The sequence below is a fragment of the Callithrix jacchus genome, chromosome 15 (assembly GCF_049354715.1).
Source record: "Callithrix jacchus isolate 240 chromosome 15, calJac240_pri, whole genome shotgun sequence".
Classification (NCBI taxonomy): domain Eukaryota; kingdom Metazoa; phylum Chordata; class Mammalia; order Primates; family Cebidae; genus Callithrix; species Callithrix jacchus.
This window is the reverse complement of record NC_133516.1, coordinates 101147162-101219250: the sequence shown is the minus strand read 5'-3', so window position 1 is coordinate 101219250 and position 72089 is coordinate 101147162. Positions and strand designations below refer to the sequence as shown.

General features: G+C 38.0%; 1 protein-coding gene and 2 pseudogenes across 2 annotated transcripts; 1 reads left to right on the top strand and 2 right to left on the bottom strand.

Moving 5' to 3' along the window:
- Positions 1–1704: 1704 nt before the first annotated feature.
- Positions 1705–2683, top strand: LOC100395995 (nuclear transcription factor Y subunit beta-like; annotated as a pseudogene).
- Positions 2684–48498: 45815 nt separating this feature from the next.
- LOC100395561 (calponin-2) lies at positions 48499–50185 on the bottom strand. The gene has a single exon (XM_002746753.6). It carries the CDS (start codon positions 49674–49676, stop codon positions 49221–49223), a length of 456 nt encoding a protein of 151 aa, XP_002746799.4. The 5' UTR covers positions 49677–50185; the 3' UTR covers positions 48499–49220.
- Positions 48499–50185, bottom strand: LOC144579450 (calponin-2 pseudogene; annotated as a pseudogene). The gene has a single exon (XR_013526996.1). The product of XR_013526996.1 is annotated as a calponin-2 pseudogene (transcript).
- Positions 50186–72089: the final 21904 nt, after the last annotated feature.

Genomic DNA, 72089 nt, shown 5'->3' with positions numbered 1-72089 from the left:
GTCAGAAGAAAAGGGAGGTGGCTTATATTGTTATAGTTTGAGACATTGGCAATAAAACACAGAAATGACACTGAATAAAATGAAAATTGTTATTAACCTACAATGACAAATAGAGTCCTTGTAGTGCAGAAGGAGTCATGGTAACAGACTCTCTCGGACAAAGTAAAGAAATCTAGGTGCTGAAGGTAAACTGAAACCATTGCGTCATTTGCTCCCAAAGCCATTGCAAGCCTCAGCTATTAGGAGCACCAGACGCCAAGGAAGGTGGCATGGGCTGAGGTCAGAAAAGACTAAGATTAGTTATAAGACTGTAAACATAGAAGTTGGAACACCCAGATCCTCTTCTACATGCCTGTAGCCAAGAGATTATTTCTCACATCCTTCTGAACTGGTAGGAGAAAAGTCAGCTATTCTCAGAAAGGCTCTGGACTTTGTAGCAGAACACAGTGGAGAGCAAGAGAGAGTATGAGAATGAAACATATAATAACGTATGCATACTTTTCTCCATTTTCTTTTCTCCTTTGTCTGTCCTTCTTGCCTCACTCAGGATTCTAGCAACTGAGTATAAGGATCCTCCTCTCTCTGCACCCTACTACATAAAGCTGAAAAAAAGATTTTTGGGTGTAAATCTATAACCACCCTGCAAAAAAGATCCTATTGTGACATTTTGTAGGTCTTTCAATTAAACGGCTGGCTCTCTTCCCAATCACTATGGTGCTCACAAATCTACAAACCAACACGCCCACTTTCCCAACAGAGATTTGGCTTTTAATAAGCTTTTTGGTGCCTCTTGAATATAAATAGACTACGAATGGAAAGATTAAGATGAATTTATTATTATTATTATTATTACACTTTAAGTTCTGGGGTACATGTGCAGATCTTGTAGGATTATTACATAAGTATACACATACCATGGTGGTTTGTTGCATCCATTCCCCCCGTCATCTACATTAGGTATTTCTCCTAATGTAATGAGAACATGTGGTGTTTGGTTTTCTGTTCTTGTATCAGTGTACTGAGAATGATGGTTTTCAGGTTCATCTATGTCCCCGCAAAGGACATGAACTCATCCTTTTTTATGGCTGCATAGTATTCCATGGTGTATATGTGCCACATTTTCTTTATTCAGTCTATTATTGACTGGCATTTGGGTTGGTTCCAAGTCTTTGCTATTGTAAACAGTGCTGCAATGAACATACATGTTCATGTGTCTTTAAAAGAGAATGATTTATAATCCTTTGGGTATATACCCAGTAACGTGATTGCTGGATCAAATGGTATTTCTATTTCTAGAAGATGAACAATTATTTAAAAATTGTTTAAATGTAAAAAGGAAAAACCAAAAGACCCAACTCAAAACTGGAACAAAGAAATTTTTAAGGAAACAAGCTAAGAAAATAGAGAAGAGGAAAGCTGATGAAAATCAAGTATATGTATGTATGTGTATAAGTAGAGAATTAGGATGGTAAATAGGATACAGGACTAACTTGCAGCTCCTGCTCAGAAGGATAGAGTAGTGTGTGGAGACCCACATCACGAACTTTTGGTCTAAGAACTACCTCAGGAACAGGTCCAAGGAAACAGCAGATTGGAGACGGGAGCCAACCAGGGCTCCACTGGAGGTGGAAATAGCAAAGAGTGGACACCATTTTAGACAAGTGTTCTTCAGCACCACTGACAACACAGTTCTGATGGTATTTCATGACAATGGATGATGACAGTTCTACAACCGATGCTTCTCAGCTAGGAATCTCTGCAGACTATATTGGAGGAAGTCATTATGTTATACAGCCTCACGATGACACTGAGGACAGCATGAGTGATCATGAAGACACAAAGGGTCCAAAGTAAGTTTCACAGAACAAGATATGTATCTTCCAATAGCAAACGTGGCCAGGATAGTAAAAAAATCCTATACCTCAAACAAGAAAGATTATCCCAAAAAATGCCAAAGAATGTATTCAAGAATGTGTAACTGAGTTCATCAGCTTTATAACATCTGAAGCAAGTGAAAGGCGCCGTCAAGAGAAACAGAAAACAATCAGTAGAGAACATATTCTCTTTGCCATGTATATTAGTCTGTTTTCACACTGTTGATAAAAACATACCTGAGACTGGGAAGAAAAAGAGGTTTAATTGGACTTATAGTTCCACAGGCCTGGGGAGGCCTCAAAATCATGGTGGGAGGTAAAAGGCACTTGTTATATGGTGGCAGCAAGAGAAAATGAGGAAGAAGCAAAAGCAGAAACTCCTGATAAACCCATTGGATATCATGAAACTTATTCACTATCATGAGAATAACACAGGAAAGACCAGCCCTCATGATTCAATTACCTCCCCCTAGGTCCCTCCCACAACATGTGAGAATTCTAAGAGATACAATTCAAGTTGAAATTTGGCGGGGACACACCCAAATCATATTATTATGTCGAACCTAAGCCTTGACAGTTATGTGGAACCTCTGAAATTATACCTTCAAAAATTCAGAGAGGCTATGAAAGGATAAAAGGGAGTTGGTGGAGCTGTCACAGTTACAGATGAACTAAATGAAGAGCTTACAGAGGAGGCATTTATGAACCAGTTACCAGCTGGCTAAACAACCATAGAGAGTCAACAACAAAATGTTACAGTTTACAAAACAGATTTCTGGTGTTCAACAAATTCAGCTTTCATGATCTGAAGAAACGATGGAGTAAGGGCGTAGAGAAAAAACATCTGTGTGATTCTGGAACAGACATCAGAAGGAAATGACTGGTGAAAAGACGTATTCTTGTGTATTAAATAGTTGTGATGTTTCACTAATTGAGGTGTTACTTCTGACTTGAGAATCTTTTTCATGAATGATTTTAAAGAGAAATTTGGATTTTAAAGGTATTAAAACATTTTTGTTTTGTCTGAGAGTTTGCTGCTCCGTATGACTCCCGTATGCATTGTATACTGCAATTTATTACTGTCAGAGATTTGTAGACAGTTTCTTATTTTCATATTGAATCATGTTACTTCTGTAATTCAAGTAAACAACTGGTTAATTCATGATGTTCGCCCTTTTAATAAAACATAAGGGTAGAGAAAATGAAAGAAAGAGAAAGAAAGAAAGAAAAAGAAGAAGGAAGGAAAGAAAGGAATAAAGAAGAAAGAAAGAAAAGAAAGAAAGAAAAAGAAAGAAAGAAAGAAAAAGAAAGAAAGAAAGAAAGAAAGAAAGAAAGAAAGAAAGAAAGAAAGAAAGAAAGAAAGAAAGAAAGAGCAAGCAAAGGACCACCACAGGAACATACCAGGAAAGCTGAGAGAATCCACAGACACTTCAAAGGAACTGGATCACCACTGCAGGCTCCCTGAGATGATGAAAAACTATGAGTCTGCTTGCTTTCTTAATGGGGAGGTTCATGGTCTGGGGCAAGTTCTCAGTCCTGGTCACCAGCTGCCTGGAAATAGACTCGGTGCTGTTGTTGGGGTAGAGTGAAAGTGAGACCAGCCGTTAGGACAGTGGGCTGCGTAGGAGCAGAGTGAGGCCTGTGACTGCTGGTTTTCTTCCACTTCCCTGGTGACCTGTATGAGTTAGCATGGGTAGCCACAATCCTCCTGGGAGCATAACTCCAATGAACTGAGAACTGCACCTCCATCCCCCACATTAGCCACAGCAAGATCTGCCCAAGGAGAGGCTGAGCTCACACACACCTATCTCTGCCCCACCTGGTGGTCTTCATTTATTTGTCTCAGTAGCCAAAGACAAAGGTCAGAATCTCTTGTGAGCTCTATGGCCCTGCCCACCATCTAAGAAATGTGAATACTTAACTGGCTCTGGGGCAAGTTTGCATCCTCCTTACAGGGCCAGAGTTGATGTATTCTTTAGATGGAGTATCACTGAGGCTGAAGTGCAGTGGTGTGATCTCAGCTTACTGCAACCTATGCCTCCCGGGTTCAAGCGATTTTCCTACCTCAGTCTCCCAAGTAGCTGGAACTACAGTGCCACCATGCCTGACTAATTTTTGTATTTTTAGTAGAGATGGATTTTGCTATGTTGGTCAGGCTGGTCTTGAACTCTTGGCCTCAAGTGGTCCATCCACCTTGGCCTCCCAAGGTGCTGGGATTACAGAGGAAAGCCACCCTGCCCAGCCTGATGCACTCTTGAAAGCACCACCTCCTGGTTGGAGGTCAAAACACACAAAAACAATGCACTAAACAAAAAAACGACCAAAGACCCTAACAGAGTTCACATCATCTCAATAGACACAGAAAAAGTATTTGTCAAAACCCAGCATCCTTAATGATTAAAACCCTAAGCAAAATCAGCATAGAAAAGACATACCTTGCCAGCTCCAGACAGAACAGTGGGTGGTTGCTCACAATGTAAACTTTAGCTCCAGACCAACTGCAAGAACAAACTAGCAATCCCCAGAGGACCCAGAGACCCTCTGAAGGAAGCAGACTGCTCCTGCAGAAACCAGGAGACCCCGCCAAAACTGTGAGTGCCCCAACTGCAGAAGTAGAAAAGGGACACCCTCCTTTCTCTAACACACACTCCCTCTGGAGAAGCTGAAGGTCTGTTTGTTGGAGAAGTTTCTGACATTACCTGAAATTGAGTCAATATGAAGAGCTGAGTGAAATACAGGGTAAGAGGAAGTGGCAGAAAGGCCCTGGGAGCTCACCGGCTCTCATAGCTGGCCATTCCTACCTAACACCACAGGGATCCAATGGGAGAGGAGCAGGGAGTAAAAGTACAGTGGGAGAAGCAAATCTCTAGCTGAACCTTGTAACAATTTCAACAGGGAGAGAAGTGTCCTGGCCAGAATTTGGAGAAGGGTGTGAATCTGGTGTGCAGACTCCACTGGCAGGGGAAGAACCAAGCCATTTTCTTCCACAGCTTGGATCCAAGTAGTTTGGGGGAGGGTTTCAAGCCCATATCGCTATCTGGAAACAGTCTGGGGTTTACTGGGGGGACACAGTGGAAAGGGCATGGCGCCTCATATTGAACCACAGCTTTCAGGCCTAGACCTTCACTTTGACAGAACCTATCCCAATAGTGAAGGAACCGCAAAACCAACTCTGGTAATATGACAAAACAAGGACTTTAACACCCCCCCAAAATCGCACTAGCTCACCAGCAATGGATCTAAACCAAGAAGAAATCCCTGATGTACCTGAAAAAGAATTCAGGAGGCTAGTTATTAAGCTAATCAGGGAGGCAACAGCAAAAGGCAAAGCCCAATGTAAGGACATCCAAAAAGCTATACAACATGTGAAGGGAGAAATATTCAAGGAAATAGATAGCATAAATAAAAAACAATCAAAACTTCAGGAAACATTGAACATACATATAGAAATGCAAAATGCTCTGGAAAGTCTCAGCAATAGAATTGAACATGTTAAGAAAGAAATTCGGAGCTCAAAGACAAGGACTTCTAATTTACCCAATCCAACAGAGACAAAGACAAAAGAATAAGAAAATATGAACAAAGCATCCAAGAAGTCTGGGATTATGTTAATCAACCAAATCTAAGAATAATTGGTGTTCCTGAGAAAGAAGAGAAATCGAAAAGTTTGGCAAACATACTTGGGGGAATGTTAGAGAAACATTTCCCTGGCCTTGCTAAAGACCTAGACATCCAAATATGAGAAGCACAAAGAACAACTGGGAAATTCATTGCAAAAAGATTGTCGCATAGTCATATTGTCATCAGGTTATCCAAAGTTAAGACAAAGGAAAGAATCTAAAGAGCTGTCAGACAAAAGCACTAGGTAATCTATAAAGAAAAACCTATCAGATCAACAGCATATTTCTCAGCAGAAACCCTACAAGTTAGGAAAGATTGAGGCCCTATCTTCAGCCTCCTCAAACAAAACATTTACTAGCCAAGAATTTTGTATCCAGTGGAACTAAGCATCATATATGAAGAAAAAAATACAGCCTTTTTCAGACAAACAAATGCTGAGAGAATTTGTCACTACCAAGCCATGCAGGTAAAAGGAGCTATAAATCTTGAAACAAATCCTGGAAACACATCAAAACAGAATCTCTTTAAAGCACAAATCTCCAGGATCTATAAAACAAAATACAACTTAAAAAGCATAAACGAAAAATGAAAACCAAGGCACACAGCAGTAAGAAAAATCAATGGAATGGTACCTCACATGTTAATACTCACATTGAATGTAAACAGCCTAAATGCTCCACTTAAAAGAAAAAGTACTGCAGAATTGGTAAGAAATCATCAACCAACTACCTGCTGCCTTCAAGAAACTCACCTAACACATAAGAACTCATGTAAAATTAAAGTAAAGGAGTGGAAGAAGTCATCTCCTGCAAATAGACACCAGAAGCGAGCAGGGATCGCTATTCTTATAGCAGAAAAAAAACAAACTTTAAAGGAACGGCAGTTTAAAAAGACAAAGAGGGGCATTATATAATGGTAAAAGGCCTTGTCCAACAGAAAAATATCACAATCTTAAACATATATGCACCTCACACTGGAGATCCCAAATTTATAAAACAATTACTAACAACCCTAAGACAAGAGATAGACAGCAGCGCATTAATCATGGGGGACTGCAATACCAAACTTACAGCCCTAGACAAGCCATCAAGACAGAAAATCAGTTCTGCTCTGACCTGAGTTATTTCTTGTCTTCTGCTAGCTTTTGAGTCTTTTTGATCTTGCTCCTCTAGCTCTTTCAATTTTGATGATAGGATGGTAATTTTAGATTGTTCCTCACTTTTCATGTGGGCATTTATTGCTATAAATTTTCCTCTAGACACAGCCTTAAATGTGTCCCAGAGATTCTGGTATGTTGTGTCTTCATTCTTGTTGGTTTTGAAGAACATCTTTATCTCTGCCTTCATTTCATTGTTTATCCAGTCAGCATTCAAGGGCCCGTTGTTCAGTTTCCATGAAGTTGCGTTGTTCTGAGTTGGTTTCTTGATCCTGAGCTCTAATTTGACTGCACTGTGGTCTGAGAGACTGTTTATTATGATTTCTGTTCTTTTGCATTTGCTGAGTGATTTACTTCCAATTGTGTGGTCAATTTTAGAGTAAGTGTGATGTGGTGCTGAGAAGAATGTATATTCTGCGGATTTGGGGTGGAGAGTTCTGTAGATGTCTATTAGGTTTGCTTGGTCCAGATCTGAGTTCAGGTTCTGGATATCCTTCTTAATTTTCTGTCTCATTGATCTAATATTGACAGTGGAGTGTTAAAGTCTCCCACTATTATTGTGTGGGAGTCTAAGTCTCTTTGTAGATCATTAAGAACTTGCTTTATGTATCTGGCTGCTCCTGCATTGGGTATGTATGTATGTATATATATATATATACAGCATTGTTAGCTCTTCTTGTTGCATTGGTCCTTTTACCATTATGTAATGCCCTTCCTTGTCTCTTTTGATCTTTGTTAGTTTAAAGTCTATTTTATGAGAGACTAGGATTGCAACTCCTCTTTTTTGCTCTCCATTTGCTTAGTAAATCTTCCTCCATCCCTTTATTTTGAGCCTATGAGTGTCCTTGCATATGAGATGGGTTTCCTGAATACAGCACACTGATGGGTTTTGACTTTTTATCCAAATTGCCAGTCTGTGTCTTTTGACTGGGGCATTTAGCCCATTTACATTTAAGGTTAATATTGTTATGTGTGAATTAGATCCTGCCATTTTGATGCTAGCTGCTTGTTTTCCTGTTAGTTGATGCCGTTTCTTGATTGTGTTGATGCTCTTTATCATTTGGTACATTTTTGGAGTGGCTGGTACTTGTTGTTCCTTTCTATGTTTAGTGCTTCTTTCAGAAGCTATTGTAAGGCAGATCTGGTGGTGATGAAATCTCTGAACAATTGCTTGTTGGTAAAGAATTTTATTTCTCCTTTGCTTATGAAGCTTAGTTTGACTGGATATGAAATTCTTGGTTGAAAGTTCTTTTCTTTAAAGATGTTGAATATTGGCCCCCACTCTCTTCTGGCTTATAGTGTTTCTGCAGAGAGATCCACTGTGAGTCTGATGGGCTTCCCTTTGTGGGTAATCCAACCTTTCACTCTGTCTTCCCTTAGCATTTTTTCCTTCATTTAAACCTGAATCTGATCATTATGTATCTTGGGGTTGCTCTTCTTGAGGAATATCTTTGTGGTGTTCTCTATATTTCCTGAACTTGAATGGTGGCCTGCCTTGCTAGGTTGGGGAAGTTCTCCGGGATAATATCCTGAAGAGTGTTTTCCAGCTTGGATTCATTCTCTCCGTCACATTCAGGTAAACCTATCAAATATAGATTAGGTCTTTTCATATAATCCCCCATTTCTTGGAGGCTTTGTTCATTTACTCTTTTTTCTCTATTCTTGCTTTCTCATTTTATTTCATTGAGTTGATCTTTAATCTCTGATACCCTTTTCTTCTGCTTGGTCAATTCGGCTATTGAAACTTGTGTATGCTTCGTGAAGTTCTTTTGTTGTGTTTTTCAGCTCCATCAGGTCATTTATATTCCTCTCGAAGCTGTTTCTTCCCATTAGCATTTTGTCAAACCTTTTCTCAAGGTTCTAAGTTTTGTTGCATTGGGTTAGAACATGTTCTTTTAGCTAACAGAAGTTTGTTATTACCCACTGTCTGTAGCCTGTTTCTGTCAATTCATCAGACTCATTCTCTATCCAGCTTTGTTCCCTTCCTGGTCTGGAGTTGTTATCCCTTGGAGGAGGAGAGGCATTCTCGTTTTTGGTGTTTTCATCTTTTTTGTGCTGGTTTCTTCCCATCTTTGTTGATTTATCTACCTGTGGTTTTTGTAGTTGGTAACTTTTGGATAGGGTCTCTGAGTGGACTTCCTTTTTGTTGATGCTGAAGTTATTTATTTCTATTTTTTAGTTTTCCTTCTAACCATCAGGCCCCTCTACTGTAGGCCTGCTGGAGATCCACTCCAGTCCCTGCTTGCCTGGGGATCACCCTCAGGGGCTGCAGAACATTAAGGGCTGCTGTTATCTTCATCCCAGAAGGGTACCTGCCAGATGTCAGTCTGAGCTCTCCTTTATGAGTGTGTCTTTGGATATACAGGGGTCAGGGAGCTGCTTGAGGAGACAGTCTGTCCCTTATAGGAGCTCAAGTGCTGAGCTGGGATCTCCATTGTTCCATTTATAGCTTCTGGGCACATATATTTAAGCCTGCTGCAGTGGAACTCATAACTGCTTTTTTCCCCAGGTGCTCTGTCCTGTGAAGATGGGGCTTTATTTATATGTTCCTGAGGTGCTTCTGCCTTTTTTCAGAGTTGCCCTGCCCAGCAAGGTGGTTGTCTAGCCACAATCTGCCAGTAGAGGCTTTACTGAGCTGCCGTGGGCTCTGCCCAGTTCCTGTTAGGACTGCCTCAGTGATGGTGGACTGCCTCAGTGATGGTGGTCTGCCTCAGTAATGGCTGACACCCTTCCCCCACCAAGCTGGACTGTCCCAGGTCCAGCTTCGCTTGTTCCAAAACTCTCAATCCAGAGCATTTCAGATTGTTGCTCTTTGTGGGGGGTGGGACCCGCAGAGTCAGATCACCTGGCTCCTTGTCACCCCTTTTTTCAGTTGAATAGGCAGCTCTATCTCCCAGGCATTCCAGGCACCTGTTGAAACGGCCACCCAGATTTGTGCAAGTTTTTGTGCAGAGACCCACAGCACTGGCTAAAACAGCCATGCTGGAAAGTTGGGGTGCTTTTCAGCCTGGGAATCTCCTGGTCTGCGGGCAGTAAAAACTTGTTTGGAAATGTGGTAATCACTCACCCCCTACATTCTTCTCACTGAAAGCTGCATTGCAGAGCTGTTCCTTTTGGCCATCTTGGATTTCTTCCCCATGAATTGATGTTATTAATGAAATAAATGAAATGTATATTATAAAGAAAAATTCCAGACATGGAAACAAGAATGTACTTTTAAAAACAGACGTTCATTCACTATGAAAATATAATTTATTTAATTAAGTCTTCATTTAAATATATATAGATAATTGCTATGAGCCAGACACTGGCAAGAGTGTATAAATATATGTTCTCCAGCTTTTCTGAAATTTCAGTCCAGCAGAAACAACAGGAATTTAATACATAATTTTAAAAATTATTAAAGTTTGAAATTCAATTAATACTTGTTTATTTCTATCTGTTCAATAATGATAAAGAACTATTTGTTAAGGAGGCAATATTGGTTCTGTTTTTATTTACTTACTTCATAACTGGTATAAGGACTGTAAATAAATGAACAACATATCTACTCCAGAAGTGACTGAGAGATGGATTTGAAATGTTGGAAAAACATGATGTTTCCAGTACGCTTTGATAAATAAAATGTTATTTTACCAACCTGGCTATTCTTTTTACTTAACATAGGTACTTGGAGAAACTACATTACCACTTTGAACTTTAGATTATTCTGTGAAACAGAGATTGCATTTTTCTCATAGTGCTGATATGAGGATTAAATGTTCAAAAATCATATCGTGTTAAATGCTATGCTAGAAATGTTACATAGAGTATGTAATCTAGTCTTTCAATTATTTATAAAGTTATTATCCCAATTTTGCAAATGAGGAAGGTGAGGTTCAGAGTGATTAAGAAAAGTATTCTGAGTCGCACACAGGGTCAGAGATGAAGTTGGGACAGGAAAGAAAGTCCATCTGATTCTAGATCTTATTCTCTTTCCATTAAACCTTACTTCATCTCAAGGCTATTCACATTTTAAAAGGTTATCGTTTTTTTTTTTAGTTGTAGTTCTTTCTCTTTTATTTTTATTTTTCTATTTTTTTTAAATTTTTTATTCGATTTTAGGTTTTGGGGTACATGAGCAGAGCATGCAAGACAGTTGTGTAGGTACACACATGGCAGTGTGCTTTGCTTCCCTTCTCCCCTTCACCCACATTTGGCACTTCTCCCCAGGCTATCCCTCCCCACCTCCCCCTCCCACGGGCCCTCCCCTCTTCCCCCCAAGAGACCCCAGTGTTTAGTACTCCCCTTTCTGTGTCCATGTGTTCTCATTTTTCATCACCCACCTATGAGTGAGAATATGCGGTGTTTCATTTTCTGTTCTTGTGTCAGTTTGCTGAGGATGATGTTCTCCAGATTCATCCATGTCCCTACAAACGACACGAACTCATCATTTCTGATTGCTGCATAATATTCCATGGTGTATATGTGCCCCATTTTTCCAATCCAGTCTATTATCAATGGGCATTTTGGTTGATTCCAGGTCTTTGCTATTGAAAACAGTGCTGCAATGAACATTCGTGTACATGTGTCCTTAGAGTAGAACGATTTATAGTCTTTTGGATATATACCCAGTAATGGGATTGCTGGGTCAAATAGAATTGCTATTTCTAAGGCCTTGAGGAATCGCCACACTGTCTTCCACAATGGTTGAACTAATTTACACTCCCACTAACAGTGTAAAAGAGTTCCTTTTTCTCCACATCCTCTCCAGCATCTGTTGTCTCCAGATTTTATAATGATCGGCATTCTAACTGGCGTGAGATGGTATCTCAATGTGGTTTTGATTTGCATCTCTCTGATGACCAGCGACGATGAGCATTTTTTCATATGATTGTTGGCCTTATATATGTCTTCTTTTGTAAAGTGTCTGTTGATATCCTTTGTCCACTTTTGAATGGGCTTGTTTTTCTTTTTTTCTGTAAATCTGTTTGAGTTCTTTGTAAATTCTGGATATCAGCCCTGTGTCAGATGGGTAAACTGCAAAAATTTTTTCCCATTCTGTTGGTTGCCGATTCACTCTAGTGGCTGTTTCTTTTGCCGTGTAGAAGCTGTGGAGTTTCCTTAGGTCCCATTTGTCTATTTTGGCTTTTGTTGCCAATGCTTTTGGTGTTTTGTTCATGAAGTCCTTGCCTACTCCTATGTCCTGGATAGTTTTGCCTAGATTTCCTTCTAGGGTTTTTATGGTGCCAGGTCTTATGTTTAAGTCTTTAATCCATCTGGAGTTAATTTTAGTGTGAGGTGTCAGGAAGGGGTCCAGTTTCTGCTTTCTGCACATGGCTAGCCAGTTTTCCCAACACCATTTGTTAAACATGGAATCCTTGCCCCATTGCTTGTTTTTGTCAGGTTTATCAAAGATTATATACTTATAGATATGTTGTGCTGCCTCAGGTGCCTCTGTTTTGTTCCATTGGTCTATATCTCTGTTTTGGTACCAGTACCATGCTGTTTTGATTACTGTAGCCTTGTAGTATAGTTTGAAATCCGGTAGTGTGATGCCCCCCGCTGTGTTCTTTTTGCTTAGAATTGACTTGGCTATGCGGGCTCTCTTTTGGTTCCATATGAAGTTCATGGTGGTTTTTTCCAGTTCTGTGAAGAAAGTCAATGGTAGCTTGATGGGGATAGCATTGATTCTGTAAATTACTTTGGGCAGTATAGCCATTTTCACGATATTAATTCTTCCTAACCATGAACATGGAATGTTTCTCCATCTGTTTATGTCCTCTCTGATTTCGTTGAGCAGTGGTTTGTAGTTCTCCTTGAAGAGGTCCCTTATGTTCCTTGTGAGTTGTATTCCAAGGTATTTTATTCTTTTTGTAGCAATTGTGAATGGCAGTTCGCACTTGATTTGGCTTTGTTTAAGTCTGTTATTGGTGTAGACAAATGCTTGTGATTTTTGCACATTGATTTTATATCCTGAGACTCTGCTGAAGTTGCTTATCAGTTTCAGGAGTTTTTGGGCTGAGGCGATGGGGTCTTCTAGGTATACTATCATGTCGTCTGCAAATAGAGACAGTTTGGCTTCCACCTTTCCTATTTGAATACCCTTTATTTCTTTTTCTTGCCTGATTGCTCTGGCTAGAACTTCCAGTACTATATTGAATAGGAGTGGTGAGAGAGGGCATCCTTGTCTAGTGCCAGATTTCAAAGGGAATGCTTCCAGTTTTTGCCCATTCAGTATGATATTGGCTGTTGGTTTGTCATAAATAGCTTTTATTACTTTGAAATACGTTCCATCGATACCGAGTTTATTGAGGGCTTTTAGCATAAAGGGCAGTTGAATTTTGTCAAATGCCTTCTCTGCATCAATTGAGATAATCATGTGGTTTTTGTTTTTGGTTCTGTTTATGTGGTGAATTATGTTTATAGACTTGCGTATGTTGAACCAGCCTTGCATCGCCGGGATGAATCCTACTTGATCATGCTGAATAAGTTTTTTGATTTGCTGTTGCAATCGGCTTGCCAATATTTTATTGAAGATTTTTGCATCAATGTTCATCATGGATATTGGCCTGAAGTTTTCTTTTCTTGTTGGGTCTCTGCCGGGTTTTGTTATCAGAATGATGTTGGTCTCGTAAAATGATTTGGGAAGGATTCCCTCTTTTTGGATTTTTTGGAATAGTTTTAGAAGGAATGGTACCAGCTCCTCTTTGTGTGTCTGGTAGACTTCGGCTGTGAACCCATCTGGACCTGGGCTTTTTTTGTGTGGTAGGCTCTTAATTGCCGCCTCGACTTCTGCCCTTGTTATTGGTCTATTCATAGTTTCAGCTTCCTCCTGGTTTAGGCTTGGGAGGACACAGGAGTCCAGGAATTTATTCATTTCTTCCAGGTTTACTAGTTTATGTGCATAGAGTTGTTTGTAATATTCTCTGATGATGGTTTGAATTTCTGTGGAATCTGTGGTGATTTCCCCTTTATCATATTTATTGCATCTATTTGGTTGTTCTCTCTTTTCTTTTTAATCAATCTGGCTAGTGGTCTGTCTATTTTGTTGCTCTTTCTAAAAACCAGCGCTTGGATTTATTGATTTTTTTGAAGGGTTTTTCGTGTCTCAGTCTCCTTCAGTTCAGCTCTGATCTTAGTTATTTTTCGTCTTCTGCTGAATTTTGAGTTTTTTTGATCTTGCTTCTCTAGCTCTTTCCATTTTGACGATAGGGTGTCAATTTTGGATCTCTCCATTCTCCTCATATGGGCACTTATTCCTATATACTTTCCTCTAGAGACTGCTTTAAATGTGTCCCAGAGGTTCTGGCACGTTGTGTCTTCGTTCTCATTGGTTTTGAAGAACTTCTTTATTTCTGTCTTCATTTCATTGTTTACCCAGTCAACACTCAAGAGCCAGTTGTTCAGTTTCCATGAAGCTGTGCGGTTCTGGGTCGGTTTCTGTATTCTGAGTTCTAACTTGATTGCACTATGGTCTGAGAGGCTGTTTGTTATGATTTCAGTTGTTTTGCATTTGTTGAGCAGTGCTTTACTTCCAATTATGTGGTCAATTTTAGAGTAGGTGTGATGTGGTGCTGAGAAGAATGTGTATTCTGTGGATTTGGGGTGGAGAGTTCTGTAAATGTCTATCAGGTTTGCTTGCTCCAGGTCTGAGTTCAAGCCCTGGATATCCTTGTTGATTTTCTGTCTGGTTGATCTGTCTAATATTGACAGTGGAGTGTTAAAGTCTCCCACTATTATTGTGTGGGAGTCTAAGTCTCTTTGTAAATCATTAAGAACTTGGCCTTATATATCTGGGTGTATTTGGTCCATATACGTTTAGGGTCATTAGCTCTTCTTGTTGTATCGATCCTTTTACCATTATGTAATGGCCTTCTTTGTCTCTTTTGATCTTTGTTGCTTTAGAGTCTATTTTATCAGAGATGAGAATTGCAACTCCTGCTTTTTTTTGCTCTCCATTTGCTTGGTAAATCTTCCTCCATCTTTTTATTTTGAGCCTTTTTGTATCCTTGCATGTGAGATGGGTTTCCTGGATACAGCACACTGATGGGTTTTGGATTTTTATCCAATTTGCCAGTCTGTGTCTGTTGATTGGTGCATTTAGTCCATTTACATTTAGGGTTAATATTGTTATGTGTAAATTTGATACTGCCATTTTGATGCTAAGTGGCTGTTTTGCCTGTTAGTTGTTGTAGATTCTTCATTGTGTTGATGCTCTTTAGCATTTAGTGTGATTTTGGAATGGCTGGTACTGGTTGTTCCTTTCTATGTGTAGTGCCTCTTTTAGGAGCTCTTGTAAAGCAGGCCTGGTGGTGACAAAATCTCTGAGTACTTGCTTGTTTGCAAAGGATTTTATTTTTCATTCACTTCTGAAGCTCAGTTTGGCTGGATATGAAATTCTGGGTTAAAAGTGCTTTTCTTTAAGAATGTTGAATATTGGCCCCCACTCTCTTCTGGCTTGTAGTGTTTCTGCCGAGAGATCTGCTGTGAGTCTGATGGGCTTCCCTTTGTGGGTGACCGGACCTTTCTCTCTGGCTGCCCTTAGTATTTTCTCCTTCATTTCAACCTTGTTGAATCTGACGATTATGTGCCTTGGGGCTGCTCTTCTTGCGGAATATCTTTGTGGTGTTCTCTGTATTTCCTGCATTTGAGTGTTGGCCCGTCTTGCTAGGTGGGGGAAATTTTCCTGGATGATGTCCTGAAGAGTATTTTTCAGCTTGGATTCATTCTCTTCGTCCCCTTCTGGTACACCTATCAAACGTAGGTTAGCTCTTTTCACATAGTCCCACATTTCTTGGCGACTCTGTTTATTCCTTTTTGTGCTTTTTTCTCTAATCTTGGTTTCTCTTTTAATTTCATTGAGTTGGTATTCGACTTCAGATATTCTTTCTTCTGCTTGGTCAATTCGGCTATTGAAATTGTGCATGCTTCGCGAAGTTCTCGTATTGTGTTTTTCAGCTCCTTGAATTCATTCATATTCCTCTCTAAGGTATCCATTCTTGTTATCATTTCCTCGAATCTTTTTTCAAGTTCCTTAGTTTCTTTGCATTGATTTAATACATGTTCTTTTAGCTCACAAAAGTTTCTCATTATCCACCTTCTGAAGTCTAATTCCATCATTTCATCACAGTCATTCTCCGTCCAGCTTTGTTCCCTTGCTGGTGAGGAGTTTTGGTCCTTTCTAGGAGGTGAGGTGTTCTGGTTTTGGGTGTTTTCCTCCTTTTTGCGCTGGTTTCTTCCCATCTTTGTGGATTTATCCGCTTGTCGTCAGCCTAGTTGCTGACTTTTCGATTGGGTCTCTGAGTGGACACCCAGATTGTTGATGATGAAGTATTTCTGTTACTTGGTTTTCCTTCTATCAGTCTAGCCTCTTCGCTGTATGACTGCTGAGGTCCACTCCAGGCCCTGCTTGTCTGGGGTGCACTTATAGCAGCTGTGGCACAGTGAGGGATGCTACCAGTTTCTTTTTCTGCTATCTTTGTCCCAGGATGATGCCTGCCAAATGTCAGTCTTTTGGATATAGAGGGGTCAGGGAGCTGCTTGAGGGGACAGCCTGTACTTTATAGGAGCTCAATTGCTGAGCTGTGAGCTCTGTTGTTCCTTCAGGGCTGTTAGGCTGCTATGTTTGATTCTGCTGCAACAGAGCTCATTTAAAAAACCCTTTTTTTCTCAAATGCTCTGTGTTGGGGGGTTCGAGCTTTATTTTTGGGTGTTCGTTGAGGTGTCCTGCCCAGCTAGGAGGCAGACTAGCCACTGTTTGCCTGCTGAGGCTCCGCCCTGCTGTTGTGTGGTTCGCCCTGTTGCTGCAGTCTCTGCTGTTCTGCTGCAGTCTCCGCCACCGGCTACGCCCTGTGGCGGAGTCTCTCTGTTGTAGTGGGTTGCCTTGGCAATGGCTGGCTGCGTCAGCAGTGGGCATGTATCTCTGTAGGGACGGGTTGCCTTGGCAATGGCTGGCTGCGTCAGCAGTGGGCGTGTATCTCAGTTGGGGCGGGTTGCCTCGGTAATGGTGGACGCCCCTCCCCCACGGAGCATCTCAGGGACCGTCTCCATGGCGAGCGTTTGAAATCGTGGTTTTGTTCGTCCCACTGGGCTACCCCAAACGCTCTGTCCCTGTAATCTCCTGGGCTGGCCCACTGTCCAAGTCTTGTTCAATCTCAAGTCCAGCCCTCTCAAGTCTCAGGTTGCCGGTTCAACAGGGCACCCGGACAAGCACGCCCTGTGGGGAGCGCTGGGTAGGGCCGGCCACCACCACCCCGGCTGCCAGCTTTGCCATGCAGAAGTACTGCCTGGCGTCCCATGTCTCCTTTATACTTGGGAATTTCCTCGTTCTGTGGGCAACAAAGATCAGTCTGGAAATGCAGCTCCGACTCACCTCTCTGCGGATTCAACGAGAGCTCCAATCCTGGGTTGTTCTCACAGTGCCATCTTGAGTCCTCCTCCAAAAGGTTATCTTTAGACATAATACATAACCCAAGAGATGAGACTGTAGTGGGGAAATGCCTGATTCCATGACATGCAAATAAATATCTGCCTGAAGTGAGTGTAATTCTGCTTGGAAACAGGGAGGAGAGACTGGACATTCATTTGAAGCCATTCTCAAGCCTAAGAATCTCTAAGAGTGGTTTTTGAAATGTAACCCCCTCCTTTCTTCATTTAATGGTGATACCGGCAAGATTCTTTTTAGTGAAGCCAAAAGCAGTAGATGTTGCCAAGAAAATATCCCACATTTTTTCTAATGCAGGTGTTTGAAGCTTGAGTTAGCAGTAGCAGTTTATGTGTTGGGAAGCTCCCGTGTCTGTCAAAATGCATTAGACACGGCATCAACAGCAAGCTGCTTAAATGATCACAGTGAATTTCTTTTTCTTTCTTTCTTTCTTTCTTTCTTTCTTCTTTCTTTTTTTTTTTTTTGAGATGGAGTTTCGCTCTTGTTACCCAGGCTGGAGTGCAATGGCGCGATATTGGCTCACTGCAACCTCCGCCTCCTGGGTTCAGGCAATTCTTCTGCCTCAGCCTCCTGAGTAGCTGGGATTACAGGCACACGCCACCATGCCCAGCTAATTTTTTGTATTTTTAGTAGAGACGGGGTTTCACCATGTTGACCAGGATGGTCTCGATGTCTTGAACTCGTGATCCACCCGCCTTGGCCTCCCAAAGTGCTAGGATTACAGGCATGAGCCACCGCACCCGGCCCACAGTGAATTTCTTAGCTATTTCCAAACTGTTTGGAAGTACGAAGGAAAAAAAAACTAAAAAATTCATAACATTTATAAAAAGTGTTTCAGCTTATGGGATTATAGCTGTTTTTAAAATTGTGTCTTATTAAAGTCCGTGAATATTCTAAACTGAAGCTGTCTAAATCATCAGATGACTACAGCTGGACTAGGCAGCCATAGATGACCATTTTATGTGATCTTCCCATAGTAATACATTCGGGAAGAAATCTAAGATAGTGGTATAAACCAAAAATAAGATTCTCAAGCACCCTAGCCAGCTGATTGGGTTTTCTCCCTGGCCAAGGTCGTCTTAAAATTTAACTTGAGATTGTTTTCAGCCCTGATGGAAAGTGATGGTCAGACATGCCTCATACCTCCCTAGCATTAACATCAATGCATCCCTGTAAGTCGGAGAAGAAACATTTTACAACCTAATCTCTCTGAAGCCTGTTACTGGAAAGCTTCCTCTGCAAGGAAGAACATTGGTATTCACAAGCTCTTAATCATAACCTAAACACTCCTTTCTATTGATCTCAGGTCTTTAGAAAAACTCAATCATCGTCAACCAGAAAATGTTTCGATCTACCTGTAAGCTGGAAACCCTCACCAACCCACTTCAAGTTGTGCCATTTCTGAATGAAACCAATGTATTTATTAAATGTATTTGATTGAAGCCTTATTTCACTAAAATCTTTAAAACTGAGAAACACCCTGACCACCTTGGACACATGTTCTCAGGATCTCCCGAGGGCTGTGCCGTGGCCATGGTCACCCACATTTGGCTCAGAATAAATCTTTTCAAATATTTTAGTTTGACTCTTAATTGACAGTGGCCATCATTCTGCCTCTGAAAAGTTTTTTCCTCAGAACAATTTATCTTTGGTTCAACCTATTTAAAAAGTGATAGGTACTAGTCTATATTTTAAAAGATTTCCTCTTACTCCCCAATTATTTTTTAAAATTTATTTATTTTACTTCAGGTGCATACTACATCTGGCCTTTCTCCCCATGTTATCCCTCCCCACCCCCTGCTGTCTCTCCCCTACCCTCCACCCAACACTCCCCAATTATTTTCTTATCCAACCAGCTCTGCCCAAACAAATGGGGAAGGGAAGGTGGGGAGTTCACTGTCTCCCCATTGCCCAGTACAGTCACTCTGATTTTGTGATTTCTTATATGTGTTAAAATCTGAGTAGAAAGCTAATTAAGACCAAAGACATTAACAAAAGTGTCTTTTCTGAACAATTTATTTTTGCCTATGTAGAGGCTTCCCTCTAACCTTCCACATTCTTTGGCTACACTACAAATTAAATTAACCTAAGGCAGCTTAACAGGAGAAAAAGCATTTTAATTACAGGCATATGCAAGGAAGTGCACAAAACATGAAACTCAAGGAAGGGTCAGATGGTTGAAGCTGATACACTATCCAGAGATACAGAAAAGAACAGGAGTTTGGGTCTTCTAGGGGGTGGAGCTAGTGATACAAGGTGTGAGGGAATGAGAGGAAGAAACATATGGTGATTGAAGTTGTCTTGTTATAAGTACTTGCTTATTATACTTACTTGTTAATAAGTATCTTGGGTAGCAAAAGTTGTCCGGAATGGCTCTCTTCTTCATACAGATACTTTTACTAATGTAGATTCTCTCTGTAGATGTAAATTTTCTGTACAATAAAAAAAGCTTTCAGATCTACTCCTGTGCCTGCAGTTTCCCATAATAACCAGCTCAAAATATGTCAAAGAAGTGTATTTTAGGGGCCATATCTGGTGTCCTACAGTCATATTTTGGTGTGGTGTGTCCTGAATCTCATCTTGTCCAAGGCAGATTCTAGATCTGAAATTAGAATTTCTAATCTTGGTTTCCTGGATTTTTGAAGTATTACAAAGTTCAACGCCTCAGTTTCTCTATCACTAAAGATGAAAATATTTGTGTTCTCTAATTTACATAGGAGCAGAAAAGAAAGTATCTGTATAGTGCATTCCTTAAATCTCTTTCGGAGAAAAGGATAATTTTTGCAAACTTTTGTCATAATTTTACTAGGTAAAAGAATAATATAGGCTCCAGTTGTTTCAATTTTGATATTTGCAGTTTATCTAAGTTTAAATTGAAAAGACAAGATGCTCCAAAACGATTAATTATTAAAATGTCAAATGCTGATCAAGTCATTGGATATCTTTTGTGCGTGTATGTCTGGTTTCAGAGACAAGCAGTTTGCACGTGTATGTGTGTGTATGCATGGATGTGTATGTGTTTTAACTGAGTGGCACTCAGAACTAAAGCCACATGGGAGGAATCACACGACAGGAATTCAGGCGTTGGTCAGGTTGCTATCTGCCTTATGCTGTAACATGACTCTATAGCCTCTAACTTGCTATACTTATTGTTTTTACTTAGTTATGCCTGCAGGTGTATTCTGTGTGGCTACTTTCTAATCTAGATCACTAAACAAACAAATTATTCTATGAGATACAATTGCAGTTCTAAGGTGTTGGAAACAAGGTAGAGGCCAGGTTTTATATTCATCTTGTATTCCCTTCCAACATCTAGTTCAATGCCTGGTACTCGATAAATGTTTGTTGAAAGGAAATTAAATACGAAACAGAGACAGAGATTGCGAGTTTAGAAGGGAGGGTGGGAGTTGTCCGCGTTGTGGATAGGGGCCCAGAATCCCAACTAAGAAAACTGCTTTTGTGTTCACTCGGTTTCTGTTTGTGAGACTACAGATTGACTGAGTGACAATTTAGTAGCCGAATGCAACCAAAGAGAGATCTTTTTTGCTTGTTTTCCATTAAACAGAAACCAAAAACCACTGAGACTTCCCTGAAAGAATCTGATCACGAGATTTCAGAACAAAGAAATCGTGACACAGTGTCTTCCTGTGAGTCCCAAACACCCGATACTTATCAAAGCTATACCTTCCAAATCTCCTCCACCCCTGCCGCCATTACTGTTTCAAAGTGCTAATCACGCTATCATCTGTCCTCCCTCCACAAAAAAAAAAAAAAAAAAAAAAAAGGAACACCAGAAAAAGAGTCCAGGGTTGCTAATCTATATAAAAGTCCTAAACAAAGCAAATACAGCTAATACCATGTCTTATTAAATTGAACCCTCACTTACTGGAGTGATAAAAGGTGATAAGATCTATGGGACTGAATCCATTTTACACACCTCTATTCAAACTAATCCTCCCTGTGGTTCAGGGAACAAAGAATTCTGCCATAGGGAAAACAGGGGTCCTGCTTTTTATTCTCTAACTCCTGTTCTTGCTGGTCAAAGGAAGAGCCATTAATCTAATACTCTGTCTGCACTTGTATTCAGAGCCACATAAAGCAATTGGTGGTCTGGCCAACTAGCTATTAAAAAACAAATAATCTTTCTAGCTTTAGAATCTTCTCGCATAGGCAGAGTAACCACAGAGAAATCATCAGCAAAAGGTAATAACTGGGCTGAGAGAACTTCTATTTTCAACCTATGGTTTAGCCTTGAATTTATCTAAAGTTCTTCAAAAAGATTAAATACTTTCAAATGTGAATTATTTTCTCTTCTGAGGAGAAAAGTTTTAGAATTCCAATTCCTATTGTATTAACTTGGTAGACATTTAATTGTTACCAAAAGAGTTATAGTAAATTAGTCTACCAAAGTCAAAACTTTTTTTCCTAACATTGAATATAATCAATATGCAGAAAATGATACAATTAGAACTCTTTACAGGAAAAATCAAAAGTTCTTCTGAGCTACAACTTTTCAAGAAACTATTATGGTATAACTTTAAGATTTTTGAGTTTTTTGATGACAGTTCTCTTGTAATTTCCTCCTCAGCTACCTGATTCCTCAGATTAAGTATAATGAAACACAGATTGATCTCTTTTCAGCGAACAGGCATTGTGATGTACTAAAGATGACACTACAGAGGTAGTGGCAACAGGACATGAAGCGGTATGAAATAGATCAGAGTTCCAAGGGGTGCTACCCAGAAGAGAACCAAGAACTCAGTATCTTTGTTTCCATTGCTTTATTAATAAATAATTATTTACTCTCAACTTTTAAAGTTGTGTGTAGAATTCAAGCATGAGTTCTTGACAGCTGAAGGAAGAATAAAAGCTAGAGTGAAATAGAGATAGAAATAGAGAGAGAGAGAGAGAGAAGAAGAAGAAGAAGAAGAAGAAGAAGAAGAAGAAGAAGAAGAAGAAGAAGAAATTTACATAGTACCCATTATTTAGTAAAAGATAGTTTCTGAAAAACAATTTTGGATCATTTAGTGAAAGACCACCTCGTCTAGGAGAAAACGTTTATTTAGTAGAGAAGTAAAAAAACAGTACCAGGAAGAAGAAAAGTAGATTAGAGCCAGATCAGACTAAGATATTTTTTAAAGAATAGAAGGAAGGAAGGAATTGTAGCAGGAGACTAGATTTTAAGAGCAAGGCTACTATAAGGATATAAGGTGGAATTTAAACTTAAAGAACTTTAAAGACAGGAATAATTTCAGATAAAAAATACTACAAAAAGAATGTATCAGATTTTGGGCAGGAGAATAGTTTGAAGCTGGGAAGAAGTTGCAGTGAGTCAAGATCATGACACCGTACTCCAGCGTGGGCTGCAGAGCAAGACTGTCTCAAAAAAAAATTATCAGACTCTATAGTTGATTATATTTCTGGAAGGGCAGAAGATAAACACTACACTGTCATAGTAAAGCATCAAGGTGTAAAATGGTGATGGCATGGCAGGGAAGATAAAAATCCATCGTCGGAGTGTTGGATATTCAACACCCAAGTATATGCTGGAGAAAGATCAAGGCCCTATCTACAAAACTGGGTATCACCACCCTAGAAGCGAGAAGCCACATTCACTAAGGCAGTGAATGTAAACGACAGAGCAGAGACTTAAGGGTTTGGATTCCATAACTGACTAATTTTGTTTCTTCCATTTTCAGTCACTTCCATTTATGCTCCTTGGCTCTCACTGCTCAAACATTTTCTGAGCAATCATTTGCCAGATTTTGTGCAGCTTTGAAAAAACATTGGTGAGATAGGAATGGTCCCAGTTCCCAAGGAGTTAGTATAAAATGTTGAGTGTTTGTGTAATTGTAGGTGAGTGTATAGAGCAGGGAGAATTACAGTAGTTTAATGTTACAGGAGTTTGAGTCAGAAAGCGGAAGCATACTTAAGACATTAGACTAAATCATGGAGGGTTAAACTGTATTTTCTGAAACAGATATATCACTACGGCTATCATACAGGATGAATTAGAAGAGGGCAAGATAGGAGTAAGGAAATCAGGTAAGAGATAAGAGCTTAAATTAAAATAGCAGCAATGACAAGAAGGATAGCAAGCATTAATATATTCAGGAAATATTTTAAAAGTAAAATTAATTAAAATTGAAGGGTAAGCTGAAGACCACTACAGCTGTCTAGGTTATATGACTATTTATATGTCCATATGATTAGCTGAGTTACAGAATTAAGGAAATGAAGCAGGTTAGATTGGTATTTTGTTAGGATGGTGAGGCCAAAACTTGCCAAGTGCAATCTTGATCATTCTGACATTTATGTAACCTTTTGGAAACCAAGTTAAGCAATTTAATAAATGGCTAAAACACAGATAAGAAGCAAGAGCTGGATTTGTAAACCATCAGTAAACAAATGATGGATAAACATCAAATTCAAAGAATATAATTTCAGGGAGAGTTTAGTTTTCTATTTTACAGGTGAGATATGCTTAATTTCTTTTTATTCATGAGCCTAGGTTGCTTTTGGTCTCAAGAGGAAAAAAAACAGCAAATTTATTTTTATTTTGAAAATTAAATACTAAATTTAGAATAAATGAAATTCCACAGAGTGACTGTCAAATGAGAAGAGAAGTATGAAGAAAGGAACATGGAAACATTTAGAGTATATCCACACAAGAACAGACTGCAGTGAGGAAAAGAGGAAACGTCAGACAACAAGAAGTGGGTTTAAACTTAATTTTTAAATTTCCAAGATGATTAATGATGCTTTCTTTGCCCTACTTCTTTGTCTTCCAGACTGACTTTTTAAAAAATACAAGTCATTATACCATGTGCTATAATGCTTAGGTATAAGAAACCTTAGAAAGCAAAGGTTGAATGATGTTGTAGATTTATTTGTGCTAAGCTGATTCTCATTGCATCCTCCCATGATGAATCCAGTTAACAATTTTTAATGACATAAATTTGTGATTTTGCTACTTTCCCTCCAAGTGAACTCAAGGCACTACAGTCATTATGTAAAGTATGTAGGTGACTCTTACACTGCTGTGTAGGGATAAGTTATTAAATATTTATTAAAGATGAATACTGGTGCTGAGACAACTTACCCACGACACAGTCCCCTACCCCAGGGAAGGTCTGTATGGCATCTCCTAAATGGGGAATAGAGATAAACTGTACAGTCATAGAGCTTTTTTCCTACATGTGATCTGCAAACAAAACTTCCATATTTTTATACATATTTTCATTAATATATATTTGGGTATGTTGCATATAAATGTTGAAAGGCAAGGATGTGGATCATTTGTCAGAATTTTATTATAATTCCTAGCTTGTGAATTCCTAGATTTACTAGGGTAGAAGATTTTTGACTTGATTCCAAGTTCATGCTTTATTCATCTTTGTCACTCATGCCTAGTGTCTGGTACAGTGTTTTATAAATGGTGGCCACTCCACCACATATTATATAGAATTTACTGAATTATTTTCAGACAGAATATTACCTCTATCTTTCTATTGTTGGTATGGAAAATCTAGACTATACATTTTATAACTCTATCACTATATTTTTGATTGGGGGGTCTCTTACTGACTCCACTGGCTTTTCAGCTATGCAGTTGACCTACAGTCTTTAGCTGTGTGCCTTTCTTAGTCTCAGAAACAAAAAACCTGTGAATAATCTGCATTATTTTATTACCGAAAAAAAATTGTTTCTATTTTCACCTAATCTTTGTGATAACACTTTTCTCTTTCTGTATCATTTTTTCTTCTCTATATCAACACCCACATACACCTAAGGATCTTTTAACATAATAATTATCTGATTTTGACTTTTTGACATTGTATTTTTACAAAAAGACTTCATAAATCATTTTTAAGTGATGGTAATTATAAGATAAATGTAATTCAATTGACAACAACCCCCATATTTTAGTGGAGGTAGGGCAGTATACTACTGGCATTTTTTGCTCCAGTGTTGCATGACAGAATGAAAAAGATTGGAGAATGTACTACAGAGAGACTGACAACCTCAGGAGCTGATGGGATACTCAGAAGGAAAGAGATAATAGGTGAGATTTTCGAAGATGATAAGGAAAAAAGCTCAGATGCTATTGAAAATTAGCCCACATGCCATTTTTTCATACACATGCTGTAAGTCCTGTTTTTAAAGTTTTTTAATGCACATTTTCTTCTTCTGGCTCCTAACAGTCCAATGTTATACAAAATAGAATAATGCAGCTGGATTTTAAATACCTGTTAATATGTAATTACATATTTTTTGTAATTAAATTTTTTATACATAGAAGTTGTTTTGCTTGGTTTGAAGAATTAAGAATTTGCTCTTGCTTAATTAAGTTCTATCTACAGCACAGAAGAATACATCTAGGTCAGGCCTGGCAAATATTTGGCTGTCATTGACTGTTTCAAGATTAGTTGCAAATTACTTTTTGCTGAAGATATAAAACTAGCATAAGTTTTAGGACATTTTCATGATGGTGTTTAGGGAAGTGATAACATTACCTTTGTTTTGGACCTACAGATTTTTTTTTTTTTTTTGCATTAGGAACCTAATGATGGAAAGAGAGAGCACAAAGCAAATAACTTTATTTGGAGTTCTTCTGCAATGCCATCGAAGTCTTATTTTTCAAATCAGCATAGGCTTGTTTTAAGCAAAGAAAATCTTTATTGAATATTTATTGAAACAGAACAGCTAAAATAAACATATTTTTTATGAGATAGTGTAAAAAATGCTTGGAGTATGTGGAGAGTATTTTGTTAATTTGAGAAGGAATGTTAGCTGTTTTGAACTAAAATAAACTGAAAACTGAAATACTTATTCCTGTTTCTAAATTGTCCACTGTTTGTCAAGTTACAATCTTGGTCCAGTGTTTCTTATTTTAAAAAATGGCTGCAAATGGATCTATTTATAAAAATCAACTGAAACATATGGTCATTTATATATTTTATCCTTTCAAATAATGTTTAGGAATAATACTTGGATTCTTTATGGCAGAGTATTAAAACACAAAGTAGTGAATATTTTTTTACATTTTTGTGTTTTATAAGTAGTAAAACCAAAACTGACAAGTTAAATTATGGTGGCAGCCACATAGCAAGTCATTCCTTACTCCAAAAAATCTTGTGCACCAAACTTTTATTTCTTTTCCTCTTTGGTAATTTATGGAAACAAGTTTCTTCAGAAGCAGAAAATATGGTTAAAAAATTGACTTGGAATTATTATCATGTCTTCACTATATAGAGGTATCTCTGAAAGGCATATTTGGTATAGAGGAGTAACAGAGTAACAGTAGCTGATTCTTTATATTACTTGGAGTCTAAGGAACATAGCAAAAAATTTATTTTAGACAGCAGCTGCTCTTGGTTAGAGGTGTGCATCATAGCAATAGTACCAGTAATGCCCATGTGAACAATTTTACCTATTGTACTTCCTTCTGATATGGTAGATAATTATAGGCAACACATTGTGAAAATTCAAATCTGTTGATTATCTATCTCCTGGCTATTTCTTACAGGTTGTTCCATATTTTACTGTCTGATTCAATGGCTATCAACAGGAAGAAAAGAAAGAAAGGAAAGGAGAAAAGAGGGAAGATTTTTAAAAAACTAGTAAATAATGTTTTTCTTTCTGTGTAGTGAGGGTGAAGCAAACGTGTTTCAGACACCTAGACAGTTGGGCTGTAAACAGAATGGAAATTGTCATCAGTCGATAGAACCTCAGAAATGAAAAAAACAAAAGTAAAAAGGAATGGGGTAAAGTACTATATTCACTGGTAAAAGAAAATGAACCCTAATAAGGATTGGCAAGAGCAAAAATTGTAATGGCAGAAAGTCAAGCAGTCATTCTTTTTTTCATTTAACAAAAATGTGTTAAGCACATCCTATATTCCAGACACTGTACTTACATTATGAATACAGAGATATGGCTAGATGCCATGAGTCACACCTGTAATTCCAGCACTTTGGGAGGCCGAAGTGAACAGATCACTTGAGGCCAGGAGTTCAAGACCAGCCTGGCAAACATGATGAAACCCCATCTCTACTAAAAATCCAAAAATTAGCTTGGCATGGTGGTGCACACCTGTAGTCTCAGCTACTCAGGAGGAGGCAGAGGTTGCAGTGAGCCCAGATGGCCACTACACTCCAGCCTAGGTGACAGTGTAAGACTCCATCTCAGGCAAAATAAAAAAAGACAGAAGTGAACTATATGATATTCATTGTCCTCAAAATGAGACAAAGTTGTCCACTCTTCACCACTTCTGTTCAATATAGTACTGGCCCTTGTCAGAGAAATTAAGGAGGAAAAAAGAAATAAAAGGGGATCCAAATCAGAAAGGAAGAAATAGAATTATCTCTTCTTGCAAACATAAGTTCATATAATAGAAAGCCCTATTGACTCTACTAGAAAATTGTTAGAACTGATTTTTAAAAATTCAGTGAAGTTGAAAGATTGAAAACATCACCATACAAAAATTAGTAGCATTTCTATACACTAACAAACCATCTGAAAACAAAAAATTAAATACAATTAAAAATAGAATGTAAATGAATAAAATAATTAGGAATATGTTTACCAAAGAGATGAATGATGTGTACATTGAAAAATGTAAAAAATTCATGAAAGAAATTGAAGAAGATGCTAATAAGTGGAAAGATACTTTATCATCATAGATTAGAAAAATTAATATTGCTAAAATGTCCAGACTACTTCAAGCAATCTATAATCAAAGTGCAATCCCTATCAAATTTCTATCTATGTGACATTTTTTACATAGACAGACAAAAACAATCAGAAAGTTTATGTGGACCTACAAAAGACCCTGAATAGCCAAAGTAATTTTGTGCAAAAAGAGCAAAGATGTAGGCATCACACTAACTAGCTTCAAAATACACTACAAAGCTGTAGTACTCAAAACAGCATGGTACTGGCATAAAAACAAACACATAGACTAATGGAACAGAATAAAGAGCCCAAAATAATTCACTGATTTACAGTCAACTGATTTTTGACAAAGATGCCAAGAACACCCTAAGGGGAAAAAATAGTCTCTACAATAAATGGTGTTAGGAAGACTGAATCTCTATACATAGAAGGAAGAAATTGAACCCCTATCTCATGCCATGCACAAAAATCAATTCAAAATGGATTAAAGACTTAAAGTAAAACCTGAAACTGTAAAGGTACTAAAAGAAAAAAAAAAACAGAGAATATGGTTATTCACATTGATCCGGTCAAAGATTTTTTGGATATGACCTCAGTGGCACAGTCAGCAAAACAAAAAATAGACAAATAAGATTGCATCAAATTAAAAAGGTTTTGCACAGTAAAGGAAACAGTCAACAGAATGAAGTTCCAATCTACAAAATGAGATAAAATATTTATAATCCATACCTCTGACAAAGATTTAATATCCAAAAATATATTAAAAACCCAAACAACTTGATAACAAGAAAACAATCTGATTTTTAAAAGGTTTAAGACATAGATATTTCTCAGAAGAAGATATACAAGTGGCAACGGTGTATGAAAAAAATATTTAACATTACTATCATCAGAAAAATGCAAATTAAAACCACACTGAGATATCACTTCACTTCTGTTAGAATGGCTATTATCAAAAAGACAAACGATAACAAGTATTGCCAAGGATGTGGAGAAAAGGTAACCCTGGTGCACTGTTGGTGGAAACGTAAATCGGCTCAGCCACTATGGAAATGGTATGGAGTTCTTGAAAAATATTTAGGAATATAGCTAGCATATATGTAATGCAGTAATTGTACTTCAAAGGACATGAAACCACTATCTCAAAAATATATGTATACTCCTATATTCATTGCAGCATTATTCATAAATGTTAAGATATGGAATCAATGTAAGAGTCCACTGACTAATAAAAGATAAAGAAAATATGTGTTTATGTGTGTGTGTATGTATGTACATAAGATAATAGTCTTATGAAAGAAGGAAATCCTGTAATTTGCATGATTAAATCTAGAAGACATAAGTGAGACACAGGTAGACGAATACTGCATGATCTCACTTATATGTGGAGGCTGAAAGAGTCTAACTCATAGAAGCAGAGAATAGAACGGTGGTTGCCAGGGGATAGTGGGTGGAGGGTAGGAGGGGAATGGGGAGATGGTCAAAAGGTACAAAGTTTCACTTAGGATGAAGAAGTTCTGGAGATCTATATTACAGCATAGCAACCATAGTCAATCGTAATAAACTTTATGCTTGAAAATTGTTAAGGGCGTGGATCTTAAATGTTCTCACCACATATACACACAAGTGATAGCTAGGTAAAGTGATAAATATGCCAATTAGCTTGATTATGGTAATCATTTCACAATTTATACATTTATCAAAACATCACATTGTACACTGTAAATACATATATTTACTTGTCAATTATATCCCAATAAAGAAAAGAACTGAAGACACAATAATAAAGTTGTCCTCTGCTGTCAATACAAATAAAAACTAGGGCCAGGTACAGTGGCTCACACCTGTAATCCCAGCACTTCAGGAGGACAAGGTGGGTGGATCACCAGAGGTCAGGAGTTTGAGACCGGCCTAATCAACATGGAGAAACCCCATCTCTACTAAAAATACAAAATTATCCGGGCCTGGTGGTATACACCTGTAATCCCAGCAACTCAGGAGGCTGAGGCAGGAGAATCTCTTGAACCCAGCAGGCGGAGGTTGCAGTGAGCTGAGATCATGCCATTGCACTCCAGCTTGGGCAACAAGGGCAAAATTCCATTTCAAAAAAAAATAAAAATAAAATAATTTTTTAATTTAAAAAATTATCCTCATAAAGTTGCAATCTAATGAGTAAACTGGTAAATATATATACACACATACAATATATTATCAGGCACTATAAGTGCTATGAATAAAAATAGATTAAGGGGTTAAAGAATGACTGAGGCATATTTTAAGTGGGATGATGAAAAAGACCTTTTTGAGGAAATAAATGAAATGAATAAAATGAGGAAGAGAGCTATGCAAAGATGTACAGCAAGTGCACTTCAAGAATAGAAAAGAGAAATTTCACAGTGCTAAGGAGGAAGGTGCATGGACAGTCCAATGAGTATCAAGACTACTGATTGACTAGCACAGAGAACCACAGGGTGTAGTCTGTTTTATCAGAGACTAGGGTTGAAACCCCTTCATTTTTCATTTGCTTGTTTGTTTTTGCTTTTCTTTTGCTTGGTAAATATTCTTCCCTCCCTTTATTTTGATCCTATGTGTATCTTGGCACATGAAACAGGTCTCCTGAATACAGGACACTGAATGGTCTTGAAACTTTATCCAATTTGCCAGTCTGTGTCTTTTAATTGGGGCATTTAGCCCATTTACATTTAAGGTTAATATTGTTATGTGTGAATCTGATTCTGCAATTATGATGCTAGCTGGTTATTTTGCCCATTAGTCAATGCAGTTTCTTTATGGTGTCTACAGTCTTTACAATTTGGTAAGTTTTTGCAGTGGCTGGTACCGGTTCTCCCTTTCTGTGTTTAGTGCTTCCTTCAGGAGCTCTTGTAAGGCAGGCCTGGTGGTGACCAAATCTCAGCATTCGCTTGAACTCAGTTCTGGACCTAACAGACCTAACAGACATCTACGGAACTCTCCGCCCCAAATCAACAGAATATACATTCTTCTCAGCACCACATCACACTTATTCTAAAATTGACCACATAATTGGATGTACGGTACTCGTCAGCAAATGCAAAATAATGGAAATCATAACAAACAGTCTTTCAGCCCACAGTGCAATCAGATTAGAATTCATGATTGAGAAACTCACTCAAAACCACACAACTACATGGAAACGGAACAACCTGTGCCTGAATGAATACTAGGTAGATAACGAAATTAAGGCAGAAATAAATAAGTTCTTTGAAACCAATGAGAACAAAGACACAACATACTAGAGTCTCTGGGACACAACTAAAGCAGTGTTTAGAGGGAACTTTATAGCACTAAATACCCATGGGAGAAAGCGGAAAAGATCTAAAATTGATACCCTAATATCCATCAAAAAGTACGCGAACGATTTGAACAGACACTTCTCAAAAGAGGACATTTATGCAGCCAGAAAACATATGAAAAATAAGCTCACCAACACTGGTCATTAGAGAAATGCAAATCAAAACCACAATGAGATACCATCTCACCCCAGTTAGAATGGCGATCATTAAAAAAAATCAGGAAACAACAGATGCTGGAGAGGATGTGGAGAAATAGGAATGCTTTTTCACTGTTGGTGGGAGTGTAAATTAGTTCAACCATTTTGGAAGGCAGTGTGGCGATTCCTCAAGGATCTAGAACCAGAATTATCATTGACTCAGCCACCCCATTACTGGGTATATATCCAAAGGAGCATAAATCGAATGAAGACACATGTACACGTATATTTATTGCAACACTATTCACAATATAAAATACTTGGAACCAACCCAAATGCTCATCAATGATAGATTGGATAAAGAAAATGTGACACATATATACCATGGAATACTATGCAGCCATAAAAAAGGATGAGTTCATGCCCTTTGCGGGGACATGGATGAAGCTGGAAACCATCATCTTCAGCAAACTAAAAGAAAACCACACACCATATGTTCTCACTCATAAGTGGGAGTCGAACAATGAGAACACATGGACACAGGGAGGGAAACATCATACACAGGGCTTGTCAGCGGGAGGGAGCTAGGGGAAGGATAGCATTAGGAGAAATACATAATGTAGATGATGGCCCGATGGGTGCAGGAAACCACCATGGCACATGCATACCTATGTAACAAACCTGCACCTTCTGCACATATATCCAAGAACTTAAAAGTATTTTTTTAAAAAAAGACCAAAAAAAAGTTTGTTAAACCTCTTCTCTTTTAGTTGCCAATCACATGGCTTTTCTTTGCCTTTCCTTCCTGAAATTTTAAATGTTAAGATATTTGTCTAGAGATTCTTGGCACAATAACAGTTGAAGAAGGGAAAAGATTAGTATTTTGTGAAACAGGACTTTTCAAACTTGAAATGTGAAATTATTCATGACAAATGCCTTGTGTTTTTTTCCTCATGAAGGTATGCAAGGTGGAGGTCACATTTTATCTGCCTATTTAACAAGTAACTAAAAAATTTTAAGCTTTCACAAATGTAGCATTTACACATGCTGAACACTGTTAAAAAGCATCATGATATCAATTTACTTTATTCTGTGGGTTTTGAAAATACATATTAAGAAGTTAATCACAATATATCTAACTGTGTATTCAATACAAATATATGCTTTTCAAAATGTCTTCTTTGTCTCATGGCTAACCTTGTTGCTATAATGTATGTGGCACCAGGAACATTGTTTTGTCTCTCCATACAAATGCTTTTCTTATAATCTTCAGTAGTTATGCACATGAAGAAAGTAAAATTATTGAAAATAAGGTATTTAGTAGAAGGTTGTATGCCTTCCTATTCTGCAATCTCTCAGTCTCCTTGAAAGTTTCATTTAAATGTCTCTATTGTTTATGTGTTGACATCCTTTTCAATTTAAGGGTAGTTGAATGAACAATATACTAAAATTCAAGTGCAACTGAGTTAAGGACACTGGTAAGTGCAGTATGAATAGAATTTATGAAAAGGTTTCAATCAGCTATGGCTTGAAAGCTATCGCTTTGTTGAAGGATGCTTTGTCATGAATCTGTCTCTCTACTGATACAAAGAGAGCCAAAAGTCTCTATGCTACCACATTGAAATGAGTCAAACACACTATATATATAGTGACATATATATTTATGATATACACATAAATGTCATAAACACATATTTTGCATGTATTTCATAAATATTTGGTTCAAAATGCATGCAGGGATCATTCTTAATTATTACTACCTATTTTGAAGTGCTTTTTATTTATGTGTTAGATCCTTCTATCATGTTTATAGTCACTGGTATTGAGCAAGAACTTTGGAAACACAAGACTGGGCTTTAAGTGGGTTATTGATTGGACTTTTCCAGATAAATTTACACATGGAAAAGCAGACACAAGTCATTTCTGTATGCTATATTTTTCTGGAAGTTTGTAGTACTCAATGCAAAAGTGATTCACATTTTCTAAGATCTTGCGGAGCTAAAATAATTTCATATTTTTTGTTAACCTAAATTATGAGATGTTTTGAATATACCAATATAAAACAAAAATGGTGAATTTCAAAGATGGTGAGCCAATTTACATAAGATAAAGGAAGCCAAAATCCAAATGAAGTAACATTTGCTACACAGTTACATAAAAGTTTGGTTTGGAGCCTTCACTGGCTTTACTGGCAGACACCAGAGAAAGGCTCTAGGTCCATACAGAGATTATTAGGTGAATAGAAAACTAAGCCTGGTTTCTTTGTATATATCATACATTACTGCTAGGGAATGATCCATTTGCAAGCTACAGGACCAGTCAGAGGAAGGAGCCTTAATAAATTAACAAAAAAATGCAGAACTCATGTGATTTGTTAACAAGATCAGCATGAGTTAGAACTATAAAATAATAATTTGTGTAGTAAATTTCCCCCACATTTGGCTTCTTAGAGTTATTTTAGTTGCTGATATTATGTTTTAAGGATCTGCATAAAGCAGAGGTCAGCTTTTCCAAATATAGTTAACATCAGCCAAGGAAGTACTGTAAAATTACATGTTTTATTTTTAATGATACTTTCTATATATTTATAGCAATGCAATAAACATCACAAGATAAATGAGCTCTTAGGCCAAATTAGCATAATTTAGGCTTCTAATACACAGAAACAAATATTAGAATAGTTTTTACTCTGTGACATATTTTGCTCAGTTGATCAGCACAGTGGCAATAAAGCCTGACAAACATCCAAGTCTTGTATTGACTGACAATTTTTTCATCCTTGCATGCCAGCTTGCATCTAACAAAATAAAGTGCCAGTGACAAAATGGACCAACAACAAAGGGTAGATCGGTCTCTCCCAGAAACATTTTTCATAAACACACACACATACAAACACACACTGTATTTCTCTGATGATTAGTGACGTGGAACATTTTTTCATATGTTTGTTAGTCACTTGTAGGTCTCCATTGAAGTAGTATCTGTTCATGTCTTTTGCTCACTTTTTGTTATGGGTTTGTTTTTTGCTTGTTGAATTGTTCAACTTCCTTATAGATTCTTGATGCTAGGTGTTTGTTGGATGCACAGTTTGTAAATGTTTCGGCCATTCTGTAAGTTGTCCATTTACTCTGTTGATAATTACTCGTGCTGTGCAGAATCTATTTAGTTTAATTCAGTCTCATTTGTCAACTTTTTTGTGGTTGCAATTTCGAAAACTTGGCCATAAATTCTTCCCCAAGTCCAATATCCAGAATGGTTTTCTTCTAGAATTCTTATACTTTGAGTTATTACATTTAATTCATTTTGAGTTAATTTTTGGAAATGGTAAAAGATGGGGTCCAGTTTCATTCTTCAGCATATGTCTAGCCAGCTCTTCTAGTTCCGTTTATTTAATAGGGAGTCCTTTCCACATTGCTTATTTTTGTCAACTTTGGCTAAGATCAGAGAGCTGTAGGAATGCAGCTTTATCTCTGGATTCTCTATTCTGTGTGCCAGTTTTTGTACCAGTACTATGCTGTTTGGGTTACTATAGCCTTATGGTATAGTTTGAAGTCAGGTAATGTGACACCTCCAACTTTGTCCTTCTTGCTTTAGATATTTCTGGCTATTTTATCTTTTTTGGTTTCATATAAATTTTAGAACATTCTTTTCTTTTTCCTAATTCTATGAAGAACAACATTGGTAGTTTGATAAGAATAGTGTTGAATCTGGGATTGCTTTGGACATATGTTCATTTGAATAATATTGATTCTTCCAATCTATGACGATATAAGGTTTTTACATTTGTTTGTGTCATCTATTATTTCTGTTAGCAGTGTTTTGTAGTTCTCCCTACAGAGATCTTCTACCTCCTTGATGAGATCTCCTAGTTGTCCCCTTTTGGTGTGACTATTGTAAATGGGATTGTGCTCTTGATTTGACTCTTAGTTTGAATGTTATTGGTATGTAAAAATGCTACTGGTTTTTATACTGTATTTTATATCTTAAAACTGCTGAAGTGGTTTATCAGTTTTAGGAGCATTTGGCAGAGTGCTTAGGGTTTTCTAGTTATAGCTTCACATTGTCCATGAAGAGAAATGGTTTTATTTATTTTTTCCTATTTGAACGCCTTTTACTTCTTTCTCCTGCCTGTTTGTTCTGGATCAGACTTCCAACACTATATTAAACAGGAGTGGTGAAAGTGGTCATCCTTTTCTTGTACCAGTTCTCAAGGAGAATGCTTCTAGTTTTTGCCCATTCTGTATGACATTGACTGTGGGTTTGTCATAAGTGGCTCTTATTATTTTGAGGTATATTCTTTCAATGCCTAGTTTCTTGAGTATTTTTATCATGAAGGAATATTGGATTTTATCAAAAGTTTTTTCCATACCTATTGTGATAAGCATATTGTTTTTATCTTTAATTCTGCTTATGTGGTGAATCACATTTGTCAATTTGTGTATGTTGAACCAACCTTGCATCCCAAGAATGAAGTTTATTTTATCATGATGAATTAACTTTTTGATATGCTGTTGTATTCAGTTTATTAGTATTTTTTGAGGATTTTTATATCTCTGTTGATCAAGAATATTGGCCTTTTTTGTGTGCTGCTATTGTTTTTGTTGATTTGTTTTGTATGTCAGGTTTTAGTATCAGGGTGATGCCAGCTTTGTAGAATAAGTTAGGGAGGAGTCTCTCCTTCTAGACTTTTTATTTATTTTGAACAGTTTTAGTAGAATTAGTGCCAGCTCTTCTTTGTGCATCTAGAATGATTTGGCTCTGAATACATCTAGTCCTGGGCTTTTTGGGGGGTTGGTAGGTTTTTTGGTACTGATTCAGTTTTAAAACTCAATACTTATCTGTTCAGGGTTTCAGTTTCTTCCTTACTGAATCTTGAGAAGTGTGTTTCTAAGAACATTTTCATTTCCTCTAGATTTTCTAATGTGTTAGCATAGAGGTGTTCATAATAGTCTCTGATTGTCTTTCATATTTCTGTAGGAAATACAAAGTTGTAACGTCAACTTTGTTGTTTCTGATAGTGCTCATTTGGATCTTCTCTCTTTTTTTCTTTGCTAATCTAGCACGCTGTCTATCAATTGTGTTTACCCTTTCAAAAAACAAACTTTTTGTTTCACTGATTATTTTGTGTGGATTATTGGATATGAACCTCTGAATGCCTGGAGATCTGTCTCAGGATGGAGCACAGAGGGTGCTGCTTTCCTAGTTGAAGAAAAGTGGGGTGACTCCAGCTGATGGTCCGGGAAAAAAGATGCTCCGGATCTATACTTGGGAGTGGAGTGCACCATGATCTCACAAGAACAGGCTGGGGCACCTAGCAATGATACATGCTAACCAGTTCCAGTACGTCAAGTAGGTCTTGGATGCAAGTCTTGCTGTCCAGAGAATCTACAGCTGCAGCAGATCTCCTTCTGCCCCAGTGACAGTGTAATTCCAGTGCTAATTGCTGAGACAGTTTGCATAGTTATGGCTATGGAGGTTCCTACTCTACTGCAGAGCAGGTGCTCCAATCTCTGGCTTGAGAGTAAATGCCTGCTTGGCCATGTTACTGGGTCACCAAAAATTGACTAACTTTGTGCCCAGATTAAAAATAGCAATGCTGCTGCTCTCAGTCCCAGGTCTGGAAAATGTCTGCAGATTTTTCCAGTGTCTTCTCACAAGCACTCTAAGCCTCTTCCCAAATTGTCTCCAGGGCCTGAAAGAAACAAAGTGCTCTCCATTGGTCTGGGTTGCTTGAATCCCCTGTGGAAAGATGAGTCACAGAGGAAGGCTTTCTTCCTGTCTCACATACTGGGGCTTCACTCACTTTTATCAGCTGGACACCACCACAAGGGCTGTTTTCCCACGTTCTCCTCCATGGAACCTGGGGTGTCCTTCATGATTCCAATGGATTCCCATTTTCCTTCTTGAATGAAAACTTGCAGAATTGATCTTTATGCCCTATCTTACTATTTCCAAGTGGCCTGGGCAGGCAGAAAACCTTTAATTTGCCATTTGGGGATAGAAAAAAATGTTTTCTTTTTTTAATGTGAAAATCACTTCATAGTGAGAAGCTAATGAAGCCGGGAAAGTATATGATGTGGTCTTTGAGAAAGAATAAAATGAAAATAAGTGAAGGAATTCTACTCAAGCAGGCATTGACATTCTGACATTGCATTGAGCAGAGTATTTATAGAATCAAGTCTGGCCTTCAGATCAGTCACTATATGGCTGTGAAGTATATTTCCACACAATTCATCAATATTTTGCTTTAGTTTTTCCTTATAAAGGGCAAACATCACCTTGTCTTACTTATGTTTATACTACTCATTCATTAAAAGAGATGTAGAAAGTACAAAATCAAGTACCAGAGATTCATAACCATGCTTTTTCATTTGCCATTAAGAACTTTTTCTCATTCTACGCATCCAGGAAGCATTATTCCACCTCATCTATATTTCATATGTTTTTAATCTTCCTTTACTTTTCTCAAAAGCCTTTCAGTAAGCTCCGAAGAATTCTACTGTGAAACAATATTCCTTTTATTTTCCTGGAAATGTATCACTTCTTTATAATTTCTATTGTATTGCTGGTCTTTATTATTTCCTATGGTAAAAACTTGAGTGATCAGTAGGAATTTCATGTAGCATACAAAATAAAATTTATAATTACAACAGAATATTTATCAAAGGAGCACATCAAATACCAACAGTAAGACAAACAGACTTCTTGTTAAAGGTTAATTATTAAAGTTTCATTTAAAATGCATATGGTGAAAAAAAAAGGTCAAGGAAGAGACTCAAAGACTTAGGAATTTAGTAGCAGTCACTAGAAAATGACTGTTGAGCAGGGAAAAGCCACGGTTCAGTACAACATGGGTTCCCAACTAGACCACCAATGAATAATTATCCTGGGTCCTTTTTCTTCCTACATTATAGTGATCTGCAATATCATCAGATAAATTCCCTACACATCCAATGGAGAAGCTGGTCTGCCTACACAATTCCTTAACTGGCATGGGATACTTTTCCCCAACTCTTATTTAAGGCAAAAATCTGTGAGAAAAGACACAAAGTCAAAGGAAACATTTAATTATTCTCATCAACATAGGTTTTGGTAGTCATAAATATATACAAATAATAAAGAGTCTCAAGATAGTCAAAGGGTACCATGAGCATAAAGAATGGCATATAAAATAATATATTTCAGTAAGAAAATTGGGAAATAGAAGTTTTGATCAACATGAGTAATATTTTTTACAATTATTATCACAGATGGCAAAGCAAAAGGATAATCAGAAAACATGACAATCATTGCAACTTTTTACAAATATAGAGTAAGTGATAGAAAAGAAATCTTGGGCTGGGCGCGGTGGCTCAAGCCTGTAATCCCAGCACTTTGGGAGGCCGAGGCGGGTGGATCACGAGGTCAAGAGATCGAGACCATCCTGGTCAACATGGTGAAACCCCGTCTCTACTAAAAATACAAAAAATTGGGGAGAAATGCCAAATGTGGGTGAAGGGGAGAAAGCAAACAAAACACACTGCCATGTATGTACCTATGCAACTGTATTGCATGCTCTGCACATGTACCCCAAAACCTAAAATGCAATAAAAAATAAAAAATAAATAAAAATATTAGCTGGGCATGGTGGCATGTGCCTGTAATCCCAGCTACTCAGGAGGCTGAGGCAGGAGAATTGCCTGAACCCAGGAGGTGGAGGTTGCGGTGAGCCGAGATCACACCATTGCACTCCAGCCTGGGTAACAAGAGCGAAACTCCGTCTCAAAAAAAAAAAAAAAAAGAAAAGAAAAGAAAAGAAATCTTGACTAAAATCAAAAAGTGAGAGATGGGATGGGAAAAAATTGAAAGAAAAGTTGAATGTGCATAATTTCTTATTTTCTTAGTAGAGATTCATTATGGATTGTGTTAATTTGACAAATCAGTAAAGCATATATCAAATAAGTACATTATTTGACATTTAATAGGCAATTAAAAGAAAAACAGAAAATTCATAGTGGTTTCCTTTGGATAGGGAATGAATATAAGAGAGGGAAGATGTCAACCAGATTTGATATTTTATTTAATTTACTAAATAGAGTAACTTAACAAAAAAAAAAAGAATTGATTTTATAATAAAAAGTTTATTACAAAACACGTTGAAGTAAATATCTCTGAAATATCACAAGCAGTTCGAAAATAAGTTTAGTTTTGCTTAAGTATTTCAGAAGTCATCACCTCAGAAATATAAAAAATACTTTAAGATTGTCAAAGTGTTGAATGACAGTGTTGAATGAACGAAAGCATTGAAGACCAAACAGCCAAAACCACTAGTAACATACTGAAAATCTAGATGTAGTCATATGTTCTATAAATATTCTCTTTTTTATTGGTAATATGATCTGGGTCAAGTGGAGAGGAAGACTACTTAGTAAAACCAGAAACTATGATCTTCAGCCAAAGATCTTCTGAATAAGCCCAGGAATAGCCAAAGCTCTACACCCTATTAGCTTATTCTGAGATGCCAGCTATGGTCTCTCCCTTTAGCCAGAGTGATTGAGTAGAATGTAAGATACCCTACACCTCTCTACTTACCTACTGAATGTCAGTGCAGAGAAAAGAAACCAGGCCTCATCAAAAAGTCAATGGTACAGTAGTTTCAATTGTGAAAAAAACCTTCCTGCTCACCAATGTTAAATATATGAATGCTCCTGCCCTTATGAGAGCTGGCTTTTTTTTTTTTTTTTTTTTTTTTTTTAAGAAAAAGAAGAATTTAAAGTGAGGCAGCCTCGGGTTTTCATTCCAATTTTCTCTTGTGAACTGAGATATCTTAATTAAGGAAACTGTACAAGTTAACACTGTTCTTAGCTTCAGTTTCCTCCTTGGTAAATTTAGATATCAATGGCAACGGCTCAGGATTATGCTATGAGTTGTAAATAAATATGCTCTCATCTAGGATCACCCATAATTCTTTGCATGGTTTAGAATGAGTACATTTTAAAAATTATTAATGTCTACATTTACGTTGTCATTCCTAATACAATTTAAGGTGTGGCAAGTAGTAGCAGTCTCTTTTTTGAGAAAATACTTAAAAATACTAAACACATATTTTAACTTATAGTTCCATTCATGTGAAATGGGGATTTATGAAAAATTAATCATCATCATAGGTCAAATTTTAGAGAATGACATTTAAAGCTCAAAAATGCACCAAGCATCCTTTGTTATCCAGGGTCTCTAAAATCAGTGAAAAAACGCCTATTAGGTAGCCAGAGATTCTGGTTTTTGTGTTTTACAGTTTTAACGGGTTGCTACTAGAGAATCAGATTGCCTCTTCCGCCAGAATGATGTAAAGGATGAAAGATGGTTAAATTCCACACCTCATTTTTTAGATATTAAAAATATTATAATTAAGAGGTCATTTTGTCAAGTATACAAATTAAAGAAGGTAGTTTTCTAAAGAAAAAGCCAGACTTTAGAAATGCCCTAGATGCATTAAATATGTGCTACCCAAACCAAAATGGAATAATTCTTATATCTTATATTCCTTTCATTATTATAATTCAGTTCCCCTTCTGACTGCATATATCAACCATTGCAAACATTCATTCCACTAATAATTTGGCTCCAGGAGAAAGACTACATTTGAGAGGAAAATGTGATTCTGCATTTCCTCCACACAAAACTGGGCTATTTTATAAACTTTAGCTTTTTTTTTTTTACATTTGTACTGAATGAAATAACATACACATTGACATCTAGTTTTTTAGATTGGTTTTCCCATGTATTACTTAAGGGATTTGTGGTAGCTATGTTGAAGGGCATGTACAATTAAATACATGTTTTTATTCCATGGTGTATTATAGTCACTGTACTCATAGAAGGTCACATATACCTAAGGCTCAGCTATAACTACATTATTGTTCCCCTCCACTTCTTTTTAACTCAGCATCCATTTAAGTCCCACTGTGTTCAATTCAATGAGAGTCTGATGAAGAACGTGTCCTCATTCATTTTTCTGAAGGTCTACAAGAGTTTAGGACATTGTTTTGCAAAGAGGAATAGTATCAGAATGATTTCTCTACTTCTCCATTCTCATATTATCCCACAGAGACTATTATTTTATTAGGTTCTCTTCCTGGAACTTCCTTCAGTATAGACTGTCTACCTAAATCAGAGTGTTTTAATTATTTACAATGATAAGTGTTTCTAAGTAGGATTAATGTACCAGCACTTAAAGTCAATTCCTGGCTCCCTGAGGAGTCTCACACGTTGCACTTAGCTTTTACAGGCTGTGCAAGTGTAGTTAACTATACTTGGCTCCTCAACTTTTTGCTCCTTTTTTCTTGTTTATATTAAGTAATGAGGATGTGAGCTTCACTTAATGTTGCTGAAATGCACTCTTTACTATTTGATAGACTTGTTGGAAAAGATTCCGAGGAGCACTCAATTGAGGTAATCTCCATACTGGGGGGAGAAAACAAACACATCATTCTGTACAATGAGCTCATAATTTTTCAATCTCAAATAACTTTTTGCATTCTGCATACTCTTTCCAAAATATACAAAGGCATTGTCTATTCAGTGTGACATGTGGAAGAGCTGTCTTAATTGCATTTCACACTTTCTTCACAGATTTTTTTTTTAGAAATGCTAAAATCTAAGGAATTTACCAAATGTCAAAAGAATAACACCTCCCTTCCTATTCCCAATGTTATACTTTCTTTAACTTTCAAACAAGTCCAAAAGCTTCATCACATCTTTCCATTCAAGCCAGAATAAGAACCTGGAAGAGCTTTAGTCACCCTGCTTCTACTCCTGTATTCACATTCCTGGCTGCCTGTATTGAACTCTTGCCCTCTCCGCTGTCCAGCCTAGATCTGATTCCAACAAATAAGCCTTTCTGTATCGGCACAATTTAACCCCACCACTCTCGTACTTCCCAAGTTCCTCTCCTCCACCCTCCTTACACAATTTCTGTTCCACTGTTCACTGCTTGAGGATTTTTTTGACTTGCTGTTAGTTGTATCTGTTTCCATGAGACAAAACTATGCCTGTTCATTTGTTTCTATTCACAGATCACAACACATGAAGTAGCTGGCGCGTCACTGAAAACCTATTGAAGTTGGTCAGAACACCTGGGTTTCACTCTTAATTCTGCCACTTACTGCCACTTCCTGATTATTAAAAATTTGGTAAATTATTTTATCTTTCTAAGCCAGTGTTTTTCCCTCTTTAAATAAGAGGTAATACCTTCTTCACATAATTGAAATCAAATGAGATGACATTAAACCCTTGCAATTTACCCTCAAATAAAGTAAATATCCATTGAATACTTAGTCATTCTCAACAAGCATCATGCATTCTGTCACATTGAGTATCTCTGTTCCTTTTAGCATAAGTAGTAATAATTTCATTATTAAAATTTAAGCATACTTGGTAAGAATTTACAATCCACTGTGTTAGACAAACACCATACCTACACATGTCTTTGAGCTACACCCTGTCTTCCTTGGGCTGAGAATCACTATGTTCTGGGACAATGCCATCAAGTTTCCCAGGAAGCCTTTTTTTCTGAGTCAAAGAAGATATCCTTAAAGATGATTGAATGAATCACAGATTATCTGTACTTGTGTTATAGTATTAAATACTTATTTGTTTCTGCTAGAATTAATTCATGTATACATTCATTGTATCATTTAGAGACTTATTTAACACTGAACTCTGTGTATGATTGCATTTTGGGCATTAAAAATGGAATAGACTATGGGCTCTGTCATAAGAAAACATATACTACAGAGCAATGGTCAGCAAACTTTTGCTGAATAGGCCAAATAGCAAATGTTTTAGACTGGTGGACCACACTGTCCCTGTGGCAACTACTCAGCTCTGCCATAGTAGCGTGAAAGCAATCATTAACACATGCATAGCCTCAGCCACTATCAACACCCCTCCTTTTTGTTGTATACTTCTTAATCTATAGATCAAATTGGAGATGACTAACATCTTGACAATACTGAGCTTTCCTATTTATGAACATAAAACATGCCTTCATTTAATTAGATTTTGTATTTCTTTTTTTTTTTTTTGAGACGGAGTTTTGCTCTTGTTACCCAGGCTGGAGTGCAATGGCGCGATCTCGGCTCACCACAACCTCCGCCTCCTGGGTTCAGGCAATTCTCCTGCCTCAGTCTCCCGAGTAGCTGGGATTACAGGCACGCGCCACCATGCCCAGCTAATTTTTTGTATTTTTAGTAGAGACGGGGTTTCACCATGTTGACCAGGATGGTCTCGATCTCTTGACCTCGTGATCCACCCACCTCGGCCTCCCAAAGTGCTGGGATTACAGGCTTGAGCCACCGCGCCCGGCCTGTATTTCTTTTAACAGTTTCACAGTTTTCCTGAATAGATCTCTATATCAATATTCTGTTATTAGATATAGAATTCAATATTCTGTTAGATATAGAATATTCTGTTAGATTTATACCAATTTCACTCTTTGGGGCGCTAATGCAAATAGTCTTGCAAAGAAAGAAAGTTTTATGTCTTCTTTCCCAATCAGTATAACTATATTTTATTTCTTGTTTTATTGCATTAGCTCAGACTTCCAGTACAATGTTTAGAAGAAATGGTGAGGGGAACATCCTTGCCTTATTCCTCATCTTAGTGGGAAAGACTCTAGTTCACACCATGAGGTATGATATTAGCTGTAGGTTTTCTGCAGATATTCTTTAAAGTTAAGGAAGTTCTCCTCTATTCCAGTTTTTGGAGTTTGTATAATATTTATTTTTAACATTTGTTAAGATATGTTGTAAAGCCTTGTTTAAAATATGTTTTAAAGGAAATGTGGTCTATCTTGCTGAATGTGCATATGAGCTTGAGAAGAATACCTATTCTGATGCTACTGGGTGAAGTGGTCTGTAGATGTCAGTTATACCCAGGTGATTGACAGTGCAATCTAGTACCTGCACAATTTCATCAGTTTACACCTAGTGTATTTTGATACTTTCTTGTTAGGCACATGCACATTAAGAATTACTATGTCTTCTTCCCCTGTTTTTTTATGTAATGCCCCTGTTTAACCCTGATAATTTTTTTCTTTGAAATCTGCTCTGAAATTAATATAGTTACTTCTGCTTTCTTTCAATTGTTGTTGGCATGGTATATCTTTCTCTATCCATTTAATTTTAATCAACCTATGTCTATATTTACAGTGGGTTTCTTGGGCTGGACACAATGATTCACCTCTGTAATTCAAGTACTTTGGGAGGTCAAGGTAGAAGGATCACTTGACCCCAGGAGTTTGAGATCAGCCTGGGCAACAAAGTGGGGCCTCACCTCTACAAAAACAAAATGTTATAGTGTGCATCTGTGATCCCAGCTACATGAGAGGCTGAGGTGAGAGGAATGCATGAGCCCAGGAAGTTGAAGCTGCAGTGAGCTGTGATTGAGCCACTGCACTCCAGGCTGGGTAACAGAGCAAGAGCCTGTCTCTAACTAACTAGCTAACTAAATAAATATAGATTTCTTGTAGACAACATACAGTTGAGACTTGGAGTTTTGTTTGTTTTTTATTTTTTTACTGGGGCATTTATTTCAGTCATTGATGTTCAATGTGATTATTGATATAGTTGGATTAATACCTATCACAGTTGTTGCTGTCTCCTATTCAATGCTCTTATTTTTCTCCTTGTGCTTCGACTCTTTTGAAAATTTTCACGGTCTTCATTGAGAGTTGTATATAATTCAGTTTCCTCATTTTTTATCCATTGGTTATATTTATTTATGTTATTTTTTTCTAGTAGTTTTCCTAAAGCTCACAATACACATTTACAACTAATCCAAGTCCACCTTCAAATAATATTTTTGAATATTGCTTATAAGTTGTGAGTACCTTAAAATAACAAAATCATAATTTCTTTCTCCTGTGCCTTATATCATTTCTGTCATTCATTTAACTTAAATATAAGCACGCATGGTTGATATTATTTTGAACTATTATCTGTTACATAGTTAGTCAAGAATGCAACAAATGAAAGTTTTTGCTTTACCTTCACTTACTACTTCTCCAATATTCTTTCTTTATATTAGTCTAAATTTCTGAGCTATAGTTTTTCTTGTCTCTAAATACCTTTTTTTATTAGTTTTTATAAGGCAGATGTACTGGCAGACAATTCATTTAATTTTTGAAGACCTGTATTTCTCTTTAAATTTTGAAGAATAATTTCACAATATGCAGAAGTATAGGTTGGTAATTTTTTAACTCAACACTTTAAATATTTCACTGTTGTCTATTCTTGTTTGCATGGTTTCAGAGAAGTAGGATATAATCCTTACCTTTACTCCTCTATAATAGGAGACGTTTTATTTATTTCTTCTGGCTTCTTTCAGGATATTTTTCTTCATTTATTTCATTTTTATTTTTTATTTTTTTTGTAGTTCAAGAATTATGTGCCTAGGTGTAGTTTTTGGCATTTATTTCACTTGATGTTCTTTGAGCTTCATGTACCTATGGATTCACGTCTGACTTAAATTTGGAAAACTTCTCATTCACTACTATTTTACATATTTTTTCTATTCCTTTCTCTCTTTTTTTCCATCTGATATTCCCATTACATATAAATCGCACATTTTGAGGTTGTCCCTCAGTTCTCGAATATTCTCTTTTGATTTTACTTGTCTTTGTTCCTTTTGCGTTTTAGTTTTGCAGTTTTCTCTTGATATAGCCTCGAGATCAGAGATTACTTCTTTAATGACATCCACTCTGCTAATATGCCCATCAAAGGCATCCTTCATTTGTGATACAGTTTTTTAGTCCTGTTTTTTTCTTAGAACGTTTATCTCTCTGCTTACATTGATCATCTGTTCTTGCATGCCCTCTACTGTATCTATGAGGGTCCTTGGCATAACACTCATAGTTGTTTTAAATTCCCAGTCTTTTAATTCCAACGTTTCTGCTATGTCTGGCTCTGATGCTTTCCCTGTTCATTCATATTATGTTTTCTGATGTTTCGTATGCCTTGTAATTTTTCTCAATGGCTTAATCGGAGGTACTGGCCATGAATAACTACGGTAAACATGTTTTTAAAACACAGTAGTTAAAGGTGGGGTGGGGAGAAGTGTTCTATAGTCATATTATTAGGTCTCAGTCTTTTTGTGAGTTTATGCCTCTGGAATGTGAACTTTATAAGGTTTTCTCAGTTTTTTTTTTCTCTTCTTTGAAGTAAGACAGGATGGCTAAAGTTGGCTGAAGTTAGACATTTCCCTTCCCTCAAGCCTGATGAAGATGAATTATCTGTAGGCTTGAAGCTGGTAGTTGATGCTGGTCATTATCTGGGAATTCAACTAAGACTGTAAGCAGAATGCCTACAGGTTGCCTTTCCTTGTGGCTTGACTCTCTCACAGCATAGTGGCTGTATTCTAAGAGGAAGTATCTCCAAAATATTTCCAGTTGTGAAGAAACAAAATATTTGAGGCTTTTAATGACTAGATACAGAAGTAGTAGAGTGTCACTTCTACTGTATCTTCTTATTAGTTAAAGCAGTCACAAAGCCTATACATATCTTCACATTAGAGTTGGGGGACATAAGTGAAATTCTAAGGGTCAAGGAAAAGAATGTTAGCAAAATCTCATCAGCTCTTAAGAAGACAGTGGGCAAGAACATAAATGAAAATAAAGACAGGTTATTGGAAGCTGGAGAAAGGGGAAATTGCTATCAGATAGCAACAAAGTTTGACAACATCGGCCAGGCATGGTGGCTCATGCTTGTGATCCCATCACTTTGGGAGGCTGAGGCAGGTCGATCTTTTGAGATCAGGAGTTTGAGACCAGCCTGACCAACATGGTGAAACCATGTCTCTACAAAAATACAAAAATTAACCAGGCATGGTGGCTCGTACCTGTAGTCCTTGTTACTTGGGAGGCTGAGGCAGAAGAATCACTTGCACCCAGGAGGTGGAGGCTGCAGTGAGCTGAGATCACACCACTCCACTCCAGCCTGGGTGAGAGTGAGACTCAATCTCCCAAAAAAATAAAGTTAGTTGCAACGCATTGGAACTACAAAATTTACTTAATAAACAAAATAATTTAGCTAAAGATATTTCCAAGCAGTGTTGAAAGTGTCATCTGGCTTCTTCTTACTGTCTGTAGTAAAATGAAAATTAAAAAGTTAATCTAAAAGAATAATTGTTAAATATATAAATTATCCAGAGCTTCCTATGTTTAAAATATCTAAATCCTGCCTATCCAGATGGCAAGCAATGCTAAAAATATGAAAATGGTTTCCAGGAAAGGATCAAATCCAGGACATTGTCAGGAAAACACTGTCTAAAGATGAAGGGTATCACTGTGAAAACCTTTATCAAGAATTTAGAAATATCCAATGTATCAAAAATGTAAAAAAAAATAGCATCTCTAAAAATCATAGAGGCAGACCTCATAGACTCATTTCATTAAATAATGAAACTTCCAAGAATTTTAGATGTGTTTTTCTATAGTAGCCACATAGAAAGTTCAAAATAAAGTTTATTGTGACAAAATTTGTTATCAATGTTGCTTTTTAAAAATATAGTACCCCCTTAAAAAGATTTCTAAGAGACTCATCTTTTTAAACTGGTTCTTTGCTCTATCCTCTACTTATTTTTTTTTTTTTTTTCTCTTCTTACACGCGGGCTTTATTGCATTTGGTCCACAGTGGGGTTTCACATTATCTCACGGAGCAGGGGCCCCGGGAGCAGTAGAGCCGGTCAGGTCCAGAGGGGGAGGAGGAGGGCTGGGGTTCCTGAAAACCTACTGAGGGGCCAGGCACAGGGGCTCACGCCTGTAATCCTAGCACTTGGGGAGGCCGAGGCGAGGGGGGTGCGTGGATCACCTGAGGCCAGGAGTTCGAGACCAGCCTGGCCACCATGGTGAAACCCTGTCTCTACCAAAAATACAAAAAGTAGCCAGCGTGCTGGAGCACCTGCCGTCCCAGCTACGTGGGAGGCCGAGGTGCTGTGAGTGAAGGTTGCCCCACGGCACTCCAGCCCGTGCAACAGGCCACGGGGAGGGTGGGGTACCGTGGAGACGGGGTCAGGCTTGGCCCCGACAACTCAGAATTCCACTTCCTTGTGCAGGCCTCAGTTTCCCCACCAGGCCCCCGGGGAAGGTCTGAGGGTCGGAGGGACATCCAGCCACTTGGGAGCCTGAGACATTCAGCATCATGGCCAGGCTCCCTTTCCAGGGGACTCATTGCCCGGCACCCTCCCCACTGTCCCTGCCCCATTCCTTGGCCGCGGTGGGGGGGGGGGAAGGGGAGTATTTTTCTTTTGTTACTACTTCCTGAAACTTTTGCGGGTACAGAAACCACAAACTGATCGGGTGACGAAAGTGAGAAGAGACGAGGCAACCGGAAATCTTCGGGGATCGGTTCCCTCCAAGCCCAGGCCTCTTCTCCCCAGCACGGCTCGGCCCACAGCCTGGACGTGCCAGCAGGGACCCTGACCCTACAGGTATCAGGATACAGCCTTGACCCCTTCCCCTCCCAGCCCGGTGGCTCAGTCCTGGGAAGGACCAAGGGGGAGAAAGCCCTGCTGCCTGATCCCAGCAACCACTCACAGACCCTCAGCTGCATGGCAGCACTGAACAGGTTAATAAAAAAAGATGAAAACACAGGGCCGGGCGCGGTGGCTCAATCCTGTAATCCCAGCGCTTTGGGAGGCCGAGGCGGGTGGATCACGAGGTCAGGAGATCGAGACCATCCTGGTCAACATGGTGAAACCCCATCTCTACTAAAAATACAAAAAACTAGCTGGGCACGGAGTGTGCACCTGTAATCCCAGCTACTCGGGAGGCTGAGGCAGGAGAATCGCTTGAACCCAGGAGGTGGAGGTTGCGGTGAGCCGAGATCGCGCCATTGCACTCCAGCCTGGGTAACAAGAGAGAAACTCCGTCTCAAAAAAAAAAAAAAAAAAATGGTGAAAACAGAAAAACCCAGACGGGGAGATGGGGAGACGACGTGGGGAGAGAGTGTGCTGGGAGCCTCAGTAGCCCGCCTCCTCCTGGTGGTAAGGGGGATATTCAGGGACCTCCTCCGGGCCCGGGCAGTCGCCAGCATCCGAGGGAGCCCCGTCGGCCACTGTGCCCTGTGGGCAGTACTTGGGGTCGTATATCTGCCGGCCCAGGCCGAAGACCTGGCCGCTCTGGTTGGCGCCCTGGGTGTAGCCCATCTGCAGGGACATGGAGGAGTTATCACACTTGTCGGTTCCCAGTTTGGTGTCATAGATATGCCGCCGCGTCCCGGGAGCCGTCATGCCCACCTGGCTGGCACACTTGTTGGTGCCCATCTGGAGGCTGATGGTCGAGTGGTCCATGGGGGGCAGGATATGGTTCTTGGGGTCGTAGAGATGCCTCCTCGTGCCATATGCGGTCATGCCCGACTGGCTGGCACATTTGTTGGTGCCCATCTGCAGCCCGATGACGCACTGGCCGGCCTTCATGGTGGCGTCGTCGAAGTTCCGCTCCTGCTTCTCCGAGTACTTGACGCCGATGTCCACCCCGCTCTGCAGCCCCTAGGTCTTGGCCTTTCCCGCCAGGGCGAGCAGAGACATCTGCACCTGCGTCATGTTCCCGCTCTCAAACAGGTCATTGGCCTCGAACAGGTCCACGGCGTTGATGCCGTAGCTGACCATGGCCTTGATGAAGTTGGAGAGGTTTTCTAGCTGATGCCAGTTCTGCATGGAGCGGTTGATCTTGGGGACTGAGCCCGGCTGGAGCTTGTTCATGAGTGTGCATAAGATAATCCCGTCCTTCAGGCCCTTCTGGAAGTCGGGGCCGACGGAGAGCCCGGTGAGTCCCTCGATCCAGCTTCGGAGCTCTGCCTCCTTCTGCGGGTCATACTTGGACAGGAGCCGGTTCTTGACCTCGGCCGACAGCCCGTACGAGGGGCCCTTGTTGAACTGCGTGGAGCTCATGGCTGGCGGGACGGGGCCGGACGGGACGGGACGGGACGGAGCGCGGGGCGCGCGGGGTGGGACCCTCGTGGCTCCTCTACTTATTTTTTAATTTAAACTTTTTTTACTTTTTTTTTCAATTTTTATTTTAGATACAGAGGGTACATGTGCAGAATTGTTACACAGGTATATTGCAGAATTCTGAGGCTTGCAATACAACTGATCCCATCACCCAGGTAATGAGCACAGTACCCAATAGCTAGTTGTTCAGTCCTTGCCCTCTTCTCTCCCTCACCTCTCTTGTAGTCCCCAGTCCATTTCTGCCATGTTTTTGTCCATGAGTACTCAATGTTTAGCTCCCACTTACAAGTCAGAAAATGAGATACTGGCCTTCTTAGCCTGAGTTAACGTCATAGGATCGTCTCCAGCAATATCCATGTGACTGTAGGAGACTTGATTTTGCTTTTTTTATGGCTTGTGTAGTGTTCCAAGGTGTATATGTACCACACTTTCTTTATTCCATCCATCACTGATGGGCATCTGGGTTAATTCCATTAATTTGCTATTGTAAATATTGCTATGATGAACATACAAGTGTATGTAATTTTTGGTAGAATGATTTATTTTCTTTTCAATGTCAACCCCGTAATAGGATTGCTGAGGTAAAACAGTAGTTCCAAGTTCTTTGAGAAATCACCAGACTGCTCTCACAGTGGCTGAATTAATTTACATTTCCAACGGTGTACAATTGTTTCATTTTCTCCACAGCTTTGCCAGCATCTGTTGTTTTTTGACTTTTTAGTAATAGTCATCCTGACTGGTATGAATACAGTTCGTGAATCTTTTCTCCCATTCTTTAGGTTGTCTGTTTACTCTGTTGATACTTTCACTTGTGCAGAAACTCTTGTTTAATTGGGTCTTACTCATCAAATTTCATTTTTGTTACAATTGCTTTTGAGAACCTAAATTCTTTCCCAAGGCCAATGTCCAGAATGGTGTTTCCTAGGTTTTCTTCTAGGATTCTTATAAGTTAATGTTTTACATTTTAATATTTAATCTATCTTGAGCTATTCTTTGCATATGGTAAAAAGTAGGAGTCCAGTGGCATTATTTTGCAGATGACTAGCCAACTATCCCAGCACCATTTATCGAATAGAAAATCCTTTTCCCATGGCTTATTTCGGCAACTTTGTCAAAGATAAAATGGCTGTAGGTGTGCAGGTTTATTTCTGGAGTCTCTGTTTTCTTCCATTGGTCTATGTGTCTGGTTTTGTTTGTTTGTTTTTACCAGTACCATACTTATAGTATAGCTTGAAATTGGGTAATTTGATGCCTCTGGGTTTGTTCTTTTTGCTTAGGATTGCTTTGGTTATTTGGGCTCTTTTTTGTTTCATAGTAATTCTTAGACTTTTTTTTCTAATTCTGTGGGAAAAAATGACGTTGATAGTTTGATAGAAATTGCATTGAATCTGTAGACTTCTTTGGACACTGTAGCCATTTAATGATATTGATTCTTTCCATCCATGAGCACAGAATATTTTTCCATTTGCCTGTGAGGTATGATTTTTTTCAGGAGTTTCTTATAGTTTTAAGAAACTTACTAATAAATTGTATTTGTAGAAATACTGTTAGTTTCAATGCAGAGGGGCAGATACAATGCAAAACAGAAAACTGCCTTGGACTCTAAAATTACTATGGGCTGGAAATAGCCTGAAAAACTATTCAGTTACCAACACCAGCCACTTATTACGAAAAAGAAAGGATGACTTAAAACATGGAATCATGATATCAGATATTGGAGTTAAGCATCAAATAGTATAAATGCCAGGTAGTAGGCATAGTCTTAGTTAAGAGACTGAAAACATGTCCAAATGAATTTCAGAATTGCTTGAGAATAGTTATACCTGTGGGCTGTCTATTTACCCCCTTTTTGAAATGAATGGCTTTGTGCAGTTATCCTATGTCTGTCCAACTAATGTATGTTGGGTGTCTTGGAGGCTGAAACTTACCTCTTTAGTTCACAGGTCTTCCACAGGAATTGCAGTTGAAGAGCTGTACTTTATGAACCTAACCTGTGGTACCTCAATCACACCTGAACTAGATTAATGACATTTTAGTCTGTTTGGGATGCAATAAAAAAATACCATAAATTGAGGCTCTTATAAACAGGAATTTATTTCTCACTGTTCTAGAGTCTATAGTTTCCAAGATCAAGGCTCCAACAGATTCAGCATTTGGTGAAGGCCCACTTTCTGATTCACAGATGGTGCCTTCTCACTGTATCCTTATATGATAAAAGGACAAAGGGGTCTTTCTTGAGTCTCTTTTAAAGGGCACTAATCCCACTCATAAGAGCACTGTTCTTTTTTTTTTTTTTTTGAGATAGAGTCTTGCTCTGTCACCCAGGCTAGAGTGCAGTGGCACAATCTTTGGGAGCTCCATTCTTGTAACTCTCTGTAGAGAGATACAGAAATAAAAAGAAGAGGTCCAAAGACTAATCCCAGAGACATTTCCAACATGTAGGGATCCAACAGGTGCAGGGAAATTAGCAAAGGAAATTTTAGGCAGTGGCTATCCAGAAAGAAAAAAACAGATACAAGTGATCTGCTAGAAGCTAAGAGAAGAAAGTGTTTCAAAGAGGAGGACTAATCAATAGTGTCAAATGCTGCTGATGGATCAAGAGGGATGAGAACTGAGAATGTGAAGTTCACTAGTTGCCTTGATAAGAGTGGTTTGAGGAAATCTAATTTAAGCCAGTTTAACAAGCCAGAGAGGAGAGAAATTAGAAGCAGTGTGTATAAAGCACTCTTTAAAGGATTTTGTTAAATGAGACAGTAATTTGAATGCAACTAGACCCTCCTCAGAAAGGTGCTGATCTAAGAATAAAAGTATATTATTCCAACCTCTCAAGGAAATCTACAAGCTCCAAACACGATGGTGAAAGAAAGTACTACCAAATATATGTGTATTCCATATTGAAAAGCTGAGTGGCCAGAACCGACAAGAAAAGGAAACCTAGCAAAAGCATCAGAAGATCCATATAACTTCCAAAATGATGTACCAGCAGTCCTGGCTGCCACACCGATTCACATCTTCACATAATCTCCGCAATAAACATAAACAGAGCCAAAGAATCTCAGCAATCATATGATACTGTGCTATCATATTGTGTCAGACAACTGTTATATTGCTTCTTATAATCACAAAATTAAACCATAAGTGAGGAAGATGATTTTTGGATTCCAAGAAAAAATATGTTCCTGCTTCTATGTCTACTAAAGTCATTATATAAATGATAGATTACTGTCAAACATTTTGAATGCTTAGAAACAAGGACAAATTAATTTGTGTAATTATTACTACCTTATGAGATGGAAAAGGCAGACATGGGAAGTTAAGAATACATATATCAGAGCGTAATGTTTTGCCATTATGGAAACAAAGATTAATAAATCTGCTATGGTTTAAATGTTTGTCTCCTCTGAAAATCATGTTGAGACTCTTCAGTGTTACAGTATTAATAAGTAGGGATTTTAGGAGGTGATTAGACTGTAAGGGCTCTGCCCTCACAAATTGATTAATTCATTCATGGATTGATGGGTTCTCACGGTAGCGGGTTAGTTATCACAATGGGTCGTCAATAGAAACCAGTTTGGCTCTCAGTGTGCTTCGGTCCCTGTGACGCTTTCTACCACATTGACACAGAAAGGAGAGCCTCACCAAATGAAGCTCCCTGACCTTGGGCCTCCCAGCCTCTAGAATTGTAAAAAAATAGATTTTATTTTAATTATAGATTACCCAGCCTCTGGTATTGTATTATAGCAATAGAAAATGGACTCAGACAGAAAACCGATACCCAAAGTGGGGCTGTTGTAATACTAAATTCCTAAAAATGTAGAAGTGGCTTTGAAACTGGGTAATGAGTTGAGACTAGAGGATTTTGGAAGAGCAAAGTAGAAAAAGCCTATTTCACCATAAACAAAGTATTAAGGCAATTTTGATAAGAGCCTAGAAGAAGACAAAAAAAGAAAAAAAAAAAAACTAGGAAAAATCTGGGACTTCTTAGAGATTACTTAAGTGGTCACAACCAGAATGCTGACAGAAATGTGGAATGTAAAGGTCATGCTGATGAGATCTCAGATGGAAAGAAAGAATAAGGTATTGAAATCCGGAATAAAGTCTGTTTTGTTAAAAGATAGCAAAGGTCTTGGAAAAACTGTGCCCATGCCCTGAGGCTAAGATATCTGGGGGAAGATATTTTTAATCTCTAAAGCATTCAAGATGCTGCATAGTTACCTTTGGTTGCTTACAGTGAGATCTGGGAACAAACAGATGATTTAAAGACAGAATTTATAATAAAAGAGAAGTAGAATATAGAAATTTGGAAAATTCACAGTCTGGTCACATAAAGAACAAAAAGCATGTTTGGGTTTGACTAGTACTGATAGAAAAGAACCAGATGCTATTTATGAGAACAAGGGGAGAAAAATGACATGCTAGAGATCTTTGAAGCGGCCTCACTTGACCTCAGAGACCCAGAGACCTAGGAGGACAGGGCCAAAGCACCCTCCACAAACTCACTGCTCAGAGCCACCTCAGGACTCTGCTTCCTACATCATGCTGCAACATTCCTCGGCTGCTCCAGCTGTGGCCGGTCTGCTGCTCTGAGAGATACAAACTAAACCTTGGTAGCACCACACCATGGCTCAAGAAAGCCCGGTTGTGGCTGGTGCTGCTACTCCAGAGAGCACAAGCATTAAGACTTGCTTGGTGTCAATATGTTGCTAATTTTGCAATTGTGTAGAATGCAAAAACTGATACCATCGTGGCCTTCACCTAAATTTCAGACAATGCATTGAAAAGCCTGGGGCCAAGGCAGAGACTTCTTACCGGGATGGATCCACCCCTGAGAGCCCCAACCAGGGCAACGCTGAACTGAAAGGTGGAGTGAGAGCCAGGATTGCTCTTGAGATTACACAATTGCCAGGTCACTGGTAGCATATAACGCCCATCTGGGAAAGCTGCAGGGACCAGTGTGCAACGCCAACCCAAAAGAGCTGAAATATAGGCTGAGTCCGACGAAACCACAGGGACAAGATTGCCCAACATCATGGGAGGCCTGCTTTCTGCTCCAGAGGGCACAGGATGCTGGACATGAAGTCAGAGATTATTATCCAGCTTTAAAATTTAACTCCTTCCTTGCTGGGTTTTGAACTTGCTTGGGACATTTGACTCTCTCCTTCTGGCCTATTTCTCCCTTTTAAAATAGGAATGTATGTCCTATAACAATCCTACCATTGTGTCTTAGAAACAGATAATTGTTTTTATTTTATAGGCTCACAGTTGAGACTTTGGATTTTGGACTTTTGAGTTGGTGCTGGAATGACTAAAGATGTTGGGTCTATGGGGATAGAATGAATGTGTTCCTATATGAGATTACGACTTTGGGGAGACCAGAGGTGAATACTATAATCTGAATGTTTGCCCCTTCTTTTGAGCATATTTTGAAACTTAATCTCTAATGTAACAGTATGAAGAGGTGCAACCTTTAGGAGGTGATTCGGTCATGACTGTTCTGCCCTCAGAAATGGATTAAATCATTAATGGATTCATGGGTTGTTCCTGGAGTGGGTCTGTTAAAAAAACCAGTCTGGCTCTCAGTGTCCTTCTCTTGCTCTGTAACACCTTCCACCATGTCATGATACAGGAAGAAGGCCCTAATTAGAAGAAGCCCCTTGACCTTGGACTTAGCCTCCAGAACTGTAAAAAATTAATTTACTTTTTATCATAAATTACTCAGTCTCTGGTATTGTGTTACAGTAATAAAAGCCAGACTGGGACAGAATCCATGGCATGAAATGGTGTCTTAGTCGTGGACATAACATGAATAGAGGCTTAAAGCCTCACTTGCTACTTCTTAGCTATTCCATCCAAGCCATTTATTTGGGCCTCCTAACCTCAGATTCCATGCCTCTAAAATCAGGGCAGTGACAGTTGTCTTGCAGATCTATTAAACGCATTAGGAAAAATAAAAGGAAGCATGTTGCCTACCCTAGGATGGGCGTATTTGTCAACTTGGGCTACCATAACACAATAGTATAGGCTGGGTGCCTATAAAAACAGAAATTTATATTCTCACTGTTAACTTGAATAGCTGAGATCTGGGTGCCAGTATGTTTAGAAAGCCTGGTTTTCTTCGTGGCTTGTGGACAACTGCCTTTCTGCTGTGAGCTTACATGACCTTCCCTTGGTATGTGCACACAGACAGAGCAAGATAGAGGGCTAGCTTTCTTATGTCTCCTCCCATAAGGACACTAATTCTATCATAGGAGCCTATCCTTATAACCTCATCTAACTCTAATCCCTTCCCCAAAGTCCCATCTCTAAATACTGACACATTTTGGGGGTTAGGGCTGCAACATATAAATTTTGATTCATCACATTCAGTTCATAACAAAAGAGGATCAGAAAATAACAATGATGATGAAATTGTAACAATTGTTGTTACAATTGGGACTCTCTTATAATTAAACCTGCTACTAATAATAATCTTGATCCTAGAATTTTATTTATGGTTTCTTTTGATAAACACAGTGCTATAATTGTCTTTCCTTTATAAGAATTTTGGGTTTTTAAATTTATTATCAAAATGCTTTATACTCAAGGTTGGCATCCTTGGATTCTAAGCTTTTTTAGTGTAACCATTGTGCCACATTCATCTAGAACATAATAAATATTTTATAGCTATTTGATGAATGAATGACTGAAATGATAGTCCCTACTCTAAATTCATTTTTCTTTCATTATTGTACTTGCAGTGGATAAATAAAATTTGAAAGCATAGAGAATAATATAACTTGCCGTAAAGAAAGGTTGCTGTTTTTTAAAATTATAATATGTAAAGTCTATTTTGGAAAATGTATTTTGGGTATTTTTGAATAAAGTCCACAGTCTTAAATTTCTTATGCTATCTCTTTGCACTCTGACAAGAAAAGTGGTTCTTTTCCACAGTAAACTGGCCGCTGTAAAAATCTAACTGCTTTTGGCAGGGAAATTAGCAGACAGACTTGGCTGTGGTGTTTAATGGAAATGTAATCAGCAGTCTGTCTTTATAAGGGTACACTGCTATCACCAAATATTCACTTAGGTAGTGAGGCCAAGGCTGCGGGCAGCAGTCCAAAAGCATTAACATTCCCCAGGTGACAATAAAAAAAATGAAATATGCTCATGGGGAGAGGATTCATTGCAGATTTCCCAGTATTTTAAAAGTAAAAGAGAAAGTTGGTCATTTTACATCAATTTAGTCTGCTGAGGTTCTCTAATTTGCCAATAAAAGACTTTGCCACCATCTATCCAATGAATTCACGGTACAGGCTTTAATTGAAGGGTGTATTTTCTCTGCAGTCATAAGCTAACTAGCTACCAGTAAAAGCCATCAGAATAGTTCTAGATTCTAACCATAACACAAAACACCCTTCATAATCTAGCCTTGTATTTCCCATTAAAATGACCCCTCCTAGTACTGTCTTTCTCAAAATGTGCATAAAAAATTATAGAACTACTGGCATTTTCTAACTATGCATACAATTCGGTGCTTCTGTATCTTTGCATATCCTTCTGTTCATCCTGGAATGCCTTTTTCCCTGGTTCACTTGGAAAATACCTTAATATTATTCCATACCAAAATCAGGGACCATTTCTACTATCGATAGTAATTTCCCCAAAAGGTTATCCAAGAGAAAATTCCCTCCAACAAATTTTTTTCCTTAGAATTTCTGCTTTGGACCAGGATGTATTTCTCTCATTTCACACTGAATTTGAAATGCTCATTTTTAAAAAGTCTGTCTCTTTCACTACTTTCTGAGCTCCCCAAGAGCAGGATCAATACCTATGTTATTTTGTATCTCAAAATCTTAAGACAGCACCAGACACATAGAATTTGAATTTATAGGTCCAAATGTATTTGACTTCTAAAGGTACATTTAAAATACCTAAAGATACTTTCAAAAGGTAGAAAACCATTATTTTCAGTATAGCTATAACTTTCAAAAGAACAGTTATCTTTAGAACAATGGTACTTGTTAAAGGTTAGATTATATAAATCATGAAAGAAGCACATTTTCTGAGACATTCTGATATATAATCATTCCTCGTTTATCTGTGGCCTTGCTCTTGCAGTCTGAGTTACCCATAGTTAACCACAGTTCAAAAAAACGTGTATTCTGTAGCTGTTGGGTAGAATGCTATAAATGTCAGTTAGGTTCATTAGTCAACAGTGCAGTTTAAATCTAATATTTTCCCCCCTTATTTTCTGTCTGAACGATCTGTTCATTGTTGCAAGTGGAATGCTGACATTGCCTATTATTCTTGTATTGCAGCCCTTTCCTCTTTGATCTATTAATATTGATTTTACATATTTTGCTGCTCCGATGTTGGGTACATATATTGTATAACTGTTATATCCTCTGGCTGAATCAATCCCTTTACCATTATATAATGACATTCTTTGTCTCTTTTTACAGTTTTTAATTTTACATCTATTTTATCTGATATAAGTATACCTACTCCTGATTTCTTTTGGTTTCCATTTACATGGAATATCCTTTTTCATCTCTGTACTTTCAGTTTATGTGGATTCTTACAGGTGAAGTGAGTCTGTTGCAGCCAGAATATTGTCGAGTTTTTTTTCATACATTCGGCCACTCTGTGTGTTTTAACTGAAGAATTTAATCCATTTATATTCGAAGTAATGATTGCTAGGTAAGGGCTTACTGCTTCTAGTTTGATTTGTTTTCTGGTTATTTTACAGATTCATTCTTCCTTTCTTCCTCCATTACTGACTTCCTTCCATCACTGTCTTAATTTGTGGTTAAGTAATTTTTTTCTACTAGAATGTTTTGATTTATTTTTTGTGGTGTATCCCTTTAAGTCTTTGTGATTACCATAAGGCTTACAAAAAAAAACATTTTATAGTTATAAAAGAGTATTTTTAAATATCCACAACCTAATTTTGATTGCAAATAAAAATAAAACAGAAAAATTTTCTATTTTTTCTACTCTTTTAACTCCACCCTCCCATATTTTGATTTTTGATGTCACAATTTGCATCTTTTTACATTACACATCACTTAACAAATCATTGCAGTTATTACTTTAATTGTTTTGTCTTTTAACCTTTGTGCTAAATATATAAATCATTTAGATACCAGCATCACATCATTAGAGTATTCAGAATTTTACTATGTATTTGCTTTTACCAGTGGATTATGTACTTTTAGATGTTTTCATGTTATTCATTAGTATCTTTTTCAAAATTATTTTTGAAGACCTCTTTTTAGCATTTCTTATAAGACAGATCTGGAGGCAAATTTGGTCAGCTTTTGTTTTTCCAGAAAACTCTTTCTCTCTCTTTCATTCCAGAAGGACAGCTTTGCTGGGTATGATATTTTTGGTTGGCAATTTTTTTTCCTCCACTACTTTGAATATGTCAGTCCCTTCTCTGCTAGCCTCTAAAATTTTTGCTTAGAAGTCTGTTAAGCATATTGGAACTTCCTTATATGTAACTTGTTTATTTTATTTTACTGTTTTTAGGATTTTCTTTGTTACTGATCTTGGACGCATTAATTAGAACATGCCAAGAGGTCGTCTTATTTGTATTGAATGTAATTGGAGATGACCTTCCTATACCAGGATATTTACATCCTTTTCCAGATTTTTCTCTTATTTTTTTAATAAGCTTCCTACCCTTTTATGTTTCTCTGCTTCCTATTACACACTAATGCCTCATCAATGTTCTCTTTTGATGTCATCCCATAAATCTTTTAAGCTTCTTTTATTTAGTTTTTTCCCTGTGAGTCTATATTTTTAATTAAATGCTTTTTGATTTTATAAATTCTTTCTTCCATTTAATCAATACTGCTATTGATACTCTCTATTGCATTTTTTGTTTTGTTCATTGTAATTTTTAACTGAAGGATTTGTTTGGGGTTTTTTCTTCTAATTTGTTCAGTCTCTCTGTTAAAATTTTCTGATAAGTTTTTGAGTTGTTCCTATGTATTTTCTTGAAGTTGCTATTTCCTTAAAAGACTTATTTTGAATTTTTTTGTCAGGAAATTTTTCTCTTTCCATCTCTTTAGGATCAGCCACTGACATCTTGGTTCATTTGGTCACATCATATTTCCCTGATTGATCTTCATATTTGTAGCTGTTTGTTGATGTCTGCACATTGATGCAGGTATCTGTTCTAGTCTTCAGTCTTGCATTGTTTGGGAGCTTCCTTCAGCACTAAGCCTGTCCAGAGATTTAGGGCAGGTTGACTAGTGAGATCCCCAAACCCATTACTATTACACTCTAACTCTTGCAGAGCTAGGGGGCACCCTAAGCCAGTACTGCCATGGCTGAAATTCCTTGACTACCAAAGCAGAACACAGTGCAGGTCACACCTGAAGCTCATTACTGCCAAGACCAGCACAGCATTGGGGCATGCACAAGGCCTGCAGTTTCTAGAGCTTAACCAACACTGAGGTTTAATGCCCAAAGTTGCTATAGTGGACCAGTGGTAATATAGTCCAGATTTCAAGTTTGTCTTTCCAGGTTCCTGGGTTCCTCTCTGGCACCAGGCCCTGAGCTCCCATGTGACACTGTAGCAGTTCTAAAGCCTCTGCTCAGAGGTATAATCTCGTGTCAGGGTCCATAGGATTTCGCCTAGTACTGAGTTTCACTGTAAAGATTCCAAGGCAAAGACATGCTTACTTCCTTCTCCATTCCCCAAGTGGACAGTGTGTCTCTCAGCACTGCAATACCTAGGGGTTGGAGGAGTGATGTAGGCAATCCCATGGTCACAGAGACTGACACAGGCCTAGTTCACCAAATCCCACTGCCACTGACACCAGTGCAGCCCTAGATCATGCCTAAGGCCTGTAGCCTACCTGCCACTTGATTCAGGGCCCAAGGCCACTGTATTCATCTGATGATGATTCAGGTCCAATTCTGAGTATATCCCACAGGAGCAACTAGCACCACTCTCTTGTCAAGGTGGGTCCATGTCCATGAGTATTAGCCTGACATCTAGGACTGGAGGCTTCTGCCTAGTGCTGGGTTTTACTGTGGTAGCACCACTACAGGGTTCTAAGGCAAAATCTCATGCTGAATTGTTTTCCATTCATCAAGCAAATGGTGTCTCTCTCTCTCTGCTCTACTGCCTGGGATTCGGGAAGGGGTGATGTGGAAAATGTGAAACTGTCCATTCTACTGCCTTCAATTAGTCTTTTCCTATTATTATGCTAAGATTAGGTACTGTGATATCTTGCCTGGTTTTCTTACATCTTGTGAAGATTTGAGTGTGGATAGTTGTTTAAACTGATGTTTCTGTGGGAGAACAACCAATTGATCGCTGAAGAATCCTACTCTGCCATCTTGCTCTGCCACTCTTTATACATATTTCAAAACATCATATAAACACAACAAATACATATAACTTTTACTTGTCAATTAAGATTAATTAATTTTTTTTAAAGGAAAAGATAAAAAATTGAAAATTGGAAGGAAATTATGTGCGTTAAACCGAAGTAATTCGGAGCATGTCATTATTTTATTACCCTTAAAAAAGGTTGTTTAATTGCAGCTAGCTCCAAACAGATACAACTTATCTGAAACCTCAGGCATCTAAATACAGAGTGGATCATACTTACATGAGTTTCAATACCTGCTATATCACGACTCTCAGAAAGAGAGAAAGAATGACCTTCCACTTAATTATATAATGAGGTTCATCACTAGAAAATTAATTGATGTCTCCTATGACTCTATCTAATCAATGTTGAAGACACTTTGACTATCATTTAACTCATTTACTATTATAAGTACACTTCTTATCTTAAGCCTTTGTTGGCTCCTGTCTATACAGTGCCCTACATCTTTTTTCAAATATACTCATTCCATTTGTATTCCTTTATTCTGACGATGTTTATTAATGCCTCCTGTATACTAAGGATTATGCTAGACTCAAGAGAAAGAATGGTGCACAAAAGAACACATGATCTCTGATCTCCTTACAGCAACGGTTCCACTGCTAAGGTTCCACCTGAGGGAGATCTGAAAATTCACTTACGCCCAGGCCCATGATGTAATTTTTACACATAAGCATAAATTTAACTAACTTACTCTGTTACCATGTCTCTAAGTGACATATACAACTTCCCTAACATTCTTCACAAATTAAAAGATCTTGAGGTTTTTGAAAATGGTCTTCTCCTTTTTTTTGCCTGGTTTCAAAGCAGAAACAGAAGAAACTACCCAGCATGATGCAATTGACCTCTCTCAACTTCAGTTACTGTCTTTTATTCAGTAAATGTTAATATCTGTCTAACACCAATTTTCTTCTTATGTTATTCCTACCAATGCTAATATCCATATATTGGAAAAGTGGTCCTTTTCCTGTTACTATAATTTCTTCTACTTAAAAAGCTTGACTATAGCTACAGGCTGCTGATTTTTTGAAAAGGACATAATCTGTTTTCCAGTTTAATAAAATTATTTAAAATACTTCATAATCAAAACATAGTTTTGAAACACTGGATAAATGACTGATTTTTAAGACACAACTGTAAAGACAGTTCTCCAAGGCAAATGTTCTATTCTGGTTCATATATTCTCCAAAATTCTACTTACAATAATGGTAAATTATTTCACTGAATTTGTCTGGTTATTGTGTCTTCTCATTGCACAGTCAGGTTTTTAAAGGTCAGTCTCCTCACTTCTACAGTCAAGCGCTCTAGAGCTTCTTCATAGCTCATTTTCTTCTTCTAGGCCAACAGGAAGGTAACTTTATTTCCTCACTTTTCTGCATTTATCAAGGCCATGTGACCATTTTGGCTAATTGTATCATGCATTTCTTCTAGACCAAAGCATTTTAACTTCTGGTGAAAATCTCTCCAGCATTTTGCCTCTCTGGCTGTGCTCTCTGAAAAACTTGAGAATCCTGTGTTCCAGATGGTGGTGTCTCTGTAGGATAAATGGTAAATTCTTCAACAACCTGTGTCCCCGAGTGACTATGTTGAACAGAAGCCTTTGCCAATCTGCATGGGATACTGGCATGAATAAGATATAGTAATTTTTGAATTGTTGACTACAACATAAGGCTACCCTAACTTGACTAATATAACCTTATTGTCTTGAAATCAGAAGCAGTTTGAGTGATAAGACAGGTTATTAATGACTTCATTCTTTTTTTCTCAGTGAACAGTGGGTTTCATCAGCCTCTGTCAAACAGGTGTAAAAAGCCAAAAAGGTCAAACCTTGAGGTTGAATTTATAGACATAACAGCACATTGCTTTTTTTTAACTTTCTTCTAAAATATTATAAATGGGTAACATCAATGAGTAACAAGAAAGTATATTATTATCTTGAAAAGCTCTCCTGAATTTTTGGTCGACTTACGTTTTCCAGGCCTGAATTTCTCTAATTTTTTTCTAAAGGCTCTAATTACTTTTCTTGTTTAGAACCAATTCATACCTCTTTGGGACTGGCTTTCTGGAATAATGCCCCGGACTCAAAAGAGATGCTATGTGAGAAGAGTAAGACAGAATCATAGATTCGCCAACCATAATTGTAAACATTATGGTTATTCAAAATATTTGTACTTCCAAAAGTAAATTAGATTTACTTTTGCTGAGCCATTCCATTTACAGCTGTCATTCAATATGCTGCAAATGTTTTCCCTTTCTGTTCAAAGGGTATGAGGAATGCCAATCTACCTCTTCTTTTTCTCTCTGTTTTTTTTTTTCTAACAAAAGGATAGGTAAAGGGATAGATGGGAAAAGGATAGTAACTAAACAATGGAGAAAAATTTCCCTGACCTAAAGAAATATTTGAGGCTGCAAGTTTTGAGAGTTCAGTGACTATTACATAGAATTTATGATAAAAAAGATGTGTACCTAGACACATAGTGGTTAAAGAAAAGCCTTACAGAACATCAAATATAACAATTATTTACAAAGAAAAAGAAATTAGATTGGCATTGGATTTTCATCTGTTGCACTAGAAACTGTAAAATAATGAAATAACTCTACCTCTTCAAGAAGGCATGAAACAGTCATGGAAGATGAAACAGAAGCTGCATGTCAATTCACTCCAAGCATCAGTATAAATAACTGCCAAATAAACTTCATTCCATTTAACTTTCAATGAAGTCTTCATTTTTTTTTCAGAAAGAAATAAAATAATGCCTTTCTTTTTCTATGCTCATTCTATGCCAAGCAAACTATTATTCCTATTTATAATTAACTTGGGCTGTGACGGAAAAAAATTGCATTATTTCTGATTATGCCTATTAGGCAAGTGGTTTTTATTGAGAACATATTGATATTTTAGGCAAAATTTAATAGTAAATTCAGATCGACATAGACATTGCCCACTAAAAGATTGTTTTACCAAGAACAATACGTCTAAATGTAACCAGATTAAAGTATCTCTGCTAGAGGAAGAAAGAGTGTATTAAGTGGGTTTTCCTAGCTTACTCTATACTAACAAACTATCCCCAAATCTCAATGACTTTCGACAACAAGTTTATATCTTGCTTATGTTTATTTTTATTACTTGTCAGCCATTATTTTGCTCAATTTGGGGGTCCCACACTATAGCCACAATCTCTGTCAGTGACATGCCATTGTTGTGGCAGAGGGAAAAGAGCATCAGTAGAATCAGGCAAGAGCCTGTAAATCTTCTATAAAGTGAAACACATCACAATGCTCACATTTCATTTACCAAAGCAAGACACAAAGTCTAGGCTCATGACAATAGAGTGGGAGAGGCAGCAATTACTTAAAAACAGTAATAAAATATATCCAAAGTTATCTTTTTCATGTAATAATTCTTCAATTGTTAAGGTTCAATGACTGATATGAAGCCTCCCTCAATTTGACTAGACCCAAAACTTATTTCTGTCAGCCCTAAGTTCCTTGAGATATATCAAGCTAATTTCCATCACCATGTATTAAAGGTGAAGGTCTACTAAAACTTTCCCTGTACCTTTTAGACCCCAGAGAGCTGAAAGTGTAGTGATGAAAATCTCAAGAACGGACGTTTCGTTCTTCTCTTTTAAAGCTATTTAATAAACCCAGCAGGAACACTGCTGTTTCTTTTTGTTATGTCACGGCAATCTTTTGGATCTAAAGCTTCAATTTTAAATACTATGCACTGAGGAACAAATCCAATCTCTTAGACTCTTAATCACCTTATGACTATCAGATGTTTGCAATTTTGTCAACTTTTTATTTCTATTTGAGTATTAAGACATCTGCAAACTAAAGTTAATGTAGATTAATACTGTTTCAACACATTTATAATTTTTTTGTACTTGGTTTGAGTTATAACTCTTAACACTCACAAACTGTGTGGACGTGAGCAAATCATGAACCTCCTAAGAAGTCAGAATACTAAAACTCAGACCTTAGAGTCCTCCACTAACACCTTCATCTAAAAGAGATGAAAGCTAAGCTCTTGTGGTTAAGAATCTCATTTGATAAGAACTGGATGCAGACCGTGTACTGATTTCAATACTTCTATTTTTTCCCCAATCCTGGTTAACTACTTACCATGCAACCACAGCCAAAACACTGGGTGCAGAAGAGCCTGACAGACTATAAACTAGGAACCCAGATGTGAACCTCTGGTATAGCTCACCACCTAACTTGTCTATGCTTCTCCTAAATCTGACTACATTAGGCCCTGCACTCTATTACTTTAGAAATACAACATCCACGTGACAATTTCTGCCTAAATGAATTCTACAAAATCCAACTCTTTCTTAGTTATCTTAGAGCAGTACCAATGATTAAGGTGGTGGGGGGAGTCGCTGGAGTAATAGTAAGAATGGTAAGAAACTCATTTCATCTTCAAATAGACCTATGGGTACTATGGCATGGAGGTGAAAAAACTGAATCACTGAGAGGTAGTTTCTTGCTTAAAGTTACACAGATAGAAAATAACTCAGCTCGGCCGGGTGCGGTGGCTCATGCCTGTAATCCCAGCACTTTGGGAGGCCAAGGCGGTGGATCACGAGATCAAGAAATCAAGACCATCCTGGTCAACATGGTGAAACCCCGTCTCTACTAAAAATACAAAAAATTAGCTGGGCATGGTGGCGAGTGCCTGTAATCCCAGCTACTCAGGAGGCTGAGGCAGGAGAATTGCCTGAACCCAGGAGGTGGAGGTTGCGGTGAGCCGAGATCGCGCCCTTGCACTCCAGCCTGGGTAACAAGAGCGAAACTCCGTCTCCAAAAAAGAAAAAAAAAGAAAGAAAGAAAATAACTCAGCTCGGATTTAAATATAGACGGTGTGTCCTCACAGCCCAGCCTGTAGCCACTATGCTTTACATGTCTTTCCTTCTACCAAGTCTGCTAATCTAAGTTCTTGTCTCCCTGCATTATGACAAGAACTTTGTTAAGTTTCTCTTTAAGAAAAATTGCATCACGAGAACAAATATGTGGGACCAATCATTTATTTCTCCTTATCTTCATGTTATGACATTATTGAAATAAAATCCAATTACAGAGCAAATTAAACCTATAAATTTTGGGCCAAAACAATGAATATTATTTGAACAACATGATTCTTCCTATAATATAAATTACTATGTAATATCCTGTTGCATAGACCCATAAATCTAGTCATTTTAATGAAAATATAATATATTTTGTCATTTGTGATCATCCATTTACTAAAATACATACAAATATGGTTGTCCTCAAAGCATCTTGACTTATTACTGTAATAAATGTTAAATATATTTTGTTTTAAGATAAACATAAGCACATAATTTTTTTTTTGAGACAGAATCTCACTCTGTCACCCAGGCTGGAGTGCAGTGGCATGATCTCGACTCACTGCAACCTCCAAATCCCGGGTTCAAGTGATTCTCATGCCTTAGCCTCTTGAGTAGCTGGGATTACAGGCACGTACTACCACACCTGGCTAATTTTTGTATTTTTTGTTTGTTCATTTGTTTGTTTGTTTTTGCTGTTGTTTTAGTAGAAATAGGATTTCACCTTGTTGGCCAGGCTGGTCTCGAACTCCAGATCTCAAGTGATCCACTCAGTTCAGCCTCCCAAAGTGCTGGGATTACAGGCATGAGCCACTGTGCCCTGCCAGCATATGAATTTTTAAGATAAACATAGCCATATGAAAATTTTAAAGAATTTATTTGAGCAGAAATTAATGAATTGGGGAAGTGCCAGAACAAAAATGGTTGGGCTCCACCAAAAGGAGTGTGGGAGGAAAGCTTTATTGAAAATGTGTTTGAGGAACCAAGACAAAGCAAACATTTGACTGGTTAAAGTATCTAGTTAGAGTATAGCTGGTGATTTCTGATTGGTTAAGCTTGTTTTATTTTACTGTTTACAATGAATTGAGTTTCAATTCATTGTAAGTAAGTACCAAGTAAGTACTTTACCTTGTAAGTAAGCCCAAGGTAATAGAGCTGTCTCAGCCTAACAGCCTCCTAATCATTTTTTATATTTGCATAGATTTAGGTGGTACAAATGCAGTTTTATTATATTGATATATTGCATAACAGAGACGTCTGAGCTTTTAGTGTAACCATCACCTGCCTTGTACAGCTGAATAATTTCTCATCTCTAACCCCACACCCACCTTCGCACCCTTCCCATTCTCCACTGTCTTATTTCACACTCTCCGTCCATGTGTACAAATTATTTAGCTCCTACTTAAAAGTAAGAACATGAGGTATTTAACTGTTTCTGAACTATTTCACTTAAATTTTTAAAAACAATATATACAATCTTTTCTTCTTTTCCCTTAGTCCTAATGTACATTAGTAGCCATGATTACCATTTATTACTCTTTTCTAGATTACATTCAAGTATCTTAGCAAACAAAGAGATTTCTAGATCTTTCAGGAACGTTGAGAGCAAGTTGAATACATTACAGAAAATTCCTATGTGATCATAAAACCCCTTTATTAACATCATTTAGAGACTATTTTGGAACCGTGTAAATAAAGACAATAATTTTAGAATCACAAGATAGTTTGATAGTTTGATGGAATCACAAGATCGTTTGAGCTGCTCTTTTTCTCAACAACATTAGCAAGGAAAAATCACTGTTAAACCTTATTTTAAAGATATTTAACAATCTTTCCGATTCAAATATTTCTGTAGCCCTTTCAACATGGTAACACTTCCAACTTAGTAATAAGAGGTGAAAATATTTTCAAATTGTTTGGAATGGTGGCAAATCAAGTTAACTCACATACCTTCAAGATCCTATTTTTAAATTACTATTTTAACCAAAATAAGGACAAAACAAAATAAACTGAGAAATCTGGTTTATAAGGAAATGTTTTAAGAAATGCTATGGAGACTGAAATCTAAGTAATACCTCAAGTTAAGTACATTAATTTTTTCTGCTTTATCTGTACAACCTAACTCACTGGACTCAGGTGATTTAAATTGAAATGCCTCCAAAGTACTTAGCAAATTTGTAGATTCGTGAGGGTCAGATATTACATCTCTCATCTTAACTTCTAGTACTCAGAGTAATGCATTTGTTCAACAACTATCTCCTAAATTACTGAACAAATGAATAAAAAGTAATAAAGTTTAGAAACTTTAATGCTTCCTTAAAAGTCCTTTAAGACTCTTTAAATTTGTATGTTGCAAGAAATGTCCTGAAGTTGATAGTTCATCCTCTACAAAAACAAATGAACAAACAAGCAAACAAAAGCTTGCATGTAAGCAATATATAGAATTTTCTGAGCACAAAGGAGTGTCAGAGATTATCTGAGGTAGAGTTCACTCAGTGGGAAACACACTCTAATTTGTGGAACTACTCCAAATCCAAATCCTACAGATTTTGCTTTTTATTTTTTTCCTTTGAGATGGAGTCTTGCACTGTCGCCCAGGCTGGAGTGCAATGGCGTGATCTCCGTTCACTGCAACCTCCGCCTCTCAGGTTCACGTGATTCTCCTGCCTCAGCCTCACAAGTAGCTGGGAGTACAGGCACACACCACCACATCTGGCTAACTTTTTGTAGTTTTAGTAGAGATCATGTTTCACCATGTTGGCCAGACTGATACCAAACTCCTGACCTTGTGATCCTCCTGCCTTGGCCTCCGAAAGTGCTAGGTATACAGACATGAGCCACCACCCCGGGAAGATTTTGCATATTATTTTAATTATAATTTCATGCTCAGAAAAGAAGAAAGAAGTCCTGTATTATTAAAGTAAGAAATTTTTTGTCTTGATCTAGTATGACTTTATATTAACACAGTGTTCTGGTGAATATTTCCTTGTTGGGGTCTAAGGTATATTAGACCGTCAATCACCCTTCTCTTGTGAGGACTGGAAAATCCCTTGGTGCTTCAAAGAAACAAGTAAAAATCAGTGACTTGGAAAGGCTGTGAGCAATGTTAAGGATGTCACAGTGCCGATGTAGAGCAGTGTTCATTTTGCAGTTTGACCCTCTATCCATCTGATCTTTGAGGTTAAAGCTCTATACCTGCCCCTGCAGGTTCAGTGCTGCCATTCTCCCCTAGTAGGCAACTGTATGACTGAAGATCAGCAGCAAGTCTCTTCCAGAGTTTCTGCCTTAATGTCCTACTCCAATTCCTTTCTCCTTCTCAGGTGACATATTCCTTCAGTTTGTCCAGTTTCTATGACTGATCAACTCTATTCTGCCCTCTACATACACAAACTAAGCTCACTCCCATCCATATACTCATTCCCAAGACACACACACACACACACACACACACCCAGGTACATACACTTAATGCCAGGTAAAAACAATTGATACACACACTTCCCATACATAACATTGAGCCTATTGCTCCACTCAAGACACAGCACGCTTCCTGGGATGGCTTCATTCTTACATATTTATTCCCCTTTCAAGTTGAACAGGGTGGGTCTCATTTTTTTTTTTTTTTTTTTACTGTCACATTTTATATTGAAATAAAGTGTGTTTGACAAGCATCTGCTACTTAGGGTTTTTCTAAAGCCTATCACCTGGTACATACATGTTTTTAACTTAGTGTATAAAGAACCATTATGTACTTTATCTTCCATATTTGTTAACGTGTTGCATATAGAGACACTAAAAATTAAACAAAAATCTGAGAGTAGGAAGAGATAAAATGATTTTGTTAACCCAATATAGAAATGTTTATTTGTTTCAGAATTTTACACGACCTTAAGTGTGTTTTATTTTTAAAAACCTTTGATTTTTTAATGTAACAGAGAGGCAGAGCCATGATTTAACCTGCCACTGTGTTAATAATTCATAAACACCTCATTGATATTGTTTAGCTTTATTTTCTAAAAATAAAAAGTAATTTGACAATAAATAATTTTTTCCTAATCTAGTTTGCTTTTTCAATGTGAACAAATTGTATTGGCAGATGAAATTTTGTTTAATCATTTTTCTGTGACATTCATCTGTAAACATAACGGTGCTTTCTAGTTCATCAGGAATGCTTTAGGAACTGCATAAATGTTAGTGCATAGTTGCTATTGTGCTGCCGCTTATGGCTGCAACAAGAAAACCTGCCCAAATCTTACTAGCTTATCACAGCAGAAATACAGAAAGCTTTCCACCTGGTAATTTAGGTACAGTTTGAGCCTTTCTTTTTTTTTTTGAGACGGAGTTTCGCTCTTGTTACCCAGGCTGGAGTGCAATGGCGCGATCTCGGCTCACCGCAACCTCTGCCTCCTGGGTTCAGGCAATTCTCCTGCCTCAGCCTCCTGAGTAGCTGGGATTACAGGCACGCGCCACCATGCCCAGCTAATTTTTTGCATTTTTAGTAGAGACGGGGTTTCACCATGCTGACCAGGATGGTCTCGATCTCTTGACCTCGTGATCCACCCGCCTCGGCCTCCCAAAGTGCTGGGATTACAGCCTTGAGCCACCACGCCCGGCCCTAGTTTGAGCATTTCTAACCCAAAAATCCAAAATTCAAAATGCTCCCAACTCCAATACTTTAGATTACCTACATAATGCCATGACATGAAAAATGGAAAATTCTACACTTGACCTCATGTGACAGGTCACCGTTAAAACTTTCACACACACACAATTAAGATGCTGTGTCCAAAAACTCCTGAAACTGATAAACAACTTCAGCAAAGTCTCAGGATATAAAATCAATGTGCAAAAATCACAAGCATTCGTCTACACCAATAACAGACTTAAAGAAAGCCAAATCAAGAGCGAACTGCCATTCGCAATTGCTACAAAAAGAATAAAATACCTTGGAATACAACTCACAAGGAACGTAAGGGACCTCTTCAAGGAGAGCTACAAACCACTGCTCAACGAAATCAGAGAGGACACAAACAGATGGAGAAACATTCCATTTTCATGGTTAGGAAGAATTAATATCGTGAAAATGGCTATACTGCCCAAAGTAATTTACAGAATCAACGCTATCCCCATCAAGCTACCATTGACTTTCTTCACAGAACTGGAAAAAACCACCATGAACTTCATATGGAACCAAAAGAGAGCCCGCATAGCCAAGTCAATTCTAAGCAAAAAGAACACAGCGGGGGGCATCACACTACCGGATTTCAAACTATACTACAAGGCTACAGTAATCAAAACAGCATGGTACTGGTACCAAAACAGAGATATAGACCAATGGAACAAAACAGAGGCACCGGAGGCAACACAACATACATACAACTATACAATCTTTGATAAACCTGACAAAAACAAGCAATGGGGCAAGGATTCCATGTTTAACAAATGGTGTTGGGAAAACTGGCTAGCCATGTGCAGAAAGCAGAAACTGGACCCCTTCCTGACACCTTACACTAAAATTAACTCCAGATGGATTAAAGACTTAAACATAAGACCTGGCACCATAAAAACCCTAGAAGGAAATCTAGGCAAAACTATCCAGGACATAGGAGTAGGCAAGGACTTCATGAACAAAACACCAA

Excerpts from the sequence above, each read along its gene's own strand:
- LOC100395561 (XM_002746753.6), bottom strand. The coding sequence starts at position 49,676 with ATGAAGGCCGGCCAGTGCGTCATCGGGCTGCAGATGGGCACCAACAAA.